The 72,089-nt window shown below is 37.0% G+C and overlaps 2 protein-coding genes, 1 long non-coding RNA gene and 1 pseudogene across 3 annotated transcripts; 3 read left to right on the top strand and 1 right to left on the bottom strand.

Annotated features, from left to right (window-relative positions):
- Positions 1–40,577: 40,577 nt before the first annotated feature.
- On the top strand, positions 40,578–46,932 carry LOC110927301 (annotated as a pseudogene).
- LOC110901209 (anti-sigma-I factor RsgI) lies at positions 40,642–41,100 on the top strand. The gene has a single exon (XM_022148052.1). It carries the CDS (start codon positions 40,642–40,644, stop codon positions 41,098–41,100), a length of 459 nt encoding a protein of 152 aa, XP_022003744.1.
- Positions 46,933–54,923: 7,991 nt separating the features above from the next.
- On the top strand, positions 54,924–58,486 carry LOC110901201. The gene is made up of 9 exons (XM_022148046.1): positions 54,924–54,950; positions 55,513–55,952; positions 56,762–56,889; positions 57,022–57,106; positions 57,196–57,334; positions 57,439–57,606; positions 57,681–58,040; positions 58,144–58,224; positions 58,319–58,486. The coding sequence occupies exons 1-9, from the start codon at positions 54,924–54,926 to the stop codon at positions 58,484–58,486; spliced, it is 1,596 nt and encodes a 531-aa protein (XP_022003738.1).
- A 2,822-nt stretch (positions 58,487–61,308) lies between these two features.
- Positions 61,309–63,196, bottom strand: LOC110927300. The gene is made up of 3 exons (XR_002585597.2): positions 62,931–63,196; positions 61,676–61,831; positions 61,309–61,478 (listed from the first exon to the last, which is right to left on the bottom strand). It is a non-coding gene; the product is annotated as an uncharacterized LOC110927300 (long non-coding RNA).
- Positions 63,197–72,089: the final 8,893 nt, after the last annotated feature.

The raw sequence follows: 72,089 nt of genomic DNA, 5'->3' as shown, positions 1-72,089 counted from the left end.
TCAAAAGTTCAAATTCTCAAACACAAACACACCAGAGGAAGAAACAATCCACTCGAATGGCCCAGCCGATCGAGCCTACCGGCCGATCGAACAGGACTGTCCAACCGGACATACCAGCCGACCGAACAGCCCGTTCGATCGAACCTGCCGTTCGATCGACCAGCCCATTCGATCCATTCACACTTGTTTACTTTTCTGCGTTACTTATCGTTATGCTATCGAACTATTCAGGCTAATCTTACTCTCAGCACTCCCTTCAATCCACAATCAATCACTGTGAGTATACTCGATCCCTTTTTGCTTTTAGCACTTTTGGTGTTACATACGTTACCTATCAAATCACAATCAAACATGAACAATTTGAATGCTAACCAATTGCATGTGCTACTTGACTAAATGAATGTTGTTTATTATGTTTACACGTGGAGTGCTATCTACCTGCCTTAGCAACATAGTACTATAGTTTGGACTCAGCACCCGTTCACACGGGGGTTGTAAAGGACAATTACTTGCATGGATTACGGTGGTAATCATGTATTGCGAACCCTCTCGGACGGTCAACCCGCAGTCGTTGGTATCGATGGTCCCATGTCGATAATTAACATGCATCGTTTTCCTCTGTGTACGTGCCTGGTTATGCGTAAACTATTCGAACTCTATATGCTATTATCAAACTTGTGTGCTCACCTTTACATTATATGTATTGACTTTTTTTTAACGTATGTGACAGGTGCATAAGTTGCTAGGATGCTTAGGCGCATGGTGATGAAATCGAGGCTAGGGAGACTAGAAATAATAAACATTTGTCTGTAATAATAATTGAATCTGAGTTGTCGGAACGGAATTATTTGCCTAGTTGCTTTCTATGACAACTTGTTTATTTATTTGGGATACGGTATGGGACGTATCATTTAAACTGGATTTATATAATAGTTGTTGTGGAAACTTCTGGACAATCTGTTTCGCTCAGTGCCGCGCCCCGATGATTCCGCCATCGGTTGGGGTGTGACAACCAGAAGCCTTCAGGCCTTCTGCAACAGCCTGAAATACCCATGTGGAAATGGGAGCATATTTCAATGGATTTTATAACGAAGTTACCAAAGACACCCAGAGGTCATGATACGATTTGGGTAATCGTAGACCGTCTGACGAAATCTGCCCACTTTTTGCCAATCAAGGAGAAAGACAACACAGGTAAGCTGGCCGAGCTATACCTCAGAGAGATTGTTGCACGTCATGGAGTGCCTCTCTCAATTATTTCTGATAGAGATGGAAAATTCGTGTCAAGGATTTGGCAATCCTTTCAAGAGGCCTTTGGTTCTCAGTTGAATCTGAGTACTGCTTTTCACACTCAGACAGACGGCCAGAGCGAACGAACGATTCAGACGCTAGAAGATATGTTGCGAGATTGCGTAATGGATTTGGGTGGCAGTTGGGACACTGTAGGATCGTGAAACGACCTAACGAGTCGATTAGAAGAGTGCTCAGATTGAATCAGAGGCGGAATTCATTGATTCAGTCTTTGTTTAGCTTGTAAAACACTGGAATCACTTTTAATTGTCTCTTATATTGATCAGAATGCGATTACAGCCTTGGAGACACTTCGACGGAGCTTCGCCGTCGGAAACAAGAACGTCCCAACTGATATCGCTTGAATGGTATTTATAGGACATGTGATTCCGCTTGACACAGCTTCAAGCGGAATAACATGTTCAAGCAGAATCGCTTGAAACATTCAAACACATGATTTCGCTTGAACTGATTCTGCTGATTTCGCTTGAAATGACCATGTGTCATTTCAAGCGGAATCACCTATAAATTCCATTTTCTCGTTTTGCGTGCACTAAACTATCAGTTCTAATCTAAGACTCGAACGAAGGTGAAGTCGACAGACAACTACACCAACAGACTCCCCCTGGAATGTTGACGGAATCTTTAGTGAGAGTCTTCAACATGACGACTCTTCAATATTGATCGGTCTTTTTTCTTTCATATCAGGAACCAGGATCTTCTCTTTGGCTCTAACCTCGTCAGACTCCCCCTCTCATCATGCTGGGATCGCTGTCTGGAATTAGCTATCACCTTGAGATCAATCCCTGGCTTTTTCTCTGTTCAGGCTCTCCACAGGTTCTGAATTGTATCCTGGCTTTCCGTAGCAACAGGATCAGAAACCTTTCTTTCACCTACACACATCTCATTTACTTATAAGATAACCAATTTTCACATTTGAAAAATTCTATCAAATTTGAAACATTCTAAAATCTGATTCAAATTAAAGAATCATTTTAAACATTTCAAATCAATTATCCAAACCATCAGTTCGTCATGTTTAGCCTTTGGAATTTTGAAGATCAGCTCTTCATCATCAGTTGTCGAAAATCTTTTTGGATTTTTCAACATATGAAAACTAAACAAACATTTAAATGCAGAAATGAAATATGTACAAACACAATTTTTTGTGAGTTTGCGAAAGAGGATCATATCAGTTTTGAAACACATCACAAGCACCGTTAAGCTTTAATCGTTTTAAGTTTTAAACGATTCACATAGATTGACGATATATTTGTCCTCTTAAGCTCAATCTAAAAACTTTCGAAAAGCTTACTTATACTTTTAGATATATTAATTATGCACTAAGTTCTTATGGACCCCACGATCTCAGCATATCCCCTCATCATGTAATACACTAACTCAAGTAATGCCTTTAAACTTTGATCAACTGTGATTTGTGAGAAAACAACGCAGAATGTTTAAACATTAACAATCAGGTCGATACTTCCGTATACGCAGAGAAAGTCCAATGTTTAAACAAAATAAGAAAATAAAAAACAAGTTAAAATTGTTTAGGCTTTAACCACCAGGTCGATACTTCCGTATACGCAGAGGTGATCCAAAGCTTAAACGAAACACCAAAGAAAATAAAGCAGAACATTTAGGCACTAACATCCAGGTCGATACTCACGTATACGCAGAGGATGTCCAATGCTTAAAACAAAATAAAGAAATAAAATAAGTTTAAATCTTTGCAAAGGAAATACACAATCACAGTGTCATTTTCAGCAAAGTTGTGAAAACTCAAAAACTTAACCAGTTTTTATGCTTTTTCGGCATTCAGCGATTACTGAGCAGGCACATAATCAAGAAGGACAAAACTAAGTACTATGCTTTTGATCATGTTTCCCACTAGAACTAGGCATTTTCTTTATGTTTGTATCGTTATCACAAATCTACTAGTCTAGCTGAGCCTATCGTCACATCTTTAGTAAGATCGTTTATCACTTTTAGACTTTACATTTCCTTAGCATACTGTGATAGTCCACTGAATTACTATCATTTCCTCTTGTCTCAACAAAACTCATTTTTGAATTTTTCAATGTTTTTTCCATTTTCAAATTTTCTAATTTTTTTAAATTTTTTACTCCCCCTAAAATCAAAATATGTTTCAATTTTGATTTTCTGGGAAAATTTGAAACAACCTGTACAAATTTTTAAAATTTTCACACAAAGTTCAATTGTTTCGAGATACAAGTTTAATGTTTTAAAGACTTAAACTTATTCGCGTGTCCCACTACTTGAATATACTCCCGTATCCAGATCCCAATATTCAGTCTTACAGGTGAATATACCATAGACGATATCTGTAAAGGGGTTAGATGCGAAACCATGAGAGCTCAGGTCAGAACTTCCGTTCAGCAGAGAGATGACGGTTCGACTTTAGGTGTGTCCCCTTTAGAGGATCCTTTCTTCAACAGCAATGATTATCAATTTTATTGTTTCATCATTTTTGCTGAGGGCGAGCTTATATTTCAAAGCATTTGCAGAAAGTATTATACGGGGACTAGGTAAGAATTTCCATTCAACAGAAGTCCCGGGATAATACCCTAGATATCACTGAGTATAAAGACCTAGTATCTCAGAAAGAGGGACCTTTCAAACAAGATTTCGGGGGTTACCCATATATCCAAGAAATGTTACCCACGAAATAAGCAAGTTTGAATTTCGGTTTATATCTCGTCACAATTTACTAAATGTGCAAAAACCTACTGGCATATCCGCAGTGAGATTGTTTATCACATTTTTAACTTTCCATTTCTTTAGCATGTTGTGATAGTCCACTGATGTACTATCATTTCCTCTTTTTGACAACAAAACTCATTTTTGATTTTATCATGTTTTTGACTTTTTCAAATTTTCTAATGTTTTTGGATTTTCTGAAATTCTTACTCCCCCTAAAATACAAACACATTTAAAGAAAATTGAAAACAAACTATACAGAAAAATGACAACCGATATCAAATTGCTTCAATTCGCCATCCACTAGGCATAAACAATCAGAACTCCCCCTTTCAACAAACTATTTTCTCATTAAGATTTCAAAACACTTAAGTTTGTTTTAATCAAAATGATTTTTCCAGAAAATAAGTTTGTTTTTACCACTTGTAGGGACTGGTTCATCATCTTATTTAATCTTAATCACTTGTAGTAAATCAAGTACAACTTAATATTCCTGATTTACTTCTTGCAAATATGCACAAGCAAACCTCTGTACCACTTGTAAGACCAAACCTGTACCAAATGTAGGAATTAAAACTCCTATACCAAGTGTAGGATAAATCAAGTACAAATTAATGTCCTTGAGTTACCACTTGTAGGAATAACACATCTACATAGATACATGTTACCAATAAAGATGCCGATTCCTGCTTCACACTTACCAACCTGGAAGCTCCGGCATAGTCCATCACCTGTAAAATTTTTCAACAATTTCAAAATCATTCATAAAACTATTTTAACAAGAATGATGCCGATTCCTGATCCGCGATTACAAACCTGGGATCTCCGGCAAAGTCCATTTTTCAAGGGAAAAGAGTTTCCACCCAAGTTTTACCAACCTTGGGTGTTTTTAACTCTTGTTCAGTAGGATTATAAGTTGCCTTCTTTGTTGCATAAAAATCTTTAACCCCTTTGGCCTTTCCCTCGACCATTTTCCCAAAAATTTTCTTAACATTCCCATTGAATGTTTTCTCAACATCAAATTCCATCTGATCAGAATAGAATTGATTTGAGATTTCAACCTTGCCAACTTTTTGTTTAACACTTTCAACCTTCAAAGATGGAAGATCAACATCATCTTCTGAAGGTACAGATGTTACCTCTTTAACCTCATCCTGTGGCTCTTCTGGCTTTGTGGAACCAGAATCATCGCCGACTTTATCATCAGACTTTTTAACAACCCACATTTGGTTGTCTTTTGCTCTCTTTTTGTAAAAATTTTCCTTTGAATACTCACCAACTTCAAAAGTTGAATTTTCAAAAACTTTTAATCTTTCAGTTGGTGTTTCAACATCAACAACTTTTTCTTTAAGTTTTTCAGAGACTCCCTGTTTTGTCTTAGTATTCGTCGGACAATTCCATGCAATGTGACCAGCTTCATTGCATTTAAAACAGGTTCTTGTCTCTTTTGGATGAAAAACTCCTGTTCCTTTTCTTTTCTTCTCAGCAAGAAACTCCTGGTTTGATTGTTTCCAGAACGGTTTCTTCTGTTCATCCTCAGCACTTCCACCTGAAACAAATTCTGTTTTTATTTTAGAATTTTTCTCATTTTTATAATTTTCTGGTGGAATAAAACCTAAACCTTTCTTTTTGATAATACCATTATGGTTTGGTTTTTTTTGAAAACCGCAACCAGAATTGTAACCTTTTTTCTTGTTTAATCGTTGTTGTACTCTTGAAGTGGATTTTTTTGGTTTTTCAAGATCTTTCAAAACTTTCAATTCAGGAATATTAATTTCTATTAGCTTGAAAACCTTGTTAATCATTTCTATTTCGACACTTCTTATTGGACATTCTTTGTCAAAATATAATTTGTCAGAATCATTTAAAGTATGTGCTACTTCAAATGTTTCATCATTCAAATTTGCTTTTGATAACATAAACTCTTTACTATAAGCCCTTTTAACCGATGGTTTTGGACCGTTGACTGACGAACTTGAACTTCCAGATTCAGACTTTGACTCAGACTCCTCATCAGTATCCAACACCTGATCGACCACCTTTTTAATTAATTCAGACTCATGATCAGTGTCAGACGATGTGAAAGTGACGTCAATGTTTTCTTGTAACTCATCAGTTGTGTCGGTTTTTAACTTTATATTGACTGCTTTTTCGACTTGCTCCTCATTTGGTTTTCTGGGAGAATAACCTTCCCAGATCGGAGGCGGACACTTGTTATAGCTAACAGTCGGTTTCTTACCAGTATCTTTCTTCTTTGGCTTTTCATCTTGAAATGCTTCCATACCTGCAACAGTCAGATAAATTCGATCAATAAGATAATCAGAACTAGAATAACTCTGTAATAAACGTCTGATTCTCTCATTCTCAATTTTCTCGGTTTCCAACTCTTGCTTCCACTTTGCATTTTTTTCGATGTAGAAGTTTATAGCTTTCTGTTTTGTCATCATCACAGCATTCATCATGGTTAATGCTTGTTCTCTTTCAGAATTTGTCTTTTGAAGACCCGTTACTGTTTTGTTCAACACATCATAAGATTCTTTCACGTAGTTGAGATTGAACAACAACTACTCTTTCATCTTCTCATACTCAGCCAGCTTTTCATCTTTTGCTGCACACTCCTTGCATGGTTCTAAACACTTTGTGCAAGGCTTGATGACTTCCACAATTTTTTCAACTTCAAATGTTTTCACTACCTCAATCACCTTTTCTGCTTCAATCACTTTCTCAGTCTCAACAATCCCCTCAGCAAAACTTTTAACTTCATCATTTTGAGCAACACTTTCAAACTTCATTTGCGTTTGTTCTTTTGCTGCTCGTCTCTACTTCAGCTTTTCTAAGCGATCTGCAAAATAAAAATGAAAACTTTCAGGAGATAGATGAGATTTTGCAACATTAATATGTTTTTCTTCTTCATCATCACTACTGTCATCAGTTGGTGACTGATCGAACTCAATTGACTTTTCAGAATTATCATCCGAAGAACCAGAATCAGATGGTGTTTGATCAAAAACAGCTTCTCTTTCTGAACTTTCATCACTTTGTAAACTTTCAGCTGAACTCTGTGAGCATTCTTCTGATGAAACAGATTTTTCATCTTCATTCTTCACACTAACACCAATAGACTTCATCCATTCGGTAAACATATCTGGTTCTTTCACAATCTTAGCAATGAAAGCTTTAAACTCTCCCTTTTCATCAACAAACATATCCCAGCTAAAGCCTTCAGGTAGCCTTTCATCATCTTGATTGATTAGGCATGCTTTGCTGTCGGATGAAACATATTTGTTCCAGTTAAAACTTTCTTGATTCCCCAAACATGCTCTCTTTCAATCCTCAATCACTTTTCTTCCATGAGCCACTTGTGGTTCTTGTTGTTGTTGCTGACCAACTTGTTGATATATGGCTTTCCGGTAGTAGTCATCTTTTCCGAATGGATTCTTTACTTCACTAGCTTCTCTGTTCTTGCATTCCCTCTTGAAATGACCTTTCTCCCTGCATCGAAAACAAGTAACTTTAGATTTATCAAAACCCAAAGTTGAAACATGTGCATCAAGAAAGTCATTTCTTCCAGTAATCAGTTTGAACTTTTCTGCTCTTCTAAGAACACTAGCTAGACACCATTTGATGTCCATGAGCTCCATCTCTTCAGCATCTATCTGATCGTAATCCTCTTTTGTCAGCATAGGATTCCCGATCTGCCCTGCTGTGACACCCCAGGAAAAACCAGTGAATGATTGAACTTACCTAGCTTCCTCAGTGAGTGCATACCAAATTTCGGGACGAAATTTCTTTTAAGTTGGGGATAATGTGACAACTCGTATTTTGAACCCGTCTTTGTAATGAATGTATGACGTATGTGAACATGTTGTGATTATATGAGCTGTGAATTGTTATGTGCATGTATGTATGTTATTGAATGTATGTTAAACACACAATCCGAACGCACAACACAAACCCGAACCCAAGTCGCACAAGCCCTTTTGGGCCGCATTGCTTGTAATCAGACCATAGGGCGGCCCATGGTTGAGTCCGGCCCATCCTCTACTCGTATACATTTAGGGTAGGGCAACTACCTCACACTTTTTACAAAACACAATACACACACAAGAACTCGAGCTCTCTCTCGTCCCTTTCTCTCTCGAAGCCGACGACACCCAAGGCTCACAGTTTGGATTTGTTCTTGCATCATCTATCAATCGGTTAGTGTTTGGTTATTTGATTGGTTTATGTTATGTGATTTCACATGTTTTAGAGTTGCATGATAATAAACTAGGGCCGATTCGATTATGTTGATATGCTTGGTCCTCGGCTTGATTGTCATGATGATTTTAGATTGGATGTTTGTTAATCGTCTGATGTGTGTTATATATGGATGATGTGCACAACTGTTGAGTTAATATGCATGCTAGTAATCGGACCATATCACACGATTTGACAAGATGATGGATATATTGTTTATGCTTTGTTTAGATTAGGGTTCATAAGGATTTGAAGGTGAAAACCATGTTTGATCGATATATGCTAACTAAACTAATTGGAAACTTGTTAATTGATAAGTGTGAATAAGGAAACTGATTAATTGTGTAACCAATTGCCATAAGTTTCGGGTAAGTTAAATGGATCGCACATCATGGCTGAATCACATAAGCACTCTGATCGCACAAGGTGGTCCACTCGCACAAGGCCCCTAGTCGCATAAGGGGTTCTTTCGCACAAGTCTGGCCAGTCGTACAAGACTCGTCCAGTCGCACAAGGCCTGCTGGATCGTACATGCTACATGTGTTTAACGTTTGGGCCTTTAAGCCCAAAACGAGTCGCACAAGACACATGGACCGGGCTGAATAGTTTGTTGTTGATGTTGGGCCACACATACACACACGCATATGTTATATATTGCTAAGCTGTTGGGCCGGACAGCCCAAGTCCCCACTCGCACAAGGGTTACCGGATCGTACATGTTATATAATGCTTGTTTAACCGATTGGGCCTCAAGCCCAATCCTAATCGCACAACCCGTATGAATCGCACAAGCCACTTATGTTATTTGTTTGGGCCGGATAGGTTAGACGGTTCACTTATACGTTGGGCCGGGGATTTGTTGGGCTTAAACACTTAGATCGCACAAGATGGTTGGGCTCGCACAAGCTCAACGGCCCAACCATCCGAGTCGCACAAGTTTGAAAGTGTTATGATTTGACTGTTAATATGAGATCCTGTGCTTGCCATGATCTACATGCTTATGATGTATTAACTATGTGTAATCGTACGTGCCTTACTTGAACCAAACCTGACTTGTATGGTAACCCTGTTAGGACGTGGTTGACCACTGTTAGTTCAAGAACCCTCTTCTTTGTGTATCTGCCGAGCAACCCAAGGTGAGTTCACACAGCCAAGGCATGGGATTCCCGGGTTGGGAATTGGGTTGGAATGTTTGACATGGAATGAATTACTCGTACTTACGCAATCACTAGACTGTAGACCATCGTCCTCAGGATAGTCAGGACACTTACGTAAAACCTGCGTAAACTAGTATCTACCATTGTCTCCCGGGTCGGGAGGACACTTACGTAAATCCTGCGTAACCTAATACCCACTACTGTCTTCCGGGTCGGAAGGACACTTACGTAAATCCTGCGTAAACCCCACACGTACCACTATCCTCGGGGAAGGGCACTCACGTAAATCCTGCGTGACCTTGTACGTATTCCTGTTCTCGGTTTAAGAAGAACACATGGTTGCAAATAGTCTAGTAAGTACCATAATGGGAAGTCCCCGTTAGTAAAGATAAACGTGGGAATCCCCCACTAGTAATATATATACAAGGCTTGGGAAGCCCCATTAGATGAACTTACGCATTACTGTTACGAAATTATTTTCTGTGAACCCGCTCAACTAGTTGTTGATTATCTGCTGCATGCCTTGCAGGACCTTAGGTACATTATGGAGCTTGCACAGGGAGGAGCAGGTCGTTGTGGGATACGGATCGTGAACGATATTTGAACTTATAACTTATTTTGGGTTTTCATTATTATGCTTCCGCTACTTAAACAAGTTTGGTTTGAACATCAATCGTATTGATTTGGGTTTTATAAACTACTTTAACTATTATATGCTTGTTCAATATGATTGGTGGCTTGATCCTGGTCAGTCACGCTCCCAAGCGGTGATACTCCGCAGGTGGATTCTGGGGGTGTGACAGATTGGTATCAGAGCCATTGGTTATAGAGAACTTTGTTTTAATATGGGGAAAACGTTTTTATTAAAACCAGACTATAACCAGAACAGTGCTCTCAACGATCCACAACGACGCTTCGCTCCACGTGCAAGACTCGACATCCTAGGTAATAAGGTTTATGTTTATTACCTGCATGCCAGAACTATATAGAACTTTGCTCGTAGTACACTTAGATACACATGACACCATTACATGAGAATACCTACGTGCTTACACTTTTCTGTCATCGCCCTACTCGCGAACCATTCTCACTTACGCTACTTTTACAATGAAGATCATGTCTGGACAAATTAACATGACTCAAGCCCAGCTAGAGGCTCTCGTTCAAGCTCAAGTTGCTGCGACACTTGCAGCCGCACAAGCAGGAGGTATATCCTGTGGTTATAGCACACACTAGGATCATTAGATCCTACACTCCTAAACTAGCCCTTGTAATTAAACCTTGTCCTATTCGTACACAATAGGTCAACCAGCACAGCAACCAGTCTGCACTTTCAAGAATTTCATGGACTGTCGTCCAAGTACCTTCAGTGGCACGGAGGGAGCGGTTGGACTCCTCCATTGGTTCGAAAGGCTCGAAACTGACTTCGAGGTGCATGATTTCCCTGAGTCTCGTAGAGTAAAGTTTGCTACTAGGACACTCGAAGGTGCTGCATTAACCTGGTGGGAAGCACAGGTTCAGATGTTAGGGCTGGCAGCTGCTAACGCCACTCCCTGGAACGAGTTCAAGGACCTAATTAAGGAAGAGTTTTGCAGTCAAGAGGACATCCACAAATTAGAGGTAGAGTTCCTCAACCTACAGATGGTGGGGTCTGAAATTGAAGTTTATACGAGGAGATCAAACGAGTTAGCCACATTTTGTCCTACTATGGTGGACCCTCCCACCAAACGCATCGAACTGTATCTCAAGGGTCTAGTGCCCGAAATTCAGAGTCATATGACCACAGCTAACCTTGGCACTATCCAGCAAGTCACTCGACTGGCTCATCGTTTCACAGACCAGGCTGTAGAACAGAACAAACTACCGAAACGTGCTAAGACTGATACTGCATGTGCTTCTAGAGATAACAAACGCAAGTGGGATGAAAACCTGAGCACAGGATTAATTTTGGTCCAGCCTCTGACGCAGAAGCAAGAGAAAGATGACTACCATTGGCACAGACATCAGTTTTCTAGTAGTCATGGGCAGAAAAGATATCGAGGAATTCACCCATGGTGCAACAATTGTAACAGACACCACAGTGGACGGTGTCGCAAGGAACGATGTCAGAGATGTCTCAAGATTGGTCATGAAGCTAAGGATTGTCGAAACTCACGTCCTGTAAGTCAGGAACAACGACAACAACAGCCTCAAGCCCCACAGGCTCAGTGGCAGCAGCAAAAGTTTAGAGAATGTTTTCAGTATGGTACAAAAGATCACTATGAGAGACACTATCCACAATTGGACTGGAACCAGAATCAGAACCACGACCATGGGAGCAGGGACGACAATGGGGTTAGCAACGGGGGAAACAATGGAAACAATGACGCCCACGACCGTGTGTTCGGGATGGGTCAGGGTGATGCAAGGGACGATCTTAACGTAATAATGGGTAAGTTCCTTCTTGTCGACTTCTATGTTACTATATTGTTGATTCGAGTGTGAATACCAATTATATGTCCTTGAAGTTAGTCGAATGATAAAACATACACCAACTCCCTTGAACACCCAACGTGTCGTAGTGTTAGTTAATGGTAAGGTCTAGAAGCTGTACTTAGTTCAGGGATTGTAATCTTATCCTCACTGCTCAGACGTTCCCTACCGACCTCATTCCTATAGTTCTGGACAACACCCATAGCTCGCGCACCATATCGTCTAGCTTCATCAGAATAGGAGGAACTGTCAAAGCAGCTACAAGAGCTCTTGGAAAAGGGCTTTATTCGTCCAAGCCCTTCGCTATGGGGAGCTCCAGTGTTATTCGTGAGAAAGAAGGATGGTACCTTCAGGATGTGCATCGACTACCGTGAACTCAACAAGGTGACGGTGAAGAACCGTTATCCTCTTCCACGCATAGACGACTTATTCGACCAGTTGCAAGGGTCGTGTTACTACTCCAAGATAGACATGAGGTCTGGTTATCATCAGCTGAGAGTCCGGGAGGAGGACGTCTCCAAAACCGCATTCAGAACTCGCTACGGCCACTACGAGTTTCCTGTCATGCCGTTCGGGTTAACGAACGCGCCTACTGTATTTATGGATATTATGAACAGGGTGTGCAAACCCTATCTTGACAAGTTCGTCATTGTCTTCATCGACGACATTCTGATCTACTCCAAGAGTCAGGAGGAACACGAGCAGCATCTACGCCTTATTTTGGAACTCCTACAGAAAGAGCAGCTGTACGCTAAGTTTTCGAAATGCGACTTCTGGCTTCGTGAAGTCCACTTCTTAGGCCACGTAGTGAACAAGGATGGGATCCATGTCGATCCATCCAAGGTAGACTCGATCAGAAACTGGCCTGCACCACGTACGCCAACGGAAATACGCCAATTCTTGGGTTTGGCGGGGTACTACAGACGGTTTATTAAAGACTTTTCAAAGATTGCTCAGCCGCTTACGCTACTGACACAGAAGGGTGTCACCTACCGTTGGGGAGATCCCCAGGAAACTGCTTTTCAGCACCTAAAGGATAGACTTTGCAGTGCACCTATCCTCTCATTGCCAGAGGGCACGGACGACTTTGTGGTCTACTGTGATGCATCCATCCAGGGTCTGGGATGTGTGTTAATGCAGCGCGATAAGGTTATTACTTATGCTTCGTGCCAACTTAAGATTCACGAACGGAACTACACGACGCACGATTTAGAGCTGGGAGCTGTTGTGTTCGCGCTTAAGATATGGCGACACTACCTGTACGGTACCAGGTGCACGATTTACACCGATCACAGGAGTCTCGAGCATATCCTTAAGCAAAAGGATTTGAACATGCGTCAACGGCGATGGGTCGAGTTACTGAACGATTACGAATGCGCTATTAAGTACCATCCAGGCAAAGCCAATGTTGTGGCTGATGCCCTCAGTCGGAAAGACACTTTACCACAGCGCGTGCGAGCGCTACAGCTTACGATTCAGTCTAGCCTTCATACACAGATACGAGATGCTCATGCAGAAGCATTGAAACCAGAAAACGTCAGGGCTGAAGCCTTACGCGGCTCAAGGCAACGATTAGAACAGAAGGCAGACGGCGCCTACTATGTAACGGGGCGTATTTGGGTCCCACTTTATGGCGGTCTACGAGAACTTGTGATGGACGAAGCACACAAGTCTCGCTACTCGGTACATCCAGGGTCGGACAAGATGTACCACGACATCAGAACAACATATTGGTGGCCTAGTATGAAGACCCACATCGCTACTTACGTTGGCAAGTGCTTGACCTGTGCGAGAGTCAAGGTTGAATACCAGAAACCAGCGGGCCAACTTCAGCAACCCACGATACCACAATGGAAATGGGAAGAAATTTCCATGGATTTCGTTACAGGCCTACCTAGATCCCAGCGGGGGAATGATACCATATGGGTGATCGTGGATCGACTCACCAAGTCTGCACACTTCCTAGCTATAAAGGAAACGGATAAGTTCTCCACTCTCGCAGACATCTACCTCAAGGAAGTTGTTTCGAGGCACGGGGTGCCCACCTCCATCATTTCGGATCGGGATGCACGATTCACGTCAGAGCTATGGCAAGCGATGCACAAATCTTTCGGCTCACGGTTAGACATAAGCACAGCATATCATCGTCAGACGGATGGGCAGTCTGAGCGAACGATCCAAACTCTTGAAGACATGCTTCGGGCATGCGTTATAGATTTCGGCAACGGCTGGGAAAAGCATCTCCCTTTGGTGGAGTTCTCGTATAATAACAGTTATCACACCAGCATACAAGCCGCTCCATTCGAGGCATTGTACGGGCGTAAATGCCGGTCACCTCTCTGTTGGGCAGAGGTGGGGGATAGTCAAATTACGGGTCCAGAGATTGTAGTGGACGCCACAGAAAAGATTGCACAAATACGACAACGCATGGCGGCAGCACGCGACCGTCAGAAAGCCTACGCGGATAAGCATAGAAAGCCATTGGAATTTCAGGTCGGGGACCGGGTTTTACTTAAAGTCTCACCCTGGAAGGGTGTGGTTCGTTTTGGCAAACGGGGCAAACTAAATCCGCGGTATGTCGGACCATTCGAGATCATTGAGAAAATCGGCAAGGTAGCCTACAGATTGAACCTACCAGCTGAACTCGGGGCAGTTCACAATGTCTTTCACGTGTCGAATCTGAAGAAGTGCCTATCAGATGAGACCCTTATCATTCCTTTCAAAGAACTCAATATCGACGAGCGGTTGCAGTTCGTCGAGGAACCAGTTGAAATCACGGACCGGGATGTGAAGGTCCTCAAAAACAAGAGAATCCCTCTTGTTCGAGTACGTTGGAACTCCAAACGTGGCCCAGAGTATACTTGGGAACGCGAAGACAGGATGACAGAAAAGTACCCCCAGTTATTCGAAACCAATGCAACCACTACTGAGGCTGAAGCTACTACTTTGGAATTTCGGGACGAAATTCCAGATCAACGGGGGGAGGATGTGACACCCCAGGAAAAACCAGTGAATGATTGAACTTACCTAGCTTCCTCAGTGAGTGCATACCAAATTTCGGGACGAAATTTCTTTTAAGTTGGGGATAATGTGACAACTCGTATTTTGAACCCGTCTTTGTAATGAATGTATGACGTATGTGAACATGTTGTGATTATATGAGCTGTGAATTGTTATGTGCATGTATGTATGTTATTGAATGTATGTTAAACACACAATCCGAACGCACAACACAAACCCGAACCCAAGTCGCACAAGCCCTTTTGGGCCGCATTGCTTGTAATCAGACCATAGGGCGGCCCATGGTTGAGTCCGGCCCATCCTCTACTCGTATACATTTAGGGTAGGGCAACTACCTCACACTTTTTACAAAACACAATACACACACAAGAACTCGAGCTCTCTCTCGTCCCTTTCTCTCTCGAAGCCGACGACACCCAAGGCTCACAGTTTGGATTTGTTCTTGCATCATCTATCAATCGGTTAGTGTTTGGTTATTTGATTGGTTTATGTTATGTGATTTCACATGTTTTAGAGTTGCATGATAATAAACTAGGGCCGATTCGATTATGTTGATATGCTTGGTCCTCGGCTTGATTGTCATGATGATTTTAGATTGGATGTTTGTTAATCGTCTGATGTGTGTTATATATGGATGATGTGCACAACTGTTGAGTTAATATGCATGCTAGTAATCGGACCATATCACACGATTTGACAAGATGATGGATATATTGTTTATGCTTTGTTTAGATTAGGGTTCATAAGGATTTGAAGGTGAAAACCATGTTTGATCGATATATGCTAACTAAACTAATTGGAAACTTGTTAATTGATAAGTGTGAATAAGGAAACTGATTAATTGTGTAACCAATTGCCATAAGTTTCGGGTAAGTTAAATGGATCGCACATCATGGCTGAATCACATAAGCACTCTGATCGCACAAGGTGGTCCACTCGCACAAGGCCCCTAGTCGCATAAGGGGTTCTTTCGCACAAGTCTGGCCAGTCGTACAAGACTCGTCCAGTCGCACAAGGCCTGCTGGATCGTACATGCTACATGTGTTTAACGTTTGGGCCTTTAAGCCCAAAACGAGTCGCACAAGACACATGGACCGGGCTGAATAGTTTGTTGTTGATGTTGGGCCACACATACACACACGCATATGTTATATATTGCTAAGCTGTTGGGCCGGACAGCCCAAGTCCCCACTCGCACAAGGGTTACCGGATCGTACATGTTATATAATGCTTGTTTAACCGATTGGGCCTCAAGCCCAATCCTAATCGCACAACCCGTATGAATCGCACAAGCCACTTATGTTATTTGTTTGGGCCGGATAGGTTAGACGGTTCACTTATACGTTGGGCCGGGGATTTGTTGGGCTTAAACACTTAGATCGCACAAGATGGTTGGGCTCGCACAAGCTCAACGGCCCAACCATCCGAGTCGCACAAGTTTGAAAGTGTTATGATTTGACTGTTAATATGAGATCCTGTGCTTGCCATGATCTACATGCTTATGATGTATTAACTATGTGTAATCGTACGTGCCTTACTTGAACCAAACCTGACTTGTATGGTAACCCTGTTAGGACGTGGTTGACCACTGTTAGTTCAAGAACCGTTTTCTTTGTGTATCTGCCGAGCAACCCAAGGTGAGTTCACACAGCCAAGGCATGGGATTCCCGGGTTAGGAATTGGGTTGGAATGTTTGACATGGAATGAATTACTCGTACTTACGCAATCACTAGACTCTAGACCATCGTCCTCAGGATAGTCAGGACACTTACGTAAAACCTGCGTAAACTAGTATCTACCATTGTCTCCCGGGTCGGGAGGACACTTACGTAAATCCTGCGTAACCTAATACCCACTACTGTCTTCCGGGTCGGAAGGACACTTACGTAAATCCTGCGTAAACCCCACACGTACCACTATCCTCGGGGAAGGGCACTCACGTAAATCCTGCGTGACCTTGTACGTATTCCTGTTCTCGGTTTAAGAAGAACACATGGTTGCAAATAGTCTAGTAAGTACCATAATGGGAAGTCCCCGTTAGTAAAGATAAACGTGGGAATCCCCCACTAGTAATATATATACAAGGCTTGGGAAGCCCCATTAGATGAACTTACGCATTACTGTTACGAAATTATTTTCTGTGAACTCGCTCAACTAGTTGTTGATTATCTGTTGCATGCCTTGCAGGACCTTAGGTACATTATGGAGCTTGCACAGGGAGGAGCAGGTCGCTGTGGGATACGGATCGTGAACGATATTTGAACTTATAACTTATTTTGGGTTTTCATTATTATGCTTCCGCTACTTAAACAAGTTTGGTTTGAACATCAATCGTATTGATTTGGGTTTTATAAACTACTTTAACTATTATATGCTTTTTCAATATGATTGGTGGCTTGATCCTGGTCAGTCACGCTCCCAAGCGGTGATACTCCGCAGGTGGATTCTGGGGGTGTGACACCTGCAACCAAACCTTCATAAGATAGTAGCACGGAACCAAGTAATGCCATGTGATCTTTCGCAACTTCTTCAGAGAAACTTTGACCATCAGGAAGATTCAAAGCAATGTTGCATTGTATCACACAACCATTTCCACTTTTAGAACTTTGAGAATGAAAACTTGATGTTGTATCTTTTGGATTGACACTCGGATATGAAGAGAAACCACTGCTTTTGTTTGAATTTTGATCAACTTTTCAGATGAATCTCCAGCACTAAACGCAGTTTGTATCTTCGGGCTTCTTTCAGCTTCTGGAACACTAGCTTTGTAGTACGTTTTCACATCTTGTTGACCACCTGGATTATTTATCCTCGCAATCTTTTGCTGTTCCAGATCTTGACCCTCTATCTTCTCAAAGAACTGAGAAATTGTCAACCCATCATATACCCCAGTGTTCTTTAGAATCATCAAGTAAGTACCCCACTCTTTTTGTGGTAAAGCTTCAGCTAACTTGTCGACCCATTCTTCACGATCTTTGGTTATGCTTAGCATCGACATGGGTCGCACTAAATGACAATATCGTTCAATTAGCTTCTTTGTATCTTCCCCGGGCAAACTAGTGAAAAGATCAAATTCTTTCTTAAGCAGTGCCTTTTTACTCTTAATGATATTATCACTACCCTCAAACTTGACTTTAAGAGCATCCCAAATTGATTTTGAAGTCTTGTCATGTTGTAGCAACACAAAAATGTCTTCTTTGATGGCTTGCTGAAGCAAACTAATCATCATTTTTTCAGCTTTGTACATGTCTCGCTCTGTGTTAGTAAATTCCGAGATTTCTTTTATAACTTGCAGATCTGTACGTGGTAGAACATACTTCTTTAGAATACATTCCCATGATCTCAGATGGTTAGCCTGAAACCAGTTTTCGAATCTATCTTTCCATCCGTAATACTCTTCTATGCTCATTAGCTTCGGGGACTTTTGTAAAGTTCCGGTCTCGTTTTCCAAATTCATGTTCTGAGCAATGGAAGCCGGAGTAGTCGGGGATGTGGCGAACGCGTTGTAGAACTCTTCACTCATGATTCGGTAGCACGTTTTTCAAAAACAACTCTTTTCAAGCGAAATAACCTAATTCAGATTCAAGCGGAATAACAAACTATCTTTTCAAGCGAAATCTTTCAACTACAATTTCAAGCGGAATAAGCAGTTGGAGCGGAATCACAACCAACTTTCAAGCGGGATACCAAACTTAGCAATTTGGAGTGGAATTACTAAGCTTTTGAAGCGGAATCACAGGTCTCGCTTGAAATTTCAAGCGGAATAGAAACTTTGAAGCGGAAACAGGCAATCTATATCACAATTTTGAGTGGAATCAGGAAGTGCTCGTTCAAGCGGAATCCCTTCGAAGGTCCATTTCTATCATTTTTCATCCGAATTTTAAACTGATTCTTTCAAGGCTTTGTTAATATGTATTTTTACACAATCTGTAAGAAATTGATCTGATTTTAACCGTGAAAATTTGTTCAATTCAGGAAAGAAGGTGTAGAAAACAGAAAACACAGTGAAATCAGGCTATAATCTGCAAAACTCCTCCTCCTGAGCTCTGATACCAGTTGTAGGATCGTGAAACGACCTAAAGAGTCGATCAGAAGAGTGCTCAGACTGAATCAGAGGCGGAATTCATCGATTCAGTCTTTGTTTAGCTTGTAAAACACTGGAATCACTTTTAATTGTCTCTTATATTGATCAGAATGCGATTATAGCCTTGGAGACACTTCGACGGAGCTTCGCCGTCGGAAACAAGAACGTCCCAACTGATATCGCTTGAATGGTATTTATAGGACATGTGATTCCACTTGAAACAGCTTCAAGCGGAATAACATGTTCAAGCGGAATCACTTCAAACATTCAAACACATGATTTCGCTTGAACTGATTCTGCTGATTTCGCTTGAAATGACCATGTGTCATTTCAAGCGGAATCACCAATAAATTCCATTTTCTTATTTTGCGTGCACTAAACTATCAGTTCTAATCTAAGACTCGAACGAAGATGAAGTCGACAGACAACTGCACCAGTGCCGTCGAAATTCAGAGGCTTGCAGTCTAGGAACTGCTTATAGGTACAGCTTGTACAAGCAACATCATTCACAGCAAGCATTAGCGAACGTACATGGAATATCCAAATGTAACGTAATGTGTCTTTTAATGACTTAAACATTACCATGAGATGGGTTGTTTCTAGAGGTACCCCCGCTATGTTCAGAGCGCAGGGCCTCGTGCTGTGCTATCGCTTGTGAAATCCGTTCTTGTAACTCAGCCTCTGTAGCTGGCAATCGAGTTTCTCTTCGCGGAGGCATCTTCTATAAGAAGATTGCGTCAGTCAGGTCATAATAAGTATAGTAAGTACATGACATGCATACATAATAATGTTTATCAACGCAAGTAAACACATAACATCCCAATTATAGCGTAAACAAGTAATTCAACAATGTATGTAATGAGAATGTTGCGATTGAGCTTCCATATATCAATGACTACAAGTACAGTTTTACAAGTTCTACAATGTACCATACATCAAAAGGGACTATAGGGTCACATCACCCTTGTCCAAATCGTCTAACAAACTACAATAGTCACCAGTCAAAAGTCAAAAGTCACACAGTGGTCTTCAAAAAGGCTGTGCAATCTGGGCTCAATAGCTGCACTCTCATCAAAAGTATGCTACCTGCATAAAACCAAAAACTGCTATGTTGATGGTGGAGGAGGAGGAGGTGGAGGAACGAACAGCAAGCTGCGCACATGCGCTAACTCCTCCTCGAGAGCATGAACGGTATGCAGCAGGTAACTAATCTGCTACTCCATAGTAAGAAAACAGACGTCAAAATCTGGATATGGCAGGAGAGGAGGAAGTGGAGTCGCAAACGGTGACTGACAAGGACAAGGCAGAGGACGTAGAATCCTCTCTAACTCCATGACTCCACGGCACAATAACTCCTGCTGGAGCTGTAACGATAAAAGCAGATCATCCCTCGTGTAGCCAGTGTAATATGAGGGATGGTATGGGTCAGAAACAGGCATCGTGTTGGGCGGAAACTAAATAAGTGGCTCGCCCGTGGGTGTAGAAACAAAAGGAGCAGTGTGTGAAAACTGTGGCACAAAGGGAAAAGCTGCTGACACAGGAGGGATATGACTGGGCTGCTGACTCGATGGACTTTCCCTTGGACGGGGAGGAGGGATATCCTGTAAGAACGTGATCGGCAGATCGGTGCGGTGTGTGTCAGACACATGTGGATGAAACAAGGCGATATCAACGGGTGCATGTGTAGGTGCAGGTGGGGGAGTGACAGGTCTAACAAAAGGAGGCAAGTCATCATCGTCCTCTATCCACCCATTGTGGGTGAATGCATATCTGGGGTCAATCTGGGCAGCAAAAGGAGCATGGTCAATAGGTGCAAGGATTGGGTCAGGTAATGGCGGTGCAACAACTGGTATATCAACAGGTATAGGGTCGTGCTCAGGCAAAGGATCATGAGCAGGTATAGGCTCTGGTGCAATCATAGGCTCAGGGTCAGCTGGTGCTAACTCAAGATCAGCGGGTATCGGCTCGAGATCAGCGGGTACATCAAAAAGCTGATCATCAGGAACGAAATCGACCTCATGCTCAGGATCCATGTCAGGATCAAACTCACCATCAAACTCAAAGTCCTGAACAGGTGCGGCAGACATAGCGGTGTCAGAATCAGAATCAGTGGGATAACGCTGCAATCCCAGTGCGTGCAAAGTAGTAGATGACACAGACTCAAATGAATCAGGACCAGAATGGTCAAACGAAATCTCGATGATCGGAATCTTAATAAGCGGAACAGCAATGACATCATCGACTGGAGCTCCATCACCCTGGGCACCCTCTGGGAGGCCCTCAATAAAAAGATCGATATCATCGTCAGACATGGCATCAAGAGGCAGATCCTCGAGAGAAAATGCAGCAAGAGTAAGAGGAGCGGGGATCAGAACAAGAAGTAGATCCTCGCCAGGAAAACCATCAGCTAGCGGCATAAAGTCGCCCAGGTCAGGTAAAGCAAACGGCTGGAAATCGTCATCATCGCTACTCTCGGTATCAGAGGTGAAAACCTCAGGGTCCAGGACAATCTCATCATCCGAAACTATGGCCATAAGGTCTATGGTATCTGACAGCTCACTCTCCGATGAGGACATGGTGTCTGTAACAAACAATCACAACATATGCACATATATTAACAATCATCAAATAAGCATGTAAGCATTGACAACCTAAGCATGTATCCTAGTCATCCCAGACTATCCCACCCAACCTCTCAGACTGAACTACCTAGCCTCTCAGACTAAAACCTCCCCAGTTTCTCAAACTGACTACCCAGTCTCTCAGACTAAACTTGCCCAGTCTCTTAGACTCAATTTCCCCAGTCTCTTAGACTGAACCATAAACATAACCTTGAAATGTGTTTTGTGCCTTTTGTTTGTAAAAATGTTTGTTTCCCTGGATCTGGACATTTGGTGTATGCAAGGTAAACATGTTATGAAAATGTTTTCGTGAGATCCCTAATGATCGTAGTCTAGTCTTGAGAAAGAATCCTAGTTTGCTACGATCGAAGCTCTGATACCAAGCTGTCACACCCTGACTTTTGCGGAAGCGTGATAATTGGTGTGACTTTCTAAATACCATATCATTCAATCATAACAACGCTATATGATAAAAACCATAAGATGTTCATCCATTCATTAAGTTTAGAAAATACCACAACATACTTGTTTGGAACATCGACACCAAATTTAAGTTACAAACCACAACATGTTTCAATGAGTTCACGAAGACTCAACAAAATACCTTAAATAAAACCCGTCTAGGAATAGGATACACCTCCTAAACCCAAACAACTCTGGATGACATCCTTAATTCATGACGCGGCCTGAAAACATGCAACACCTACCAGATCCATTTAGTTCCCTGAAATACATGTAATTTGAAAACATCAACAAAAGTTGAGCGAGTTCATGTGTTTGTGTATGAATAAACCTTTTAAGTATGTCTGTAAGTATGTATGCCCCTGGTATGTAGAAATAAGGAAAAACAGATCACCAACGTTTTGCAAGGCCAATGGTATGTGTGAAATGGTGTAGGAAAACTCAAACCTAGCGGAATTTTGCCACGGCATTTGTATGTGGACATAGTCACTACATGGGCCACCCTGGTCCTCATGGGTGTGGGCTCGCTACACCCAAATAGATCTATCACTCATGTCCCTCGGTCCTACCACGAGGATTAATGGCCTTAAGTGTTATACCCACCTTTCACATGATCAAGCAGTAACCCTCCTTAGCTAAATCATACCATGTATAAAACGTTTGTAAACAATTGTAACATGTATTTCACCCCCGAAGTTATAAAACTGAAAACAGTTAAAAGAAAAGGGGGACATGAACTCACTGTCTTGCGTATTCAGTACTCGTAACCCAAATCTCCTCAGCAAACACGACTCCCTACAATATACTATGTCTATTAGACGAACGGGCCGTGCCTTGCCTTAGTATTTATGTTTTTGAGTTACGTTTCTTTCACATCTTCAATATTATTCCAAGTTATAATTCCTTGTTAAAATAATAATTATTTTAACTTTAAATTATAGGCAAATTGGATTTAAATAATCCCAACTCACTGTTATTGGCCAATAATAATCCCAACTCATTTAGTCACCAATAATAATCCGAACTATTCACTTTTGTTTGTAAAATACTCCCAGTTAAAAAAACACTAACTACGTTAAAAATTTGCTGATGTGGCATCTGATTGGCCCTTTTAGCTGATGTGTCATATGACGTGGTAGTTGATGTGGCATTTTTGATGACGTGGCAGCTGATGTGGCAGTCTACGTGGCATTTTTGATGACATGACAGCTGATGTGGCAGTCTACGTGGCATTTTCGATTACGTGGCAACTGATGTGGCAGGTGACGTGGCAAGTCACATCAGCAAATTTTTAACCTAGTTAGTGTTTTTTTAACTAGGAGTATTTTACAAACAAAAGTGAATAGTTCGGATTATTATTGGTGATTAAATGAGTTGGGATTATTATTGGCCAATAATAGTGAGTTGGGATTATTTAAATCCAATTTGCCTAAATTATATTTAATTTTGGAATAATTTTTTAAACAATATTTTGTAATAATACTTCTCAAGTATTTATTTTCGTATTTCCTTTCCAAGGATGGGGGGTATCTTATACATGTATCTTCATACTCTTGTATTTGAAATTCCAAAATAATATATTTTCAAGTCTCATTTTAGAAAATATATATAAACTTATTTTGTCAAAAATAATGTATTTCAATTATATATATATTTTTTCCCAAAAATCACATATCTTCTAAATATACTAAGAAAATATATTTTTACTTCCAAAAATAATATAATTTATTCTTGTAAAAAATATGATACAACTTTGTAATATTTACAAAAATTATATTTTCATGTTCTTATGTCCAAAATAATATTTACCAAAAATATATTTGTAACGGTTTACTCCAGAATATTTCATAAGTTACGTTATCGTTCGGTTTCACAATATTAAGTGTGTAACTTATATATTTATCCCTTATGATTTTTGGTATTATTTTGGATTGTAAATTCTTGGTTTTTTGTTAAGTTATATTACTTGAAATCCTAACATAATATAACTAATACACCAAGCATACAAATAATCACACAACGTGTAAATATATATTCTAAATACATATTTATCCATTTTTATTTATAAAAAGCAACCTCCAATACTTGTATTTTTGTAGCAAAATCTATGGCAAAGTTTATGTTGAAAACCATAGTTAAAACACACTTGTAAACATTTGTTTAAAAAATATTTTTCTAAGTGTTTATTTTTTTTAGAAAATTTCGCTATAGTTTCCCCTAAAAATGGAGGTGTCCATGCTATTTAAGCATATCATTTTCTTTTCAAAAATCATCATAAACAATCAACAATCAATCTACACTTACCATGAGCTACAACAAAGCTATCTACATAATGATCATGAACTTGAGTTTTCATAAAAACTTGTAGTAACTTGGTAGTGTGTTTATTTCTTTAAAAATCCCATTCTTGAAAGATTTGAGTGTTTACAACTTGTTAGATGATTTTTCAAAAATCATTCTTTTGAATTTTTCTTGTAAACAAAGTGTTCTTATACCTATTTCACCACTAGAAACATGATTAGTTTCTTTAAAAACTATGTTTATACAAATCTTGTGACTTAGCTTGGTTTCTTTGGAAAATTATTTTAGAAATCATCCACTCACAAGACTTGTATCTTGTTTAAATCATCATCACATGAAAACAACTTTTATTGTTCAAGTTCATGTAAACATAAGGCATGATGATCTTGATTTTTCACAAGATCATCACATCAACTTACTAGATCATGTGTTTAATCACAATCTAGTAGGTTCCATATGATGTCTAACATCACTAACAAGAAGCAAATAATCACAAATCAACAAGATTTCATATGTTTATAAGCTTATGTTAGAGATTCATGAATATGTCTTTTAATGTTCATCAAGATTAACAATGTATATCATCTTTTAACCATCAATACATGAAGTAACAAGAGTTTACAAGGGCCTTACTACTAGCACAAGGCTAGGGAAGAATACTTGATGTTGATGATGACAAAAGTGGAGGATAATAGCAAATGATGAAGGTCCTTCAAGATCCACAAGCACCAAGCTTCTTTGTATGACTCTTTACACCTTAGAATGATCTTGGAATGAATGGATGATGGATGAAAGTGGTGGTGGTGTGGGTGAAGGTGTTCGGTCGAGAGGGAGAGGAGGACAAGGGGAAAGAAGGTGGTGATTATGTGTAGATGATTATGACCCTCATATCCTTCTTATAACCCACACTTAGGCTTTTATCCATTGGTTAGAATATCCCTCAAGTACATAACATAATCTTTAGCCAATCCAAGCAAGATCAAGGAAGATTTGGAGTGGGGCCACATAAGTGACCGTCCACTTGGGGGGGGGGGTAATCTTGGTTGGGTTTTAATGGTTAGTTAAGTGTTTAGTTAGGATTTCAAGTATATTAGTTAGTGTTTATGTGTATTTGATGTTATATAGTGTGTTAGGGTGTTCGGGGATCATAACTAGCTCAGAAACATTAAAACAATGTTTCTAGTATAATTTTGGTGTTTCGGGTAATGTCCGGTTGTTCGGTTAGATACTGGTTCGTTAAGGTGTCAAACTATTCCGTTTAGTGATCTTTAAGTACCCTTTTGTGACACTTTTAATTCCCGACACTTAGGAAAGCATTCAGGACCATTTTGCCATATTTTTGCATGTTACTAGTTTGTTAAATTGCTGAATTTTGCTGAAATATGCCGAATTCACCACTTTAAGTGGGTTTTAGGCACTTTCCGACACTTAAACTATCACCTAGTGAAGCAGTTTTATGGTCCTTACTTCCCTAGACACCATATTAGTGTGAAACTTAGTCTCTGGCCCATACATGGTCTCACAACACTGTTTGTCTATATACTAACATCGTCAGCATTTTTCTGAGTTATCCGCTAATGGGGCTAGCTGTGCTTTGTGCATCATTTATGTCACTAAAGTTTGCATGTAAAAATGATGTGACATTATGTAATATGTGATGCACATGTAAGTATGATGCAGTAATCAGAAGGCAGTTTAAGTCATCAGTTGTAATTAAGCACAGTCATTAAGCACTAATCATGGTTAATTAAATTGTCCGGATACCTGGATTTTTTACGGTTGTCACAAGACACACTCCATCTTCTACAACCTTCAACTACACATCACCAACAACCTCAACCACCACCACCATCGGCAAGCTTAACCGGACCACCACCACCGTCAAGCTTCATCGGACACCACCACCACCGTCAAGCTTCATCGGACACCACCACCACCGTCAAGCTACACTGTACCACCACCACTGTCAAGCTCCACCGGACCACCACCGCTGTCAAGCTCCACCGGCATGTGACCACCATTTCCGACGTGAACCACCATCTCCACCGTCGCACGATATGTGATGTAATGTAGGCATTATGTAATCTAGACTTGAAGTTGTAGAAATCATGTAATGACAGATTTTAATGAAAATTATTCATGTTTTGTTGCATTATTGAGTTCAATTTGGTTAATAACAAAATCTCATGCGAGTTAATCGTGTTTTGTTGGAAATATGGAAATCCATCTCCGGCAAAGTCTTCGGCACAAGCAATAGCATCGACACAACCTTCAGCGGCGTTGTTTTGGACCAATAGCGGCTAAGAACTAGCGACGAGGCAATAGCGACGACGTGTCGCCGCTATTGCTTTTAGCGACGACAATGAGGGTCTTTAGCGACGGAATTTGTCGCCACTAAAGCTTAGTTATCTTGTAGTGTCTCTAGTTCCTCTATCTTTGTGATAAAGTCTTAAAAAGGATTTGAATAATTATCTCAAAAGGAACTCTCCATTCCAAAATAAAAGGAACAACGTACGTGTACCTTGGGGTACGGCTGCAAGCAAGGAAATCCCAACTTTTTTTCAATTTTCAACCAAAATCAAGTCAGGAAGGTTGCAAGACTCAATTCAAGAGGGGATCCAAGGTTCCTGTAGCAAGTACAAGTAAACCTTCTTATTTCTTCGATTACGCAAAAGGTAAATAATGTTTTCAGGGCTAGCCCGAAGGGTGTACGGGATGGACAACGGCTCAGGGCCCAAACCTATTGGGGGCCCATTTTTTTGTTTTTCTATTAGTTTTACACTGTAAATTTAGAATATATATGTAATGAATCGGAAAAATACCATCCTAAAGCATTTGGTTCGGGGGTTTGAAAGTCACTTTAATATTAAGGAGACACAGGTTCTAATCTCGGCGTCCTCAGTTTTGTTTTTCTTTTTGTTTCTTATCTATTTATTAAATGCAAATGACATTAATTGTCTAATTTCGTCAAGTTACATTAAATGATTGATGTTGATTCAAATGGCATTAATTAATTTTCATATAATATATATATATATATATATAGAGAGAGAGAGAGAGAGAGAGGCCGGTTAACGTACAATAGGGCTTATTATACATTACGTACGCGATAACCCTAGCCGTCAGATCTTCATCTCCCATGCGATTTAATACCTCCATGCGAACTGTACGAGCTGTGCGAATTCAATCTTCCACATGCGATTTTCTCCATCTACACACCCCATGCCATTTTTCACATTACCCCATGCTGACCATTTTTTCACATGCGATATTCAATTTTCCACATGCGATTCTACACACCCCATGCCATTTTTCACATTACCCCATGCTAGCCATTTTTTCACATGAGATATTCAATTTTCCACATGCGATTCTACACACCCCATGCCATTTTTCACATTACCCCATGCCATTTTTTCACATGCGATATTCAATTTTCCACATGCGATTCTACACACCCCATGCCATTTTTTCACATGCGATATTCAAATCTTCCACATGCGATTTTGTCCATCTACACACCCCATGCCATTTTTCACACTACCCCATGCTAACCATTTTTTCACATGCGATATGTATTGAATTCGCACCAGATCTGCACCTGATCGAACGACTGGGATGATCGCGTACGTATCGTACGATAAGCGCATTTGTATTTTACTCTTTACCTATATATATATATATATATTCTCTTTAAAAATTTATATTTAAGGGACCCGTATTTTTTGTTCGCACAGAGCCTAAATATTTTGGAATATTTTCGGAGACGACCCTGAATGTTTTGAACTTTGTTTTCTTTAGATTAAGGCTTTCGTTTGAAATTGTTTTAAACGAACAAATCAAATTTCGTAGTCAACAATCATCTAGCGAGATCGTTCATTGAATCAAGGTGTCTTCTTGGTTGTCATGATTCTTTATTTTTATTTTATTTTAACCTATTTTGATTGTAACGAGATCACTAGTGGAATCAATTTAGAACCGAACCTCGGGTACATATTTCTGTTGCGTTCAGTTTATTTGACAAATTGACAAAATTATTTTCTAAACGGTACACAAAATCCAACAATGGTATCGGAGCCAACTTACAAATCAAAGTAGGTTAATTTTATAAAATTGTTTATAGATCTATAAAATTAATTTATAGAATTGCATGCTTAAAATCGAGTAGAATTGGCATAGAAACTTGTCACGTATAATAGTTATAGACAAGTCTGTCTAAAGGCAAAAAAACTATCACTTGTCAAAGTTCTCTTTGACAAAACTTTTGTACTTAACCTATTTCGTTTAGCTTAATGATCGTATGCTGCAAATCCGGATCTAGAATTTGTTTCACATAACACGCGTACTAAATTAGTTTTTGGAGCTACGCGTGTTAAACACACAAAAAAAACCACAAATATTAAAATAATGATTTTAATATAAAACCGATATTATTATTATTATTTTTAAATCAGAAGTCATTAAATATTTTTATCAGAAATTTAAACAAATAAAAAAAGTTTTTTTTAAGGATTGGATCCAAAATTAAGTGGGAGCACAAAACTTGTAATTTACTCTGATAAATACTTGATATTATTGATTTTAATCATGTTTCAAACTTATGATTTTTTAAGGGTTATTTGGATTTTATCACCCCTAACTATTCGCTATTGGCCGCTGGCACTCCCAACATTCACTTTGACTTCCACCACTCCCAACTTAACACTTTGGGTGCTGTGTCACGCCGTCGTTAATCAGGCACTAACCACGTTAGTTCTTTTTGCTTACGTGTTCAATTTTTGATGGGATGGATTGTTTTTTATGAGGTGGCATGGTGACGTGGAACTGAAGTAAAATAAAATAAAATTAAATAAATAATATATAAATCTCCTCTCTCCTCTATACTTAAGCATCCCTCCTCTCTCTATCATCTGCTCACTAAGTTGCAACCCAAACTACCACACAACCAACCATAGCACCTCCACCTTCATCACCTTCACCACCACAACCGTTGCACCCACCGTCACCACCACATCACCGACTACAGCTCCACCTTTACCACCACACCACCCACCACCGCTGCACCTCTACATCACCACCACACCCATCCACCTATAAAACCTAAATCAATCCCAAATCTTTAAATTGAACCACTCATCGTGATCTGTAGTTCCAGATCTGAGTTATGAAGTTCATCATGTTCCACCGATCGGTCATTAAAATGAGTTCTGGAGTTCTAGATCTACTTGTGAATCAATAGCAGGTTTCCCAGAAGATCCTAACCGGTTTCCACCATGAAAACCCGTGCTCCAGAAGATCATAATCGGTTTCCCAGCAAGTGCCTGAGTTTCCCACAAATTGTTGGTTGCATCAAAGAAAGCTTTACATTGGGTTGTCATCACATTTATCGAGAAGGAAACACGAACGAGAAACCGTAAGCTTCAATAAGTTGTTCTGGACTAATCATTGGCACGTCGTCGGGTTTAGGTGGAGCCTTAATCTTTTTTGAGTTAATTACTGTTTTTGTCCCTGAGGTTTGTCAAAAATACCGGTTTCAGTCTATTAGTTTAAAAATTGCGATTTCAGTCCATTAGTTTCATTTTCGTAACCATTTCAGTCCAATAACTTAACTCCATCCATTTATTTTGTTAACTTTGAGTTAGCTAACTAATTCAGGGACGGTTTGCGTCAGTTTTAGAAACACAGGGACTTAAGTGTAAACTCTAAAACATTAAAACAAAAAAATAGCAAAAAACCGGTTACATAGGGGGGGGGATCGAACTCGGGACGTTTCATTCAACAAACGATGTGGTGACCGGTCGGGCTAAGCCCTCATCCGGTAATATCTTAGACATATATTAAATATATACACACTTTAATATTAGACATATATACACAGTTTAATTCCACTATTCTGTGTCGATTTCTGGTCGATTTCGTATGCTATTAGAAGTCCCTGAACTCCCACGAACACCATACATTCCTAAATTTCCACTAACACTTCGTAAATTGCCGGAAAACGAGACCTGCAACTTTCGCCGGAATACCAGTCGCCGGAGTTAGTCGATACGTCAATCCTATCATAACCGGCTCGTTCTTATTCAGTCAATTGGTTTGTTAATGCTTGTACAATGTTTCTATAGATGTTAGGGAATCTCATGCTTGGACCTTGGGCAGTGAAATCCACTTATCACGTGGTTGGGTCGAATTCCGGTAACACAGACGCGGGTTTGCAGGTTTTGAATTAATAATATTTAATATTAAAGTGTGTATATATATAATATATGTCTAGGATATTACCGGATGAGGGCCTAGCCCGACCGGTCACCACGTCATTTGTTGAATGAAACGTCCCGAGTTCGATCCCCCCCCATGTGACCGGTTTTTAGCTATTTTTTTGTTTTAATGTTTTTGAGTTTACACTTAAGTCCCTGTGTTTCTAAAACTGACGCAAACCGTCCCTGAATTAGTTAGTTAACTCAAAGTTAACAAAATAAATGGATGGAGTTAAGTTAGTGGACTTAAATGGTTACGAAAATGAAACTAATGGACTGAAATCGCAATTTTTAAACTAATGGACTGAAACCGTTATTTTTGACAAACCTCAGGGACGAAAACAGTAATTAACTCATCTTTTTTAATACTTTGCTAGGCAATATTTCGGCTACCGATCTGAAGTTCCAGATCTGATTCTGAAGTTCCAATTCGGAAGTTTTGAATCAACAACAGTTTCAACAATTAATATGTTGTTGATGATTTTGTTTAGGGTTTGCAGCATTGGTGAGAAGGGGGAGAAGGTGGTGGTGGATTTGATGGTGACGGTGGTGAGTAGAGGGTGAAGGTGGTGGTGTTAGATAAAGAGGGTGAGTTGAGAGACGAGTTTACAATATCAGATTTCTTTTTTAATTTAAATCTATATTTTATTTAAATAGGATTTTTAAAAGATAATAACAGTACACATCATCATGCAACATGGGAGAATATTTGACACGTAGGATAAAAAACGAACGTGGTTAGTGCCTAGTTAACGATGGGGTGACACAACACCCAAAGTGTTAAGTTGGGAGTGGTGGGAGTCAAAGTGAAAGTTGGGAGTGCTAGCGGCTAATAACGAATAGTTAGGGATGATAAAATTCAATAACCTTTTTTTAATGATCTTTAGAGCTTGTTGTTGGCGGTAAATGATTGTCACCGCAAATACCCTACTAATGGAATGAAACATGTAAAGTGTGGCGGAACCCAAGTAGGTGGCTTTGAGAGGCATCGGTAAAAAAATCTAGTCTATCTATTATACTAAAGCAAAATAAAGGTTCGGTAAAAAAATCTAGTCTATCTATTATACTAAAGCAAAATAAAGGTTGACTATTTGACTATGAGGTGGCTATTCTCTTTGGCCAGAGACTTGTGATTTTGGGCGGCATTTTCCTCTCCTCTCTATTTCCTTCAATTCTTGAACCGTCTTCTTTAGATTATATATGGAAGGTTTTAATCTTATTCAATAATCGATTGAAATTATGGAACCGTTTCCAATTGTATCGCCTATATACAAAATCTTTCTTTTAATCGGATATTTACTTCGATCATTGAAGAAGCGTGCTCTGTTTTTTGTTCATCACCAGACATCCAAATACAAGCATCGGTAAGTATATTCCACCTCTGTTTGTGATTTTTAGTTTTTATTAGAAAACCCCAATTTTGTTGTATGATTTGTATGTTGTTGTTGATGTTAACGGATCTGTTAATTCTTTTAGATGTGAGATTTTTACCAGTTGATTGATGTAATTAGTCTGTTTATTGTTGTTCTTAGACACCGTAATTGATTTCTATTTGTTTCTGGTTATTCATCTTTTGTTATTTTTATAGTTCTTTCATTCCATCATAAACCCTAATCGCTATTTTTTTATTATGTAGACAGATTTATGTTACCATGTTGTTACAGAGTTTGAAAATTTAATAAAATTGTATTTTTGTTCTGCTTTTTTGAATATAACATTGTTCTAATTACAATTTTTGTGTGTGTACCAGGTGTTTTGAAGTTGAAAAAATGGCTGTGTTTTTGCAGTGGGTTAAAAAAAATGGCTGCCTACCAGGTGTTTCATCAATTGCTTCCCATTTTATATGTATTATTTCGGATACTGTGTTTTGAAGTTGAAGTTGATTTTGTGTTTATTTCAGATTCAGGGTCTAGGTTGCCTCTTAAGCGGGTCAGAATTGTCTTAGAAAGTGGCTGCCTACCAGGTGTTTGATCAATTGCCTCCTGTTTTATATGTATTATTTCATATATTGTGTTTTGAAGTTGTTTATGTGTTTATGTCAAATCCAGGGTCTAAGTTGCCTCTTAAACGGGTTAGAACTGTCTAAGAAAGTGGATGCCTACCTGGTGTTTGATCAGTTGCCTCCAATTCAGCTCTTTTTATGGCTGATTACACTTACATTGTGTTTCTCTACACAATCAATGTGATGTGTTTTTGGTGTTATTTTTCATTTTCTTCCGGTCTTCTTAAACAATCAATGTGATGTGTAGGTAGGGTGTTCAATTAACACACGACTCCAGTTGTGACTTAAACCGCATTTCCCTAATGTATTGTTACACGTTTTAAGTTAAAATGTTTTGATGATGGAGGAGTTGCATGTTTTTTTATGTGTTTTTTTTTGATGATTGGTTACATGGGTAGTTATAAAAATGTGATTTTTTTTGGGTTTTGGTTATTGGTAGGCATTAAAATGTATCAAAACAAGATTTAAGAAAAAAAATAAAAACTTTGATAATGAAGAAATTGTTAAAGTAGTTATTTTTCTTAATTTGATTTTGGTATGCATAACAGAGATGTTGAAAGAAGATGCTAATGGTGGAGAAGTGTTGTCTGATATACCTGCTACACTCAAAGAATTGAATGACTATCATCCTTGCAGGTTCTAATTATTTTTCGATCTTACAATAAAATGTTTAAATTAAATCAATGAATGCTTTATATTAGGATGATTCTTATTTAAACTTATTATTATGGGGCTCAACTGAATCAAATATTGGATTTCTATAATGTTTTTGATAAATGCACACCAACTGCTCGATGAAATGCCGTGTGAAACTTAAAAGATTGTTAGGCATCTTATGTTACTGATAGAAGAGGTCACAATTTATACCTTAAAAATGGACAACAATATAAGCAATGGATCTGTTTAAGCAACGGTCTCATGATTCATTTATACCTGGAATCTGGTTTTGAGAAAGTAATTAACAAATGGTCAAACACTTATGCTACCACTTGGAAACAAGAAATACACTAGAGGCCCATAATATGTTCAAGTCAAAATTCTGATCGTTAGCAATAAAATCGAACATTCCTTTTTCGTCATTTTTCTACTGAACTTTTATTTCAAGTTTTCTTGGACTTACATTTTGCAGTAAATGTTTAAAAAAGTACGTAATTTATCTTTTGGTCGTATCTTCATATTAGCTAATTGACTTATCTTTTGTTTAGTATTCCAAAATACGAACCTTTTGCATTCAGAACACACTTGTGGCTAGATGTCAAAGTTTTCAAGAAAGACCTTAGGCTCAACCACTTCTGCTTCTGTATTTAGTAAATGTTGTAGTGATAGTGATGATCCACTTGACTCGAGCCAACCTAGCCCGTTGGCATCTGATTATGATATCGGAAGTCAAACAACAACTGGCAGCCCTTCTAAGTAAGCTTTTTTCATTTAATTTGAAACTTAAAAAATAGATTACATCAATGAGTGGATAAATAAAACTAATTATTTTTTGTTTTGCCGAAATATGATTATTAAGGATCAGTAGTTGCCTGTTATGAAAATTCAATACAGAGATGTAGCAAAACCACCAAGAGTTGGTGGTAGGTAGTGTGGCGGTGGTGTCACCGAAAGGGTGGTGTGAGTTGCTGGCGTTGCAGGGTGGTGTCAAAGGGGGAGATAGAAGTTGTATTGCAGAGTGGTGGCGGAGGTGCTCCTTTGGCAGCCAGAGTGCTAGGTTGCGGAGGTAATCTGAGAGAACTGAAGCCTCCATATTTTTTCCGGCAAAGGTTATGTAATGTTTCAATTCTGGTATGGTGTTTATTGTATGCGTATTCACTATTTTAATTTGAAATTTGTGATGTTTATAATAACACTCCGAGAAGAATATCTTTTTATCCTAATTCAAACCACCATTTTTTGTTCAAAATTTATACTTTTTGTATCCGATATTAAGTTATGTTAACATCATCACTTTGTACCTTATTTGCTTTGCATCAAAGTTGCACCAATTAGCAAATGAAAAGGCCATAGTAGAACTTGTTTTGCACTGCTTGCAAAGAAGTTCCTCAGGTATAAATCATATACTTGATCCATTCCTAACTTATTATGAATTCTTTCATTGGTGTAATTATACTTTGAGGTTGAGATATGGTATAGTTGTATATCATAGTCAAATAACATAAACGTGAACTTCAGTTTTAACTGGAACATGTGGATTAGCTTGGTTTTAATTGGTTTTCAACCGAAATGGTGAATCTGGCTGTAGATGCATAGGGATTCGGCAACATGTAAGCTTTCGAATTACGTGTTTGTTTGGGTGGACAAAGAAAGAACTAAAGGTTGATGTGCCCATCGAGAAAGGTTTGCATTCTTTCTGTTAATTGCATTTCTGTCATTGCTATATAAGTTTGAAAAGCATGAGTGTCGATTGATCTATTTTTTTTTTTATTTTTGATGTAAGCCAAAAAGCAAGGAATGAAGGAAAATTAGCTTCGATCCATTGAGTTTCTATTCGTTGTTCGTCATTTGAGGAATGAAGGACAATCGGTGCTTCGACTCCGTTCAGCCTTTCCACATAAAGAATTTAGTAAATCTATTAAAACAAGGTAGGTTTCAAGTCAGTTTTTTTTGTGCCTAATATATAACTGGTTGCTGAAATCAGAAGAATTTAAACTTTTTTTTCAAGCATTTTGCCCTTTTTATATTCCATTATTCCCAATAGACAAGTGATTACAAAATATTCCTAATTAACTCAACTAATCATTTCATTGACAACTAATACCTTGTGTCCTTACAAAATATCTGGAGGCAAAATACCATGGTAGTGGAGCTATGAATTCTCTCATCTACTATAGGGGGCTCTATTTAGTGAATACTCAAATGGGTCGATTAGAGTTTGAATTTCTTACCAAATGACTCCATGGTGAACATACGATTCTTCCTTTTTTTTAACAATATTAAGCAATGTTCTTGATGATGTGCATGTACGAAATCTATATATCCACACACAGTAAAATGGATGGGTTGCTTAGATTTTTTTTTTTTTGATTATTTTTAGCTATGGGTCAGTATGAGCCGGTTTGACACTAAATACTTCTTCACATATTTACAAATAAAGTTATATTTAACTATGGATTATAACATTGTAGACTCCTGATGTTGGTGATGCTTGCTAAATGAACTTTTAAGTTTTATCTTTTTTATTTGACCTGCTTTGGATAGAAAACAACCCAAATCCACCATTCATACGTAATGGGTCAAAATTATTACCTCCAGTGTCTTTCTTAATCACCATTCAAAACTGTGTCTTTCTTAATCACCATTCAAAACTGGTTAATTCTAATAAAATATGTGCTACTTCTTATCATTTGTTTCTTTTCGTTTGTGCTTATACAAGATTTTTGAGTTAGTTCTAATGTTACATGTACATTTGGATCTTTGAAAACCAGTCAAAATGGCTTATTTACCCATGGTTGGGTGGGTTGGCTAATTGGTCGTCAATCAAATCGAGTTCAGTTTAAGACGATTCATTTTTAGTACCGGGTTAGGTTGACCCACAAATGCTTTTTATCTCTTCTTTATAAATACTTATATATAAATAAAGTGTTAATAATCCTTAACTTTTGCCATAAATTTGGCCTTTCTTTCAAAGATATATTTCTCTATGCTTGCTAGGAATCACTTAGGCTACTTCTGTCATGTACCAGAAACAACCCTCAAGTAACTGAACCCCTACTTCTATAAATATTTCAACACTGGTGCTCTTGAAGGATGCAAGCTCATTAGGAAAGCCAAGGTATGATCAATTCATTAATTTTGTAATTTTTAATAGAGTTTAATTCTCTAATATATAAAAATAATAATGTTTTTGGTAATTTTTTATGTTGATAATTTTGGTCATCATACGGGTTTGTGATTATTTTGATCGGCATATTGTTGCTCTTGCTATTTTGAGCTTTAATGGAAGGCATATGTATGATTTGCCAAAGATGCTTTATGAACACATTAATTTTTTTAAACATCAAACTCACACACCCACCACAAACTCTTTAACATTTCTTAATAACTCAATGTTATTTGTTTTCATTATGTTGTGTACTGTCTACTGTTGCATTTTCAAGACTTTAAACTAATTTGGCCTTTTCACTTTCATATTTGTGACTATGAGACCAACTCTAAAGTATAACTTGGTCTAATGTACACATTTTGCAAACTACTCCATGATATGTCCTCTTTCATTGCAAATTAAGCCAAAAAGATATAATGCTCCAAATTTTAGATGCTTAGCCAGACACTTTCCAAATTCCTTTTTCTTTATCTGCATAGTGCATTAGTATTCAATCATGGAGGTATGATCTGATCTCTAATGCTTCGTTCACCATTTGTTTAAACAAATATTAGATTTTGCAGCATCATATCTTTTAGGCTTAATTATGCTCTGTCATCATATCTTTTTGAATATTCTGCTCAAGGGGAAAACAAATGCTGGTGGCTATAATTTAGAAATTTACCGGCTATGCTTGAGTAATATTAAGTACAATCATATCTTTTGATTCATTATTTTTATAGTTGGAAGAAGCCAACCATCATCTAACAGCTTTGGAAAAAGTTTTTGCAAAGATTCAGTTCTTACAAAATCCCCCGTTAAGAAAGTAAGTCATGATCTTTCTGGATTAAAAATTCTCTCAGATATTGATTGACTCGATGAAATATAAAAATTTATTATATACAAGGAAACTGGAAAAGACTACGGATAATAAGCTTATGGATTTTGTTTATGATTGGTTTTTTCCTTTAAAAATACTTTCAATACAAACAGAGAGCTGCATTTGAAGTTAGACGCACTGTTCTCTTACCACAAAAGGGTGCTACTGAAATTCTCAAACTCAAAATGGCCATCATATCATTGCCAGTGTGGAGGAACACTATAGGGTGGATGATGTCCACCAATTTTTCTTATTTTATACCGTTTGATGACAACATCAACATTCCAAGGTTCATTTTTTTTTCCATTTTACTCTCTTTTAACCATATCATGTCATGGTTCAAAATCACTTTGGATCGAAACTTGCCATTTTCAGTAGGGTTGGCCAAGCCAAGATGACCAGCATAAACCTGTTGCCCTTCTTTCTTTTTTAAAAATTATAAATATTTGATGCTGTAAGTATAATCATAAAAACAACATTATTAATAGTAATATCTAACTTTGCATTTAGTTCATGTGTAATTTGCATAGCGAGAAGTTAAAAACTCATAACTGAGGGACCTTAAGGTCGTTCCTGTATAAAACAACTTTACCGGGAAACATAAAAATGGAAAAAAAATCTCTTTGAAAAGAACCCATAGGCATACGATTTGTGCAAGATGTGCATAAGGAGCTTCCAGATGTGCAGCCAACATATGTCACTAAACAGGCTAAAGGATCAATGTTTACGACCCACATGATTCACCTCATTCAAAGGGTTGTCAACATGTTTTTAGATTATATTTGTATTTCATTTACTTGAAACTGAGTTTGTTATTGCTATTTTGTAGACCAAGGATTGATTTGCAAAGGGTAAGGACCTGGTGGTGAGTATGATGGCATCAATGGGAATAAGCTCTTCTACCACCACCATCAGCGACAGTAGCAAGAAAAGCTTTTGTTATTGTATTTATGTTTTTACATCTTAAAGTTTTACTTCCTTTTAGTGTACTTTGACTTTCTTTTATTGAAAACTTGCAGCAGCTATAATATGGGTTTGGGGTTGCAATTATGATAATGGTGTCTTTGTGGTTGTGCTTTTAAATTCTTACTTTTTAAGGTTATTGAAATACAAGGGTGTTGTTTCTATGGTCATTGAATTCAATGTGTAGTCGGGTATGTAGTAGTCAAAGAGTCAAATGTAGGTTGATGTGATAAAGTTTCTATGGTCATTGAATTCAGTGCTCTTGCGTGTTTCCATTTTTCCTTTTGTAATGCTAGGTGTTAAACGATGCATCAACAAATTCGTATCAATTCAGTATTAATATGTTTATGATATTAGGCCATGTTTGGTTTAGCTTTTCAAAACAACTTATAACTTTTTGGAAAAGTTAATAAGTCACAATAGAGTGACTTATTGACTTTTTCCCTCACAAAATAGTTTGATACAAACACTTTTTAACTTTTTAAAAAGTCAATAAACTAATAAGTCACTAAAATAAGCACTCCCAAACACCCCCTTAATATTTATTTTGTTTCTATTCATGTATTTCAATTATTTGGTGTACTCTCTATCATTTTCGTTAATATTTCAACATATATATAATTAAAATATTTATGTCAACAATGTTAAAATAGTTATTTTTCTTATTAGCCATCCATGTAACACACGAGAACTTAGACTAGTGACATTATAAAATATAATCTATAATTGTAACTAATATAAACAGAATTGTAAAAATTATAATATATATTTTTCGCAATCAATATAGTTTAAATTGCATTTTTGTTTAAATAAATTAATATAATAATTATTACCTTTTGTATATTGTTATTATTGTTTTTTAATGAAATCTTGAATGATAACTAAACATCATTTCCGTATTTAAAATGTTTGCATATCTTATAAATAAACAACCATTTGATGTTTAGCAAATGATTATTAATAAAACTCAAACACAATCACTATCAAAGGTTGGATTATACTTAAAAGAATCGGTTTTGCTCATGACAGTTGTATGTGACACTATCAAGAATAAAAAGAAGACACAAAATTAAGTTTCTAATATTAGATAACGATGAAAAATGTTACAAATATGACGAGGCATGTGGTGTACAAAGAAATATTCGAGATTTATAGATTGTTTATATGTTTGTTACTTACCAATGAGGTTGGTGACCGATTAACAAAGGCAAAAGCCTTTAGATACACTTAAATTTGAAGGTCTTAGATTCAAGACTTCAAGTCCCACATACAACATAAATAATAGAGAGCAAAAAGAACTTTTATATTGTAAATTAACTTTTTCCCGTATTTAACACATCATTTCTTTTATTATAAAATGAATTATATTATATATTATATAAAGTAAAATATATTATATAAAATGAACTGTGATTTTTTTCGTATTTATTTGTTAATGAGAAGCAACTTCGTGTTAAAGAGTGGGGGTGTTTAAATATGTTAATAATCGTAGCACGAGAAACAATTGTGAGTATAGTAGTATCTACATTTATGTGTAAAATTAATAGATTTATAAGAAGTTTTTTTATACAGTCCGTGTAACACACGGGATCTTAAACTAGTTGCTAAATAAATCAAACCGAAGGCCTTTATTTATGAAGAATCAAACAGTTACAAAAACACCATATTTGAACATTTTATTATTAATCATGCCAAGTGTTTTAGATCAACAAATATTTAGTGTCTATTTTTCTCAAGTTTTATAAATAATAATAAATAAAATATGATTACAGACCGTAAGAATAATATTCAGCAGGACCGCAGGCACGAAATGCCGATCAAATATTTTAAATGGGAATTTGTATATGATTACATCGTCTTGCAAAATGTACCAATTTTGTTGTAAAAATACATTTTAGAGTTAAATGTCATTTTAGTGCCAGTGGTTTTGACCAGTTTCGTAGTTTAGTCCAAAGGTTTCATTTTTCTTCTGTGGGTCCAAAAAGGTTTCACTGTTGCCATTTTAGTCCACTGAGTTAACTTCATCCATTATTTCTGTTAATCTGAAGGGCGATTCGGTCATTTTATATGACCGGATTACCTTTCTAGTTAACAGAATTACATATAAAGTGACCGAATTGCCTTTCTGATTAACAGAAAAAATGAATAAAGTTAACCCAGTAGACTAAAATGACAATGATGAAACCCTTTTGGATCCACAGGAGAAAAATGAAACATTTATAAAAAATTAAAAAGAAAGGTCGGTGCACTAACTGACAAAAATTTCTTTGTGCTTCTCTTTAAAGACTTCTGGGACCTTCTCTTTTAAATCTCTTGCCACCAACCCTTTTCTTCCCCTCTCAATCAATTGCAGCCACATCTCACTTATGAGTAAACCACAATCAGACGCTTCACTCGCCAACATTCACAATCCACAAAATAACAACAACTACAATCGCGGCGGAAATGACGGTGGTGGCCGGGGTAATGGCGGCAGAGGAGGCGGTGGCCGCGGTGGTGGTGGTTATCATCACGGTGGACGAAACGGAAATCATTCGCAACAATACAGTAATCAACAGCAGGAACAGTATCAGGAAAATTATGGAGGCGATAGAGGTAGAGGCAGGGGTCGAGAATCCGGTGGGATCGGAAGTGGTCTCGGCCGTGGTCAGCAAAGTCAACGGACTCCGGCTAACCCTAGGCAGAATGTCGATCGAGTGCCGGAAGTCAACGCGTGGAGTCGTGTAGCGTCTGGTCAACCGGCTTTGGCCCAAACACAAACCCTAACTCAGAACCGGAATGGTATAACTCATCACTTTACAGTTTGTTTCTATATTGGTGTTTGATTGTGTGATTTGTTAGTTTTTAGTTAGGTTAATACATTATGTGAAGGTAGGTTAATTTCATTATTTTATACTGTCTTTCAATCAGTTTAGTCTATTAGATCATTTTTGAAATTGTGTTAATTACTTAATTTTGTTTTTTTATCAATCAATTTTCAAATTGTGTTAATTTGGTTTTTTTATTCATATTGAAGTTCTGTTAACATAGGTTTTATTATGTGTGTTTGTTCTCTGTTTTCAGATCGTTAGGTTCAAGAAGTCAGTTCAAAATTATCAACTCTTAGTGTTATAGGCCACTCAAAAGATGATGTAACAAATGCTCTTCTACCAATTAAGTGTCCGGACCGCGGTACACACGAAATGAGATCGGTGACAAGCGACTCAAGATCGCATTCGAGGTTTGATTTTTGTTGTCTCCATCTGTTGCGATTTTTCACTAATATATATTGATCTGAACTTTATCCCCTTTCGACCTCCGGTTGATTTTTCATGATCTAAACCCATTAAATTCAACTAGGAAGTCAACATGTGTCTCTTCGTTGCTTGATGCTTCTTCTTCTCTTGGTCGTTCCTTTTGTAACAACTTTAACGCCGACTAATGAATTTAGTATAACCCCAGTATGTAGCTTTTTAATTCTCTCGCTTAAAATCATATAACTGTATATAGTGTATGCATTAAGACCGTAAATGCATTAAGACCCTAAACAACCATAATTCCGCCGACTATAAACAACCTAGAGATCGCCGCCGCAACGCGCGGCATCTGGCACCATCCTAGTTTGACTAAAATGGCATTTAACTGTACATTTTAATTGTCCAAATACTGGTTAATAAATTATAACTATAACTACCACCGTCACCTTCTTCTCCGATGACTACTTCACTATCCACTTCCACCGTCTTCAACCGAAACCCAAACCTTAATCCCCATCGCACACGCATACACCACCTTCCACTTTCATGATTTTCACCAAACGCCAATTCAGAAGACCACAACAACCTCACATCACCGGAGAAAAGATCATCTGCTGCAGGGGACCTGTTTCTAGGCATAACGTCCAGGATTATTCGAACCCGAAATTTGATGAGGCAACGGTTGGATTCAGAGGAGAAAGTTATGTTTGGCGATGGTAAGAAGGAGATGGATATTTGGAAGAGGGTGAGGAAATGGAGAGAGGTTGGTGTGGTGTGGGAGCAGCCGTTGAAAGCGGAGGAGAGAGAACGGCCGGTGGTCACCACCCCTGGGTTTAGTTTTTCTGCTGCTGGGTTATTGTTTCCGTATCATCTTGGTGTTGCCAAACTCCTTATCGAAAAAGGTTATATTAAGGTACATAAATTAAGGGTCAAGTTATTCTACAAAGTCTTCTAATTGTAAGAAGTGTAAGAAGGATTTATAGAGTGACAAGTGTCTAATAACCTAAAACTAAACCCACTACATCACCACCAAAAACCTAAACACCCCCCCCCCCCAACCAAAAAACCTAAACCCCCCCCCCCCCGGCAAAAAAAAAAACAAAAAAAAAACTATACCTCACAAAAAAACCCCCAAAAAACCTAAACCCCCCACCCCCACCCCCCAAAAACTTAAAAAACCTACCCCCCCCCCCCCACCCACCCCCCAAACACCTAAAAAAAATCTAAAAAAAACTAAACACCCACACCCACCCCCCACCCCCACCCAAAAACCTAAACCCCCACCCCCCACCCCCTCGGCAAGAAATTTTTTTTTTTTTTTTTTTTTTTTTTTTTTTTAGGGTGGGTGATGTGTGTGTGGGGGGGGGGGTTAGGTTTTTGGTGGTGGTGGATGTTTAAGGGTTTTTTCTTTTTTTTTGTAGTGGGTTTTTTTAGGTTATTGGACACTTGTCACTCTATAAATCCTTCTTACACTTCTTACAATTAGGATCCTTTGTATTTGATCCTAATCCCACAAATTAATATCTTTCTTTTTATTTTCCGGGAAACTTATAAATATTTTGCTAACTAACCGGATCAGGTAAATCGTAGTTACGCTGCTGCAAGTGGTTATGGTAGGAAACCAGTTGACTTCGAATTCTTTGTTGATTATGTTATGTTTCAGTTTGTTTGTACTGATGGTATTTGATTGAATCACGAAACAACTCCCTTGGCTGGTTCATCAGCTGGTGCTATAGTATGTGCAGTGGTTGCATCAGGAGCAAGTATGGATTGGAGGAGGCTTTACAAGTCACAAAAGTTTTGGCGGAAGATTGTCGAAGTAGAGGGACTGCTTTCCGTCTTGGGGTATGTTTCTCAACTTGTGTGTCGAAGTTGGAAACCAAATGGGTCGGGTTGGTCCTACCGTCCACACTTTTGCCCCTGAGTGTGTTTGAGGCGCTTAAGTTGCGCCTTACCTGAGTACCTAGGCGTGCGCTTTTGACTACTATGTTTGAACACTATAAATGCAAAACTTTATTATTACAATAAACCCAATTTTCCCATTCAACCCGTTTCATTTTTAGCTAATTATTGTATTTAATTTTACCAGTTTGGCCTGTTATTAAACAGATACAACACAGCTGCCATTTGTTTTATAGTTTGGTTGACTATGGCTACCGATAATATGTTTTTATTGAGATGTGATCCCAAAATGGTAATTGTTTTTACGGGCAGGCTGTTCTCAGAGATGTGCTTGAACAATTTCTGCCGGATGATGCTCATATAAGGTCTAATGGGCGGGTTAGAGGTATGCATACTTCTCTCATACTACTAGAAATTTGCAGAAGTTTCTAAACTGCTAGTTATAGTTGTGTATGAATATAGTGTTGGAATTTTCGTGTAACTTTTAGAAAATAATTTTAGTCAATTTGTCAAACAAACTGAACACAGCGGAAAACATGTACACGAGATTCGGTTCTAAACCGATTCCACCAGTGATCTCATTACAATCAAAATAGGTTATATATAAAATTAAAGAATCGTGACTACTAAGTGAGACACCTTGGTTCAACGAACGATCTCGCTAGATGATCGTTCACCACGAAATCATATTTGTTCGTTTGAAACGATTTCAAACCGAAACCTTTAAACTAAAGAAAAATAAAGTTCAAAAACTTTACTTACCTTTTTGCGTAATTGAAGAAACAACAAGCTTTGTGTATCCCTTTTGAAATATTGCAATTGGGTGAGAACGTCCAGTAGGTTATCCTTTTGGATGAATTGTAGAGTTTTTACAAAAACCTCCAATCAAGTATGAAAACTCTTGATTTTTATAAGCCTTGGCAGACCTTAAAAAACTTGGAGTCCCACTTCCGTATATCTCAAAAGAGTCATATATGAGGTATTCCCTTTTAATAGGTACCAAACTTTTAATAGATAATAATAATCAAGATCTTATGAAGTTTAAAGATATATAAGGATTAAGATTTGTAATCTAATTACAACTCTTCATAATTATCTCATAATTATAACAACTAGGTTAGAACCCCGTGTATTACACGGGTTGAATAAATATAATTTTATATATTAAATAATAAAAATTTATATCTTTATGACTCTTGTATATTGTATGGGTTAAATAAATGTAATTTTATATATCAAATAATAAAAAAAGTTATATCTTTAAAAACCATGTATATTACACAGATTAAATAAATGTAATTTTGTATACTAAATACTAAAAACGTCGTATCTTTAAAAAAACCTGTGTATAATCGGATTGAATAAATCTACCAAATAATAAAAAATTACATCCTTAAAAACCCCGTATATTACACGTGTTGAATAGATATAAAAAAGAGTTATATCTTTAAAAACCATATGTATTACACAGATTAAATAAATGTATTTTTGTATATTAAATACTAAAAACGTCGTATCTTTAAAATACCCGTGTATAGTCGGGTTGAAAAATCTACCAAATAATAAAAAAATATAATCCTAAATAAATGTAATTTTGTATATTAAATACTAAAAACGTCGTATCTTTAAAAAAACCCGTGTATAGTCGGGTTGAAAAATCTACCAAATAATAAAAAAAATTATATCCTTAAAAACCTCGCGTTTTACTCGATTTGAATAAACATAATTTTGTATACCAAATAATAAAAAAAGTTATGTTTTTAAATAATTAGGATAACATTTAATATTAATTTATTATTTATATATTTAATATAAGATAAGAGAGGTATTTGTTTTAAAAATATATTAAATTAGTAATTTAGATTTGAGGATAATATTTTTTTAAAGTATGATAAGATTTAATATTAATTTATTATTTATTTATTTAGATAAATATAAATTTGAGGATACCTCCAATGAATGACACGTGTCTAAAAGTTGGTTTCTTTTATTATAGTAGTTAGATTATCTGTTTTCTTCTAATTATCTAATAATTAATTATAATTAACAATTAATTATAATATTAATTCGACTCTCCGTAATTATTCTAAATAATTACATGTTTCTTTCATTACGCTTATTATTTCGTGATCCGGTGATTAACGATTAAAACACCGTTATATGTTCGTTGCCCAAAGTGTAACTCTTTGGGTCGTACCTGGATGACAACATTGAATTATAATCGACAATTGAACATTATATCCAACATATAGTTGCTGTAACACAAATTCTTTGGAGGCCTAGAGGTTTACTGGTTGATCAATTCGATTCAAGGGAGGATCTCATTGATGCAGTAATTACTTCTTCGTTTATTCCAGGGTAATCCTGTTTGTAATCAAGTTACTGGTCCTTACTTTTATGACATCATAGATTAAGCAAAAATCATATTTTGTGCAGTTATCTTGCACCAAGACCCGCGACCTTATTCAGAAACCGACTCTGTGTAGATGGTGGTTTGACCTTGTTTATGCCCCCAACATCCGCTGCCCAAACGGTTATCTTGATTGTCCTTTGTTGTTTAGCTACGGACCAACTTGCCGCAAAAATAGTTGGAAAACATCTTTTGGCTCTTGACATTGTTTACATCACAGGTCCGTGTCTGCGCTTTTCCTGCGGGTCGTTTGGGATTGGAAGACATTGGGATCAGCCCTGACTGTAATCCTGAAAATAGGGCGAGCGCGGGAGAGGTACAAAATTCTTTATGATGTTGTATGTTGAATATAGTAATTATAAATGGGTTGAAAAAAAAAAAAAAAGAAAAACACTAATAAAAGTGGGTCAAACAGTTCACCCAAAACCAAAACTGTATTTTAATCCATAAAACCTTGTAAATTATTTTATTCAAAAAACATATTAAATACTGAAACAATATCATATTTGACACGTACGCTAAATGGTTATATAGATTTTGGACAAAACCCCTTATTGACCTGGAAAACATTTAGGCCCCGTCCCATGCGTGCCCTCTCAGCCCATTTTTCCATCTTTACGAGAAACAATACTTCCCTTGTTTAGGTGGAGGAACAATTAAACCTTAGCTTTGTTAATATAGCTTTTCAGTTGGGCATTGGAGCCAGCAGCGGATTCGGTTCTTGATAACCTTTATGAGCTTGGATACATGGATGCAGCCGTCTGGGCTGCGTTAAACCCAGTTGAGGATGTGGTACAGGAAGAAGAGCCGATGGTTAGATCATGATTCCAGTTGACTTCGATTCTGCTCAATCCAGACCAATTCGAGCTGCAGATTTCAAGTTCTTCTGGCGCAGATCAACGCCTTCTGCAGAACTGCATACTAGTAGAGATAAAGTATACCGTAAGAGTGTCTATACACAAAACTAGAGAAGTATGAAGTGATGTAACTAAAATAGAAAATAAGAAATGAAAATCGTATATGGGTTGGGACATTGGTTGTAAAACGCGAAAGGAGCTCAGATGTGTTTTGATCCCAAAATATTATACACGATGCGCGAGCATTTCATATGCAAGTTGTTATTAGAAGAGTGTGCGAGGAGCTTAGACGCCTCTGGATCCCAAATTACTATGATGCACAATGCATGCACATCATGTATGTGTGGCGTCCTTAATTAAAAAAAAAGTATTAAAAATAAACTATAAATAATAAATTTTATATTGTTATACTTGTACACAAAAAAAACATAATTATAAAACACTAATAAAAAATACTTAAACATGGGTTCATCTCTCTCACCAACGGACACTCCAATATCTTCTCTAATCTTATCTTCTCTAATCTCACTGACACTTCAATATCTTCTTCAATCTCACCATCTTCATCATATAGAGCATGCCGTTTCCCATTGTCACTTCTTGATGGCCCGGACCCATTAGCAATTTAGCAGTGGCGGATTTACACCAAAATTTCAGGATTAAAGTTTAATTCTTTTTTTACCGTACTTCATACAATGTAAATGTAAACGAAAAAAAATACGATAATAAATAAAGTTAAATACATACTAAATAGATTTATCCTCTTCGGTTTTTGAAAGCTTAAAAGTCAAGCCGTTACATCGTCTTCTTTTACTTTATCAAAAGTTTCTCTTTAGGCTCGAGAAAAAACTCGAAATGAGCCAAACTTTATCGAGCTCGAGCCTGGCATGTGAAGCTTGTCAGGTTCATCTTGCCTTATCGAGCCCTAGTGTAACATTAGTTTTATTAATATTTAGTAATATTTACCCTTTATCTAAAGTTTTCTAGTAAACAAGCCGAGTGGAGCATGTTTAAACTTGTTTACCAGCCAAGCCCGAACTTAAAAATAAGTTTGTTTAGTAAATAAGTCCGAGCTTCACAACAGGCTCGCACGTGACCCTAAACGAGTCTATTATTAATATTATTTTTATTTAATACATTAATTAATAGATGATAAACGAGCCGAACTCGAGCTTTCAACACAAAGCTCGAACTGAGCCGAGCTCAAGCTTGGTCAAGATCGTTTGCACGATAGTGGAGGTGCATGGTGTTGCCTGTGGTGGTCGTTGTGTACGTTTGGTTCTTTTTCCCCTTCAAAAATCAATTCTAGCTAGAATTTGATCTATAAGCTATCATTTTAATTGGGGTTTTTAACTTATAAATTAAGTAGTGGATTTTTAATAAAACTTTGAGATGATAAGGGTGTTGGGCATTTTAAATTTAGAGAAGTAACATTTTTTTTTATTTCAGGGGTAGCATAATACAAAAAATGAAAAAAAATAAAAATTTGCACTTCACCTGAAAAGTTGAGAGGTAGCGGGTGCAACCCCTCACAATACTATAAATCCGCCCCTACTCATCACCTCTTGCTCTAACATTGAAAGTTCTGGATACGGTGAGTTTAGACGGAAGTTTGGAAAGGATAAAACTAATTCGGTAGAATTCTCGTCATAATAGTGATAAGTAGAAGGTTCCATTTCATACCGAAAGAATATACATAATTTACAAGTTGGAGAAAATTTTCTCCAGCATTTCCCCTCTAATGTCCAAAACTTATCAACTAATGAACACATGACCCTACATATACATGATGATTTGGAGTGGACTAGCTCCTTCATACGGATGAGCTCATTCGTGCGGATGAGTCTTATCCGCATGAATGTGTTACATTCGTACGAACTTGTCTTGTCATCTCCAAAGTCATGTGTTTGTATCTAATCTATACGTATTAAATGAAGTGTAGAAGGAGATATGAGTAGAAAATGGTGAATGCTTCTCTGGATTTGTTGTAGAAGCTTGTATCTTCGTGTTTCTGATCCGTGCAAACAATCACCCGCTCTGATACCACTTGTGAATTCGAACCCTGGATCGAATCTTAAACCGATGAATGCGTACCGACACGAGATATGTGCGAAATCCAATCACGTGTGTGGATGAGAACACGAGGATGTAATTAATGCTGATTTCTATTAAGACTTTAACAGTACAAAACCACGAAATCAGTTGGGGGGAGCTTCGGTTCAAGAATACCCAAAAGTTACAAATGAACTAGACAAGACACCTATTTATAGACCTGTGGGTTTGAACAAGGACTGCTGTGGCTTCGTACGAAGCCATCAGCCTTCGTACGAAGGCACACTTGAATGTTGTCATGGCTTCGTATGAAGCTCCCTTCGAACGAAGACATTCTTACTCAATGGTCTTCATGCTCTTCTTTGTATAGAACCAGTCTTGTCTCATTTATTTCAGCTACGTTACGCGATTGACACAAGCGATAGACATATGCACTCACAACCTTCCTCGATCTGCTTCATTTTTAGGCAGCTGCTCTTTGTTTCTGTGGTAAACCGCCTTCCGATAGTAGTAATCGTGGAAAGGATTTACCGATTCATCTGCAGCTTGATTCTGACATTCCCTCTTAAAATGACCTTTCTGCTTGCATTTGAAGCAAGTCACCTTCGATTTATCAAATCCAAGTTTTGTAGACGGACCACCGATACACTGTCTGCCCGTGATCTCCATAAATCTCTGCGCTCGTCGGATAACACTCGCTATACACCAACGGATATCGATCAACTCCATTTCCTCTGGGTCTATCTGGTCGTAATCCTCCTTAGTCATGTTCGGGTTGCCTATATTACCCGCAACTAAGCTTTCATATGATTCGAGGATTGAAGCCAGGAATACCATCTGCTGTTTTGCCGCTTCACTGAGGCTTTGTGCGTTGTTAAGGTTCACGACAGTATTGCATTGGACAACGTTCTGGTTCGAGTTGCTTGGAGCATTTTATGCAGAAGATGACTTTGTGTTTGACCCCGATCCTGAATAACCGAATCCACCTCCGGATGATGATCCACCACTTTGAGGGTTTTTTGATGTATCATTTGTGTTATTGGCACTAAAAGGTGTTCCTATTTTCGGTGACGGAGTGTTAGAGATCATGCTACCCCGACAGTACAAGTTGTTTAGTTTTCTGATTTCCAATTCATGACCTTCTGATTTTTCTATTAACCAGTTTAGAGTCATGTCATTAATTGGTTTAGTATTTTTCAGAATCATAGCGTAATACTGCCAGTCCTGTTCATTCGGGAATGCCTCGAATAATTTTTCAATGATTTCTTCATGATCTTTCGTTACCCCGAACCTCTCAAGTTCCAGCTTTAAGTGACAGAATCTTTCAATCATCTAGCGCACGTTCTCACCTTTTAGACAAGCGAATAGGTCAAACTCTTTCGTTAGTAAAGATCGTTTGTTCTTTACTATCTCTTCACCACTGGTACATTTCTTCTTCAATGCTGCCCACAAACTTTTGGACGTGTCATCATAATCAAGCAATGAGATAATGTCATCTCTGACTGACTGATGAATAAGAGCAATAGTCTTTTGTTCAGTAGTTAACAGTTCGTGTTCAGTCTGTCCCAACTCGGTAAACAATAAGTTTGGATTTGTGTATCCCACCTGAATCATCTTCCAGCTCTCGTAAGCATATGCCTTTAACCAGTTATCGAATCTCTTCTCCACGAATCTCTTCTCCCACCAGTTGTAATCTTCGATGTTCATAAGCTTTGGCGGCTTTTGGTAGGTTCCGTATGCGTTGTCGGCGTTCAACGACTCAGAAATAACCTTTGTCATATTCTTCGGATTTGTATCAGAAGGGGATGGATCCAAAGTAGTGAAAGCGTCCAAGGATTCATTGTAGAACTCACCTTCCATGATCAACACCTGAAAATGACAAACACTTAGACAATTCAAGAGTGGAAATAACCAATATAGTCACTTCTTACGAAGCTGGAATAGTGCTTTCGTACGAAGCTGCAATACAAACTGAACAGACAAGACTTGTGCGTTCGTACGAAACTGGAAGTGGCTTCGTACGAAGGGACTTCAAATTCACAAAGACCTGTTTTTTGCTGGGTTCGTACGAAGCTACAACAGTAACTTCGTAAAAGTCAGATTCTGTAAAAAATCACAACTAAGGATGTGGGTTCGTACGATGCTTGAATGTCTGGCTTCATACGAAGCTAATCTGCAAAGAAACTTGTTGTGTTTTTCATGGTTTTTTTTATCAGATTATTTGAGATTTAAGTTGAATTTAGGTCTGAAACTTTAGAGGATTTATTAAAAGTGAGTTTCACACAATATATCACAAATTCAGCTGAATTTGTCCATGAATTCGACGTGAATTTTGATTTTATGTCTGAAAAAGTTCAAAAAGAAGAAGTAGGAGTATAAATGAGATGAAATCTGATTTGAATCGGCTCGAATCAGAGAGAAATCGCCAGTATCAGTTGATCTTCAGTCACGAATCCGGTCTCCAAGCTCTGATACCACTTGTGAGTTCAGGATCGGATAGTAAACGATCACTAGTTCTGCGATGAATTCGATTTAACGTGCGGAATCCGTTAAATCAAACCATAATCGTGTGCGAAAAGGTAAATAAACGTCGTTTTATTACCGAACAAATGACAGCCGGACAGAGTTTCGACTCGATCTACATACAAGACACTCGAAATCTAAGATACATGACGAAACCGAGAGTGTTTTGTATGATGTTGCTGAAGATCTGTGAAGAAGAGTTGATGAACACGGGTTCGTACGAAGGAGTGATGTGTGTTCTCTGATATATCTTCTGAGTTATCTTGTACGAAGAGACATGGAGATATTTATAGTTGTAGTAGCATCATACGAAGCCATAATTCTCTGTTCGTACGAAGCCGTGCTTTGTATTTTCCGGTTCATACGATGCCAAGTATATCACAGATTTCGTAAAACTTGCATGTTGACCTTTTATTCAATTCTTTCCATGCAGACTTTTTGTGTGTTTAATATTGTATATGATGATGTAGGGCAATGATGCCATCATCTTGTATGATGACTTCATGCTCGTTCAAAACCTCTCTATTCGTATCGTGCCGTACCGAACACTGACCTGACATTACCTAACGACAGCTAGTAATACCTAGTGAAACCTCTATCCGGTATGATACAGACTCAAGACTTTAAACGTTACAAATACAGACAGATTTCTAAGTATGGACATACAAAATGCACTCACAGATACATGTTCATAAAGATTAAACAAAAGTTCTTCCAAATCAGAAAGTTTGGCCTCAAAATGGTGACGTTCCACCTTAGTTTACCATGGTAAACTTGTGGAAACACTCCTAGAGGTGTTCCAAGCTTTGTAGTGAAAGAAACGATGAACAAAAGTGAGATTAAGCTCACTTTTTCACTTGGAGAATTCTGCCTCAAACTTGGATTTCTAGCTGATTTGAGAGTATTTTGAGTGTGTAGATGAGTTGGGAAAGTGAAAATGGGAGGATGGAGGCTTGCTTATATAGAGATAAGGTAGGGTTTGTGTTAAAGGAGCTTGAATAGTGATTGTGTTAAAGGAGCTTGAATAGTGATTGGGGAAGGAGAAAATGGCCAATACATGAGCTGAAAACATGTTTCTGCGGATTAAGGGGCTTGGCGCTATGCCACAGTGAATTGGGTTTGTGGTCGCATAGCGCCACGCCTCTTTTTGCTAGATTTTTGAGTTTATTGAAATTTAGTCCATGAACTTTGAGTTTTTCATCATTTTATGCTAAACCTGTGTATTTTAACATGATTACAAGTATATAAAATGTATGTAAGTATCAATCAGGTATCACGAATGTATGTATGAGTATTTGCACGTAAAATAAGTATCAGTTTGCAAGTAATGATGTATTTAAACGATTGATTGCATGTATAATAAGTATGTATAAAATACGAATTTCATTATGATCAAAGTCTCGGATTACGAATCTGGAAATGAATTACAAACAAGATACAAATACAAGTTTCCAAAAATAGAAATCCGATTACACTTTTAAATAAGGAAAGTACAAAATCCGAAGCGTTACAAAGAATCCTTTCTAATCATCAAAAATAATCCCCTGACATCAACATCTGCTCAAAGCAACTGTCCACTTAGCTAAAACACACATAATAAACACACTTTATAACCAAATTTGTACATAACCACCAACAACTAACCATCTCTTTCAACAAAGTGTTTCCATCCTTTGTCGATTTAATATCTCCAGCTCCACCAACAAGCCTGCAAAAACACATCATAACAAAAACAAATCAAACAAAAAATGTAATAACATAATAATCATTTAAAAACATAGAAACAACTAATAGCTTAAAGTTCCTTTAGTTCCAATATTGTTCTTTAAAACATCTTGTGAACCTTTGGCAAAGTGCAACCGATTTGTTACGGTTCAAAACTCAAAGAGACATGTTATGGACATATATGAATTAACTGGATCAATTGTGTACAGTGGCGATGACGAGGCGAGATGAAGATCAAAGGATGAAATGGGGGAAGTTCATCGGAGTGGGAGGGTTCAGGGGGTTCTGGATTGTAATATAGAATATTACACCACCATTACCGATACTGATAAACCCATAAAACCACCATCACAGTCTTTCTTCCTTACAACCGCATAATCAATGTCAAATCTGCCTCCAACAATCATAATCAGCACGACCATCTTCATTACCACCTATCATCGTCGTTATCGGACGCCATAGCCGGACGAGTTTTGCAGTTAGAAAAGGGATATAAATAGAGAAGGGGGAAAGGAGAAGGGGGTGGGGGTGGGTCTAATAATAATAAATAAGGATCAGAAGCAAAAACGACTTTTCAACCACTTATTAACATCAATTCTAATGGAGTCTTGATGAAGGGACTCAAAGTGTAGCGTTTTTCAAACCACATAGACACACGTTTCCATTTTTGCAAATAGAGTACTCAAATTGATTTTTGCCGCATATCACAGGGATGCAAATTAAACTTTACTCATTTTGAAATAAAGGACACCTAAATGCTAAGGCTTTTACAAATGCAGATTGGGGTGGTAAGAAAATGATATACAATTAACTTCAAGGAATTTTAACCTAGTTGGTGGAAATAAATTGTTTGGCTGAAAAAACTAATGAAATAAATTGTTTTCCAGTAAAAAATCTTACTCCGCTGGTTTGTGGGAACGCGATTAGCATTTTAGAGGATTCAGTTCAACATGATAGAACGAAACATGTGGAAAAAGATTATTGCTTTATAGTATAAGGATTAAAGATGGAGATGTAGAACTACCTTTTGTAAGATTAGAGGACCAACTAATAGATATACTCACAAGTCACAAAAGCGGTTACCTGGAAAGTATTTGAATCATTATTGAATAAGGTAATATTAGAGATTCAACTACACAACTTGAGAGGAAGCAATCAAATATCCTAAAAAAGAAAAAAATTTCTAAATTAATAATGTTCTCTATATATGTATCAATGTTAAAGGCGTAAAAAATAATTACAACAAGTCTCTTTTAGAATTAGAGAAAAGTGCCCGAATAGTCCCTGTGGTTTGCACAGATTTCACTTATAGTCCCTACATTTCTAAAATTACGGCTATAGTCCCTAACTTTTGAAAATTTGTTCTCGGATAGTCCCTAGGCCTAACATCAGTTAGTTTTTGGTGTTAAATAAGTGTTAAATGACCTAAATACCCTTACTTGTTAAATCTATACTATCTATAATAAGAGATTATGAGCTAATGTAAATCTGCTTACTTGTCAACTTCTAAGCTATGCCACATGGAGTTGCTGATGTCATAATTCCGTTTACAATATTTATATCTACATAAATCTATTTCAAATATATAATCTGATTTTATTATTATAAAAAAAGGTTTTCTTTAGGAGGGAACTTTGAAATTGCATGGGGAGGAGAAATTGCCATTAATGCACTGCAAGAAGTAATCATATCTTTCTCTCTCCTTCTTCTTCACACTTTTTATTCAAACTTTCTTCTCATTATGTAACTTCACCGATTCCATTTCACTATTTTCTTCTCATTTCAAAATGACTGCATCTTCTGTGCAAACTCTGTCATCCAGCAAGAAATCCGATGGTGAACCACCATCTTTGTCACTCAGTTTCATTGATGATTTGAATCCGTCTAAAGATATGTGAAATCTCAAGTGTCGAATCATCCGGAAATGGGTTCAGTCCTTTCGGATGGATCTGATCTTGCTCGATGAGAAGGTATTAGTGTTTGTCAATCATCTTTGATGTTTTTTACTCTTTTTATCATTTTCGTTTTGAGTTTTGTGTAATTTAGGGTTAGACAAAAAGAAACAAAGAAGAAAATCTTTTTGTTTGTTTTTTTTTATGCGAAATAGATGATTATTGTAAATTGACTGTTTGTTTGTTTGTTTAAAGAAAGAAAGATGGCTTTTTGTTTGTTTTTTGGATCCTTTATAATTTAGGGTTAGATATAAAGAACCAAAGATGAATATTTGTTTGGTTTGTTTATGGTCCTTCGTATATGATTATTGTTTACTGTTTTGTTTGTTTGTTTGTTTGTTTTAGGTTATATGGTTATTTATTTTCTATTTAGTGTAATTTAGGGTTGGTTTTTGGTCATTTATAGATACTTACTGTTTGTTTCCCTGTTATAGGATTAGGCACAATGAAACAAACATGAATATTAGTTACTTATTGATCCTTCATATGTTGAGACTTTAGCCACATGTACCTTTTATATTTTTTTGAGATACTGTTTGTTTGTTTGTTTCTAAAGTATGTGCTTTCACTTATTTGTCAGGGCCGTAAGATTCAGGCATGGATTAAGGCTCCATTAATACCTGTGTTTATCTCACAGCTTCATGAGGATGAAGTTGTTATTCTCTCCAGATTTGGTGTTGGAGAAAACACTGATGCTCACAAAGTTATTAACCATGGTTACAAGATTAACTTTTACCGATGTACGGTTGTTACACGTGCGAATGGTTGGCAAGGTGTTGATTACGGATTTAATTTCATCGCACATTCACACATTCTTAATAGAGATGGAAAGGATCTGCTCACGTGCGGTATAACTGTTTCTGATAATCTGATATATGTTTTGCCTCCCTTTTCAATGTCACTAATTTCTGTTGCTATGTTTACCATTTTAGATGTTGCTGGAATTGTTGTCTCCTGTGGAGATATGGAAATCTTTCCTAATGAAAGAAAAAAGATGAATTTGGATCTTCAAGATGTCCAGTAAATTTTAATTTGTCATTTATATAAATTTGTTTGTGTGTTATGATTGTATTTAATACAATTCCAATGATTAGTTTATTTTATATAAAAGTTCATTAAATGGTTGTTCTTATTTAATACAATACCAATGATTAGATTATTTTATATATAAGATTCTTTATTGCATTTAATGGTATATTCATAGTAAATCATTTTCATTATTTAATGTAAATGATTAGTAAATCATATACTATATTCACAGTAAATGAGTGTATGAACTTTCAATGTTTTTCTTTTAATGCTATTCTTTGAGTTAAAACATCTACTATATGTTGTTCTTATAAGTTGGCTATTTGGTCGCGTAGTAATAACTTTTAACCAGTGTTATAATGATCCATGGCAGTATCTTTGTGTTGCTCTCCCATCTAACAACCTTTAACCACTGTTACATATAACTACTGCTAGCTAAGGTCTGATACTATTACAACAGACAAAGTAAACAACTGTTTCTTCATTCCACTGCTTCATTCCAAGCAGGGCTTTGGTCTTTAGCAGCACTTGACTTAGGGCAGTAGATTAAATAGCAGCACTTTGTCTTCAGCTGTTGTTGTACACAAGCAGTACTTAATGGACATCAGTTGTAGTATACAAACAGTGGATGAGGGCCATCAGATGTTATAACCACTTTAAAGGGGAAAGTCTAATGCAAACAGCTGCTTAAGAGATATACACTGATGTGTACCAGTTTTGGCTCTTATTATCTGTTTCTCACAAGAACGCAAATGATTGTATTTAACTTTTAATGCTATTCTTTTATCTTTTTCTTTTAGGGGAGAGGTAGTCCGTTGTACTTTGTGGATTGTGTATGCACAAGAATTAAATCATTTTTTTTCTCAAAACTCTCCGAATGAGACTGTGATGGCTGTCATTCAGCATGCGAGGATTAGGAAGTGGCAGGGTAATTTATATTTGACTGATTTATTTCGTTTAGTTTTCCCAATCTCCTTTTTGTTACATTTTTTAAGAACATTTTTTTTATTTCTTTAGTGATTTGTAATGAATTGTTGGATATGTATATTGTTTCTTGCAGGTCAATATACTGTTCAAAGTGATAAGTTTGGAAGTCGTCTATTTCTCAACCAAGAAATTGATGAGATTAATGAACTTCGCAAGAGGTACTATCCGTCATTTATATTTCATATTTTTCATGTTTTTATTAACATAAGTGTGAGTATTAACGCTAATTGTGTTTTTATTTTTATAGTCTTTTAGTGAAACAATTTGAAGCTGGTGCTTCTTCTTCTCAAACCATTCTTTCATCTCAGAGTGTATTTGCAGTCCCTCAAGAATTTCTAATTGAGACTCCTAAGAGACATGTTGATGAAATTATTGAGATTGATAGTGTATGAATAATTCTATATACATTCATAGGCATTTTAATTTTGTTAATGTTTTCTATGTTTTATCAATTGAGCATGTTAATAAAGCTTTATCTGTGATATTGTAGGGAATGTCATGTGTGGTAGTTGCAACGATCAAAATTGTTCAACAAAACTATGGATGGTTTTATCCGGCATGTCGAGACTATAAAAAGAAGGTGTTGACCAAAATTGAGTACTTACAATATGCTAAAACCATTTCTGATGAGGTCATGAATCTGTCACCTGCTTCATTGGTTTGTCCGAATGCGATAAAGAATGCACATCGATAACCATAAAGTAAGTTAACGTCCGATCTTTTTATGTCCAGAACTGCTATGGTTTTTGCTGTAATTTACTTGGCATTTATTACAGGTTCAAAGTACATCTGAGAGTGCAAGATGAAACTGGCAGCGTTTCTTTTGTGATGTTTGATAAAGATGTAATGAAGCTTATTGGTCCAACTGCGAATGATATAAGGGAACGCCAGGTGAAGCTCGATGATACTGAAACTTTTCCCCATGAAATATCACGGTTGGTTGAAAAGAAGTTGGCGTTTAAAATTGAAGTTTCTGATTACAACCTTAACCATGACTACCACGTCTACACTATCCAAAAAGTATGTGATGATCCGGACATAATTGCTGAATTGGTTGGTGGTAATGGAAATGCTCTTGAGGTTGCTGATGAGGTAAGAGTTTTTGTATATCCTATATTGATTTATTTTTTTCTTCCCAATTTTTGTAGTTTAAATATCTTAATTAAATTCCCTTTTGGTAATATTTTGATATTAGGTGTTTAGTCAAAAAGGTTCAGAAGTTAAAGCTGTTCAATTATCTGAATCCTCACAGATGGCCGGTGCTAATATTTCAAAGGTGAATAAGAATTCTACAGTTTTGTTTTTTGGTTTAGTATAGATTATATTACATTATTTGATACCTTAGTAGTTGTTTTGTGATTTAATTGAAGGATGTTGTATCTGTTATGGCCGACTCTTCCGTTGTCGAAGCCGAGAAGGATTCGACCACCAGTCCTAATGGTAAACGTTCGTTGCAGGATGTGGAAGGTCAAAATGTTGGGGAACTCTCTTCTAACAACAAAAGGAACCGGAGGAAGCCATCTAGGCTTGACACTTAGCTTCTTTCACGTCGTTATATTTTGATGGTAAACATGCTATGTTTTTTGGTATGTACTTAAGTACGTGGTTGTTTGAAGTTTGGTTGTCGTTGGTAAGTGTTAAACTACTCAAACAGTTGTTTTCTATGTTTTAGATGTTGGTAACTTATGAACTTGGAACATGTGGTAAACCATTATGTGGTTTACTTTTTCGTATTATGCTGAGAAATATAATCTTTGGTTATAATGTGTGCTTTTGATTTGTGAATATAGTATATGGGATGTCTAAATTAGTTTGACATAGTCTAAATTCTACTTTTTTAATATAGAGTTTGAATGTATCTTCAGCAGTTGTTGTACACAAGCAGTACTTAAGGGACAACGGTTGTAGTATACAAACAGTGGATGAGGGCCATCAGCTGCTTATTATCTGTTCCTCTTTAACCACTGTTACATATAACTACTGCTAGCTAAACACTGATACTATTACAATAGACATAGTAAACAACTGTTTCTTCAGTCCATTGCTTCATTCTAAGCAGGGCTTTGGTCTTTAGCAGTACTTGAGTTAGGGCAGTAGATTAAATAGCAGTACTTTGTCTTCAGCAGTTGTTGTACACAAGCAGTACTTAAGGGACAGCAGTTGTAGTATACACACAGTGGATGAGGGGCATCAGATGTTATAACCACTTTATAGGGGAAAGTCTAATGCAAACAGCTGCTTATGATGAATCCACTGATGTGAACCAGTCTTGGCTCTTTTTAGCTGTTCCTGTTTAACCACTGTTACATATAACTACTGCTAGCTAAACACTAATACTATTACAATAGACAAAGTAAACAACTGTTTCTTCATTCCACTGCTTCAGTCCAAGCAGGGCTTTGGTCTTTAGCAGCACTTGAGTTAGGGCAGTAGATTAAATAGCAGGACTTTGTCTTGAGCAGTTGTTGTACACAAGCAGTGCTTAATGGACAGCAGTTGTAGTGTACAAACAGTGGATGAGGCCTATCAGATGTTATAAACACTTTAAAGGGGAAAGTCTAATGCAAACAGATGCTGATGATGAATCCGCTGATGTGAACCAATTGTTTGCCTCTTAGGAATCAACAGTGAATAAGCTTTTGACAAATGTTTTTAGCATCTGCGGTTCTGATGAAAGGAATGATTTAAAGTCTAATGCAAACAGCTGCTTATGATGAATCCACTGATATATTATAATCTATTTTTTAGTATTTGATCGTTCAACCATTCACCAGTTTTGGCTCTTCTTATCGTTCCTCTTTAACCACAGTTACATATAACTACGGCTAGCTAAACACTGATACTATTACAATAGACAAAGTAAACCACTGTTTCTTCATTCCACTGCTTCAGTCCAAGCCGGGCTTTGGTCTTTAGCAGCACTTAACTTAGGGCAGTCGATTAAATAGCAGCACTTTGTCTTCAATTTTTGTTATATTTTTTGAGTTAAATCGATTTTCGTTATGACAGGATATAATTCATAAATATAATTCTTTGAGTTAAACTTCAACTTTAAATAAGTTGGCTATTTGGTCGCGTTATAGTAACTTCATTGTAGTAACCAATATATTGGTCAAACCAAGACAAGGATGATTAAAAAATATGTAGTATTTAAATCCATATAAATTATGATATTTCTAAGGGGTTCAACGAATTCCTAATAAAACCAAGACAAGAATATTTAGAAACATGTAGTAGTTAAATCCATATAAATTTCTTGGTGCACATAAATTATCGGACAATGTGACTCGGTAAAAATCTATCATTAAACTTCAACTCCAAAATATAAATCTTGTAAAACCAAGACAAGGATGATAAAAAAAATATGTACTATTTAAATCCATATAAATTATGGATTTTTCAGTTTCACTTGGTTATATTTTTTATACAAAACCAAAGGGCCCCAAATTTGGCTTAATTTTGCAATTAAATGGTCTAATTCTTTCAATAATTTTTGGCCCATAAGTTGTGAACCATAAAATCCTGTCAAAGGCCCACAAAATGAATCAGGTATGTTAAATCACCATTTCATATTGTCCGCTATGTTTATAGCTTCTTTTTCGAATGAATCAAAGTGAAGATTTAAAATTAGCGCCAAAAACTCAACCTATAATTCAAGACGCTCTTAGTTTGGAAGCAATCGATGAACACTAAATGGTAGGTTTTTCTGTCTCATTTGTTTAAATCTATTCTCAACATTTGATGTGATCATCCACTTATTTAGGTAGGTTTTCAATAGGGATCTTCAATCACCACTAGCTGTTGAGAATAAATGTTTTTTTGGACAGTGATTACAATAATCACCTATAGCTAGCCCTAAATCACACATATGTGCTCAATTCTTATGTACAGTTATGGAGAGTAAAAAGAATTTGATACCAAGACATAGAGAGTATTTTCCACAGTGCAGTCCCCAACAGTCCAAAGAATCAAGGAAGATAAGAAAGTCTATCTTGAATAAGCGTAGAAACAGGGGTGTGGTTCAATTTGTACAGACACCTCCTATTATTGATACACTTCTGGGCAATGTTACTATCACAAAAAACGATAATGGAGGTATGTTTTTGATGGTCATATGTCAAAATTGTAAGTGTTTGTAGCATAAATTAACCAAATCTCTTCATGTACAGCATGTCACACGCCCGACAATTTAGGTCGAACATGTGTTAGTACAATCCCTCTGACTTCATCCAGTCTTGGTAAGGTTATAAATCTTATTTTTTAAGGTATGCTATCTGATTTGTGTAACACTCTGGTTACTATTTAACGGTTTTTTTTATATATAAATACCAACAATTAGATGTGTAATTAAGTTTACACATACTATGAAAATACGAGTTTATTAAAACTTTTACAAATCATAAGTTATTCAACATAAGTGATCGAATTTGTCGTTTAAAAATTTACGACGAGGAAATGTGCGGAAGCATGTATCTTTATCGTGTTCGGTCCTTCGATGAGCTTGATCGTCTTCCGGCATCCAAAAAGAACCTACATTTCATCAACATGAAATGCTTTAGTCATACGGGAATTGTAATAGGTCTAAACAAATCCGGTAATAATAATGGAAGGAAAAAGAATCCCAACGTTAAACTTTTGATCTCAAAACATGAATTTCCAACTGGCCTCCACCGTAACTTACGGTGGCACCGTAAGTTACGGTGGCCCCTGGTGTGACATGCCCCTACCGTAAATCAGTAGGGGGCTGCCGTAAAGCCTTCAGCTCCACCGTAACTTACGGTGGCACCGTAAGTTACGGTGGCCCCTGCATTCCAGCTTTCCTATTTTGCCGTTTATTTGCACGAAAACTTTCGTATCTTTCAAACCGCTTATCCCATCTTCACCTACGGTCAAAACCATGTAAATAATTAGTTTTGACACTTTAATAATCGAGTATAAACAAGTTCCGTGCTTAACGTAACAAAACAAGAAATCATTTTTGTTTTGTTTTCAGCCCCTTCACCCGGCCGTGTCAAAAAGTCACCCGGCCGTGTCAGTTAACATATATTTTTCACAGCCCAGCTACCCGGCCGTGTCAAAAAGTCACCCGCCGGTGTCAACTCTGCACGTCTATTTTTCATTAGTTCTTACCGAAACGGACATAACTCTCTCGTTTTTAATCCGTTTTACACGATTCTTTTTCCTACGCGTCCGTAATTTAATTCTCCATCATATGGAGTTAAAATCCGACATCCGGATTAACAAAAATTTAAGACTTTTAAGTCTTCGGCTTATTACCATTTTTACCAAATTTTGACCCGTTCGCGATTTTATCACACAAACATGTTTACTTGATCCATAAACTCATGGAATCATAATTTCAATATTTCCTATCAAATAATTCATAGATCATGGGTTTCTTACTTAGTTAGAACCCGTTTACGTTCAAGTGCTTATTTTGACCCGTTAAGGGTATTTAAGCACTTTAAAGCTTAAAGTCGCTTTCATTCATTTCTAGCGTTATATACAACATTCTTATCAAGTAATCTTCCACCACAACTATAATTGTGGTGGACTTAATGAGATGATCTATATAATCCGAGTTTTTCTCGTCCGATTGCTAATTTATGGCAAAGACTCATATAGAGTTATTTGACCGAAAGTTTACCTCTTTCGCTTCTTGCACTTATTTCAATTATTTATTTGATCATAAAACTCGTTTCAAAACTACCTTTAAAGGTTGTTTATTCGAATTAGCCAACTAGGGCGTTTTAGTCAATTTTAGTCATTCTTTTACGACGAAGGACTATTAGTGCTTGTTTGAACCCCAAATCCGACCTTTTAACCATATTCTTGTTTAGAAACCAATATGTTTCTAAAACACCTTAATCATAACTCAACTTATTCGGTTTACCTAAAGGATAACCGGATATCTTATTTTAACCTCGTCTAACTATTATAAAACTCCAAGCTCTACATGATGAGTTGTATTATTATACATACCTGGCTCGGATCAATATATTGACCCGTTTCAATACATTTCCTTAGTGGCTGCTAAGCGATAGCGATGTAAGCATCCATGTGCTATTTATTTCCTAAAATCATGCATCTTGACAACCCATTAGTCGATATTGTCAAAGGGTGATAATTTCACCTTTTGACCCGTTTGGCCGAATTGACCGATTATATTAGCGAGATGATATTTATTACCACCTCGTAAATATATATATGACTCGCTCCGATTTACACCATGCGGTCACTTGCTTATAATTCCATTTCTTAACACTTTTTAGCCTACTACGGCTTACGTCATAAATTATCTTTTTCGTAATACGACAAAAGGATATTATGAAATATATGACTAGTGTAAGATATACTTACCTCGTGTCTGAACTATGCTTTTTCCTTTCCTTCTTGATTCGTTTGACCTGCTCCCTCATCAAGCTTCCACCTAGCTTGTTACGCGTCAAACTATCATCATTGTTTTCAAGGTGGTTAGTTTAATCACAATTTAATACGATTATTCCACCTTACGCATTTCATACCAAAGATTACCATTTATCGCATTATGGGTCAGTTTGACTTTTCGAAAGTCAAACATCCCTTAATATGCACATTCATGTTCCTTAGCTAGTTTAGGCATTTTCAATTTACCCGGTGGGCGTTCCTTTAAGCTATCGTTCTAACGAGTCTTTTAACTCGAGTTCATGCTATTGTTAACACTAAGTTAGCCTAGTTCTTGATTATCGAAGACACTATATTTCTTTATCTCATAAAATCCACGGGTTTTCCCTCTATAAGTGAAACCCGTTTTGTCATGTTATCAGGCATTTATCCAAACCAAGTTCTATCTATAAACTAGTAGATACCCAATTTCACTTAGGCATTACATCGAACACCTTATGGGCATATTCTATAAATAATTCATTGACAAGCTCATGACTTGTCATATAACCCGAATTTTTTCATCATTCAAACTATTTAACACACATATTTGCCTTTAAAGTTCTGAAATAACTTTGCATATGTCAAATTACACTAGAACAACCCAAAATTTCCTAGTGTTTATCAATTCTACGTAACCCACTAGTCACCTACAATGGTGACCATGGTTTTTACTAGAATTTAGCACATGAATTCAGTTTTCACTAGAATAGTATTCACAATTCTAGTGTTTATCTAGTCTCTACAAACTCAATAATCATCTACTATGGTGATCAAAATTGCTAGAATCATCACACTAAATTTCAACAAGAATTCATCTAGGGTTTTATCCCTAAACATCATATTACTTCTAATTTCATCCATGCATCAAGAAATCAAGCTGAAATTTTCATTTTTCACATTTAACCTAGAATTCAAGATGCAACAAAATACCACAATTTTGCATACCTTTTGATCCCCGCAACGAGATGATCACTAATTCATGCTTGAAACTTGATTTGGAGCAGATTAGAGGCTTCAATTTGTGAATTTTGGGAGATTTGGGGTTTGATGGAGAAACCTGGTCGCCCCCTGTGTTTAACATCGACCAGACACACACTAAGTGTGTGTTTGGTGTGGTTTATTTTTGTTTTAATCATACAACTTTCACAATTGCCCCTTTTTAGTCCCTCATGTTTTTATTTTGATCAAATGAAACTATAATTCATTATTTATTTAGTCACATGTTACTAACTAGGTTAATTACTCCTAGTTACTTTAACGGGTTCGGGAAATTATAACCCGTTATGTTTTAAGTCCAGTTAATTTGGCCTTTTTATATACTTTGTTTTCTCAAAGTATTTATTCCTCTTTTTAACTAATATTAGGTTTATTTATTTGAGTCCTAATATTTACCGGGTTAGTATTTACCACTAACGGTATTTTACCCGTTTTTACTATTAACGTGGTTTGATTACCAAACCCATTTTCGGGATGTTACAATTTGACCTTGTCCCATTGTTTGAATTTTAGGACAATCTGGAAAGGCTAATTATGGTGTTTATGACTCTAGAAAGAGGAAACAAAGTTTGAAAACCATGGATATAAGTAAATTTGATTTATCCATTGTAACTGATTTAAGCAGGACATCTTCAATGGTCACTCCTCTTCAACCATCAAATCATAAAATTGATAGAAGTCCATTAACAGATATTACAAACTGTATGCTATATACACTTTTGTTATTACTGTTAATCATTTATTGAATGTTAATGTAAGTTTGATAACATTTATAAATTTTGTCTTGCAAGTGGATCGTGTTACAGTAAGGTCTCGTCGAAGTGATATTCCAACTCCTTAGAATATTGACAATAGAACTTCTCGACAGTTGCCAAAATGTTCCGTAGTAGCGTTTAGTGGTATGTGTTTTACTTTTAATGCAAAACTAAATATAGGTTTCTGAGTCACTATATTTGTCGAATCTATTGCTTATCTTCCTATCTGTTGTAACCGATGTTAATTTGCCTTTTCCAAAATGAAACGACAGGAAAAGAAAATTCCTACCCTGGTGAAAGGTCTAACTTTGATGATCCCGATTCGGAGGATTGTTTACCATCTTCTATCGTAAAAAAGATTTACGGAATTGCAAGAGGTAACTACCCTCCTTAAACTTATCAAAGTATCTTTCCAAATAACAGTTTAATCTCCTAATATTTCACTTATATCATCGTGTTTTTATCTGCCTATATAATTTTGTAGAATACGTTGATCATGGAGATGCTATTTTTGTATGTTCTTACTGTCATGCAATGATTTGGAAAGATGAAATGCTAAGGGGTAATTTGGATTCTAAGAAATCTTCTTTTTCTCTTTGTTGTTCGAACGGAGACGTTGAATTGCCTTCCTCACCTGCTCCTCTTCCACTGCTCGAAAGATTTTTACAAAAGAGTTACTCCTGAAAGCCGCAATTTCATGAATAACATTCGAGCATATAACATGATGTTTTCCTTCACATCCCTTGGTGGCAAGGTTTCTAAAACTTTTCAAAAAACCAAAGGTCCTTATGTTTTTGGACTGCAAGGACAAAATTACCATCGCATTAGTAGTCTGCTACCGAAATATGGTGAAGAGCCCAAATTTTCACAGCTTTATATTTATGATTCCCAAAACGAGGATTTTAATCGTCAAAAGGCTGTAAGGTAAATTAAGCATTCAGTAAATTCTGATTTATGTCAAGTGTTTTATATATATATCTGATCTATACAATAATGTCGTTTTTTACACAGTGTCGAGCAAGGTTCGAAGACAGACACTAAACAACAACTTGATCTTGCCATCATATCGAGTCTTAAAAAAATGTTGGATTCATGCAATCCACTAGTGAAGTCATTTAGAATGGTATGAGATTGTTTTAAACAAAATGATTGGCAAAATGTAAGACTCAAGCTCATTGGAGTAAGGGATAAGGATGGTAGAATTTTTAACTTGCCTACTGCTGAAGAAATTGCTGCCTTAATAATTGGTGATTTTGATGGAGCATTTGATAAAAGGGATATCATAGTTCAAACAAAATCAGGCGATCTTCAGAGAATCAGTGAGCTTCATCCCTCTTATCTTGCATTGCAATATCCACTTATCTTCCCATATGCAGAAGATGGATTTAGACTTGGTATTAAACATCGAGGTGTTTCAGTTGATTGTGACACACTTAGAACTAGTACCACAATGAGAGATTTAGTTACAGAATACAAGACAGAGCCAACCAATTTTCGTTGTTACTCAATGCCCAAAAGCTATTCCAACAGTTTGTAGTTGATGCGTATACAATGATAGAATCTGCACGGTTAGCTTACATAAAGACACAACAACCCAAACTTAGAAGTCAAACATTTAAGAATTTAAATCAAAGTGTTCAAAGTGGCCAAAGCGATGCGTCAAATTATGGAAAACGAATTTTGTTGCCATCTTCATTTACCGGTGGAGCGAGATATATGATGCAAAAGTATCTAGATGCTATGGCAATCTGCAAAGCTGTAGCATATCTGGATCTCTTCATAACAGTCACTTGTAATCCCAATTGGCCTGAGATTTATAGATGTTTAAAAGACAAACGGTTGAACCCTCAAGATAGACCGGATATTATCGCACGGTTATTCAAAATTAAAATTAATCATCTAATTCAAGATTTCAAGAAACATAAATTCTTTGGTGAGATACAAGCAAGTAAGTAATTGTAGATTGTTTTAATTAATTTATCAAATAATACTTTTACTAACACTTTTTTGGATGTAATATTTCAGTTATTTATACAATCGAATTTCAGAAACGTGGTCTACCTCATGCTCATATATGTTTGTTCTTAAGTGCCGAGAGCAAATTTCCAACGGCTAAAGAAATCGATTTGGTTATTAGTGCTGAAATACCTGACAAAGAGATGGATGCTTCACTGTATGAACTTGTCAAACAATTTATGATCCATGGTCCTTGTGGTACAGACAATCCTCATTCTCCATGCATGGTTAATTTAAAATGTTCGAAGAAGTTTCCGAAAAAATTATGTAGATGAGACTTGTGTTGATTCTGAAGGATATCGTGTCTACCGACGTCGTCAATCATGCAACACAGTAGAAAAAAATGGCGTCTTACTTGACAATAGGTTTGTGGTTCCGTACAATGCTATGCTACTCAAAAAGTATCAGTGCCACATAAATGTTGAGTGGTGTAACCAAACAGGATCCATCAAATATCTCTTCAAATACATTAATAAGGGTCCGGATAGAGTGACAGCTTCTGTTTACGAAAGTACCTTGATGTAGCGCGTGGTACGATAAATGAAGATCAAACACGTTGATTCTACGAATACCCGTGTAGTTCTTCCCCAACCCCAAAATTCAACCCAAAGGGCACGGAATTTGAAGTGAAAAATCAGTTTTCTCAAAATTCCAGTCTGAACTTTTCATTATCTTTAGCAACATATAAATAGAGACTGAAATTTGAAAATGGGCCTAAAACACACTTGGGCCAAAAACTAGAACAAAACAAAAGTCCAAAAAACCCACTAAAAAACATAAAACATAAAATAACTCATGGAAATAAGCGTTTTTTGGCCCGGACGATGACCCAAACTGCCGTAGGCAGTTTGCAGCAAGATAGAGCTTGTTCTCACGTTCGAATCGCCTGGTCGCACGTCCCAAACGGACCCCCGTAGCCCAAGTTAGAGCCATTTTAGTGAGGCCCCTTTTGTTACGCGGTCTTGGGCCTCCAAATACAAAATAGCCCGCTCTTCTACACTTGGGCCTACATCATACCTCCACTGCTAATGTGAACCCTCAAAACAAGGAAATGACAAATAATGAAAATCTCTCAAACGAAACAGAAGTAGATGAAGTTAAAGCATATCTTGATTGTAGATATATTTCAGCGTGTGAAGCTGCTTGGAGAATCTTTAAGTTTGACATACACTATCGGCTTCCATCTGTTGAAATATTACCTTTTCACTGTGAAGATGGTCAGGCTATTGTTTATGACGATAATTCAAACTTGTGTGACGTGGTTAGTAACCCAACTGTGAAAATGTCTATGTTCACAGAATGGATGAAATGTAATCAAACGGATGCATTTGCTAGAACTTTGAAGTATATAGAGTTCCCCAGATACTTTGTATGGATACGCAAAACACGAAAGTGGGTACGTAGAAAAAAACCTTTTGGTGCAGTTCGTAGGATACATTATGTACCTCCATCACTTGGTGATTGTCATTTCTTGAGAATTTTATTGAATCACGTTATAGGACCAATGAGTTTCAATGATATAAAAACACTTGATGGAAAAATATATCATACTTTTAAAGATGCATGTTTGGCTCGCGGTCTGTTGGACGATGATAAGGAGTATTTAATGGCCATTAATGAAGCAAGTGCATGGGCTACTTCTGATTTCTTGCGTATATTTTTTGTAATGCTCTTGATGTCAAACTCCATTTCTAGGCCGGGTATTTTCTGGAAGGAAACAAAATCTCTATTATGTGAAGATATATTATATCAGCAACGGGGGATTACTGGTATTCTTGGTAATTTTAAAAACTTAAATAAAATTTTAGATTCCATTTTACTTTAATCAAGTGTTTAAAAAATCTAATTACTAAACATCTGTTGTATTTTTTAGATTTGGTTCTTAAAGAGGAAGAGATTGAAAACATTTGCTTTAGCACATATCGAAAAACTGTTACTTGGTTATGGAAGTACGTTAAGCAACTTTACTGACATGCCAAATGTTCCTGACAACTACACTTCAGGATTGAACAATCAATCGATAATGAAGGAACTTTCGTATGATCGGGCTATCTTAAAAAAGGAACTTGCAGCTTCCCTAAAATCTCTAACTGATGAACAGCGAAAAGTGTATCAAACCGTCATGAATGCAGTTGTTAAAGGAAGTGGAGGAGTTTTCTTTCTATATGGTTACGGTGGAACTGGTAAAACATTTCTGTGGAAAACATTTGCAGTTGCGTTACATTCCAATGGTGAAGTTGTGTTGAATGTTGCATCCAGTGGTATTGCATCACTTCTATTAGATGGTGGTAGAACGGCTTATTCCAGGTTTGTAATTCCGATAAATGTTAACGAGGATTCTATATGCTCTATTGAACCAAACAGTGAGCTAGGAGGCTTAATCAAACAAACTAAGATGATAATCTGGGATGAAGCGCCAATGACACATAAGCATTGTTTTGAAGCTCTGGATAGAACAATGAGAGATATAGCCCGTTCCAATAATCCTCCTTGCAGAACAAACCTTTTGGTGGAAAGATTGTGCTTTTTGGCGGTGATTTTAGACAAATCCTTCCAGTCATTCCAAAAGGTACCAGAAGCATGATTGTAAATTCTTCATTGAATTCTTCTTATATATGGCAGGATTGTCAGTTACTCAAGTTAACTGAAAACATGAGGTTAAAAATGGGTACCAAATCAAGTAATTTAACGAGACCAAGGAATTTGCTGAATGGATTTTAAGGCTTGGTGATGGTCTACTTGGTGGTCCAAATGATGGAGAAGTGGAAATTGAAATTCCAGATGATTTACTTATACTCGATGCAGTCAATCCTATATCTTCATTGATCGCTTTCACATATCCGGATATGCAAAAGTTTTTATGCAATTCAAATTACTTCCAACAAAGAGCCATTCTTGCACCCACAAATGAAGTTATGGATTCAATAAATACAGAACTGTTAAATAGTATGACTGGTGAAGAAAAGATATATCTCAGTTCAGATACTTTATGTGAGTCTGAGGATCAAACCGACCTTAACATGGCATTGTTTCCTCCGGATGTATTAAACAAATTGCATCTATTAGGATTACCTAACCATAAATTGGTTCTCAAAGTTGGAGCTCCAGTAATGTTACTTAGAAACATTGATCAAACAAATGGTCTGTGTAACGGTACACGAGTTCAAGTAACAAAACTTGGAAAACTTGTAATCGAAGCAAAGATTATTACTGGAAATAATATAGGTCATCATACTTTGATTTCAAGATTGAAAATGACACCGTCCGATAAAAGAATACCGGTGAAAATTGCACGAAGACAGTTCCCATTATCTCTATGCTTTGCAATGGCCATCAACAAAAGCCAGGGACAATCACTTGAACGTGTAGGCTTATATCTTCCAAGGCCGCTTTTTAGTCACGGACAACTATACGTTGCTGTATCACGAGTAAAGAGCAGGAAGGGTTTGAAGATCTTGATATGTGACAAGGGAAAACAAGTGCGTAAAACCACAACTAACGTGGTCTACAAAGAAGTTCTACAAAATCTATAGTCGTTGTAGAAATAGCATTTTGAAGAAAAGTCTTTTAATGTTTGAAGTTATTTGGTATTATGTTTTGCACATCCTATCAACATGTTACTTTTATCTAATAATAATGGATGTTATTTTACAGAATTGTTTTAAAATATAGTATACATTTTTAAAAAAAAATGATACCTTTAACAATTATAAAATAATGAAAGATAAATAACAATAACATATATCTAAAAGACAAGAAATAACTAATACAAGTAATACTTTCAACCGTTTGTTTGTGGTTCAGTAACATATGAATTAAAAACTTTTCAGTAGCTAACCCTTCGTACGACCAACATCAAAACTAAACTACCAACCTTTAGAAAAGTGTTTTGAGCAAACCGGCAACCACAAACAAAAAACATTGTTTCCATACAAAATAACATTATCTGAAAAAGCGCCACAACCATTCAGTCAAACAAGAAAATACCTTTACCCATGACGAACTTAAGGGTAAACTCTTCACGAGGAACCAAGTTTTTATCCTTCACAAACTGTTTCATGTTTTTTATGTAAAACCGATCATCAGGAGACTCGATACCAACTCGAACATCCCAAACATTTCCAGCAGCATCTACAATCTTTAAAGTTCTTTTCCTATCCAAGCCAAGTTTTTTAGCAAGAACTTTTTTAATGCGCTGTAACAAACAAAAAATAATGTTAACAAAGATAGTATTATAATATGGTTAACACAATGTAAGGTCCTGTTACTACTTTTTGTTATAGAAACTTACAAAATGATTGTCCACACAGAAAAATACTGGAATAGTTTCATGTTCGTAGTTACAGCGAGCATTTCAGTTTCATTGTCCTTAGTTATGTCAGCCACATCTTCACCATCAGAGATACTGATAACCTCTTCTACCACTTCTTCCTTAATAGCAACATATAATTCAGGTGGCAAGATTAAATCAGCATCCTTAGAACAATTGAAAACAGACATATCAAAAGTGTGAAGATCAATCCTTTCAAACACAAGAAGATGTTCATCACTTAGTGAAAATTTCTTCTTAATCTGATCCCATCCAGTTGTTATGTAAAGCTGATTGTCACTAACATCCATTCGAACAAAAAATCTATGCTTCCCAGGACCTCTAATAACAACCGGATAATTTGGAATGGTATTGTCCATCTTGTGATGTACAAATAAACGATTGATATGCTACAAAGAGAAAAAAAATATTAGTAGTTTCATATACGGAACCATAATAAATAAGAAACAATAATAAATATACCGAACCCAGATTGCGAACTACATACCATAGCATCAGGTTTATCAAAATCGCCATTGGGTCTGTAGTAAAAATAATCAGATTGAGCAAATGCAATATTGTCATAGAAATAAAATATCCGGAAACTTTGTAATGCTTCTTCATACTGAAATACGAGCC

This window comes from Helianthus annuus, chromosome 6, assembly GCF_002127325.2.
Source record: "Helianthus annuus cultivar XRQ/B chromosome 6, HanXRQr2.0-SUNRISE, whole genome shotgun sequence".
Lineage (NCBI taxonomy): Eukaryota > Viridiplantae > Streptophyta > Magnoliopsida > Asterales > Asteraceae > Helianthus > Helianthus annuus.
This window is presented reverse-complemented; position numbering and strand designations above follow the sequence as displayed.

Bases quoted from the DNA above. Each gene is read 5' to 3' on its own strand.
- LOC110901209 (XM_022148052.1), top strand. From the start codon at position 40,642: ATGAGTAAACCACAATCAGACGCTTCACTCGCCAACATTCACAATCCA.
- LOC110901201 (XM_022148046.1), top strand. From the start codon at position 54,924: ATGGATCTGATCTTGCTCGATGAGAAG. The intron at 58,041-58,143 runs GTAAGAGTTTTT...TTTTGATATTAG, and splicing joins CTCTTGAGGTTGCTGATGAG to GTGTTTAGTCAAAAAGGTTC. The intron at 58,225-58,318 runs GTGAATAAGAAT...ATTTAATTGAAG, and splicing joins CCGGTGCTAATATTTCAAAG to GATGTTGTATCTGTTATGGC.